The sequence below is a fragment of the Sinohyriopsis cumingii genome, chromosome 11 (assembly GCF_028554795.1).
Source record: "Sinohyriopsis cumingii isolate HCF-2022 chromosome 11, ASM2855479v2, whole genome shotgun sequence".
NCBI classification, from domain to species: domain Eukaryota; kingdom Metazoa; phylum Mollusca; class Bivalvia; order Unionida; family Unionidae; genus Sinohyriopsis; species Sinohyriopsis cumingii.
The window spans coordinates 3,329,520-3,401,608 of NC_142971.1; the positions used below are offsets into that span (position 1 = coordinate 3,329,520).

At 35.2% G+C, this 72,089-nt stretch overlaps 1 protein-coding gene across 1 annotated transcript; it reads left to right on the plus strand.

Moving 5' to 3' along the window:
• Positions 1–3,943: 3,943 nt before the first annotated feature.
• LOC149787538 (uncharacterized) lies at positions 3,944–34,162 on the plus strand. Its single transcript, XM_089973671.1, has 5 exons — positions 3,944–4,056; positions 11,177–11,413; positions 15,690–15,918; positions 23,620–23,881; positions 28,630–34,162. The coding sequence occupies exons 2-5, from the start codon at positions 11,229–11,231 to the stop codon at positions 29,451–29,453; spliced, it is 1,500 nt and encodes a 499-aa protein (XP_089829797.1). The 5' UTR covers positions 3,944–4,056; positions 11,177–11,228; the 3' UTR covers positions 29,454–34,162.
• Positions 34,163–72,089: the final 37,927 nt, after the last annotated feature.

Genomic DNA, 72,089 nt, shown 5'->3' on the forward strand with positions numbered 1-72,089 from the left:
TCACCGAAGTGATCGCGGCGGTAGTTGTGTATCCGCGGGAATTATTTGTAGTTGTTCACGTGTAAATCCACGTTGAGGAGCAGCAGAATCTAATCTGTAGATTGCAGGTCTGGAAACGCCTACATTTCTTCCAGTGGATCTTGTCACGGTAGATATTTTGTGTGTGGTAACACTCCAAATAGGATCAGTTGCTCTCGCGCTACCACCTTCAAGTTCACCAGGCTCATATAAATATCTGACTGTAACATCACCTAATATTTTTTGTTTTCCAGCATCTTTTCGTTGTGTTGGTATATTTTTTTTTGTGACCGCGCTAATGGGTTTCATGTTGGTTGTTCGTGTGATTTCATTATTTAATGCAGCTATCACGATTGGTAATCTTGCAACCCATTCGCGAGATCTTTTATCCTGAATAAATTCCCTCGCGTATTGATATCCAAATAACCGTTCAGCAAGTGTTCGATTAAATCGCTCAACAATTGCTTGATCACGGTGAATTGTAGTATGACCTCGTCGTATTTTGGTATTATGTTGTTTCATCAGCGATGATACTGGACCAAGAAATTCCTTACCAGGATCAACCTGTAGTAGCTGTGGCCATCGTAGACCACCTCGTTGATAAATTCGTTCAAACGCATCAGCTACTTCAGATGATGTTTTCGCCGATAGCGGTTCTGCTTCTTTATATCTACTTGCAACATCAACTACGGTTAGCGCGTATTTGTACGTTTTTCCACGTACAGTATCATGCGGTAAAAACAGAATATCAGCTTGATGAACTTCATTAGGAACACTGACATCGAAATACGAGTACTGAATTTGTTTAGGACGTGGTAGATAAATTTGCCATATTGCTTGTTTAGATAACCACGTTTTAGCAGTAGAATGTTTAACCGATGCTGCATCAGCAAGTTTACCAATTGCTGCTTTGCCTCTCCAGTATCCTCTCGGTGAATAATAAATTGATTCCATTATTAATTACCAGCCCCAATCGCTAATTTACCTTTCATCGAGGATCTTACTAACCAATTAGCTAATGATTCTCTAATATTTTTATTTTTTATAGAATTTAATGAATGAATTAATTTTACATCTGCAATATGCCTATCTTGTAGATTTTTACTTTTATAAGCTACATCATGAGCATGACAAGCTCGATCAATAGCATTTATTGGTTCCTCGCCTGGTTTTGGTTGATCTTGATTATCGAGCCTGATATCGAGTCTGGTACCAGGACCGCAATAATTATATCCTGGTAGATGTTTTTCTCCGCTGTATTTAGCCCATGGAGCACCTGGAAACTTTGACATCAAATTAGCAATATCACCACCGCGCTTATTAGGTAAAAACGAAAATTTCTTTCTACAGCATACAGAACATTTTCCACCGTACGCTATTTTTTTATTTTTTGTTGTAACCGCAGCTAAATCAATAGTTGGAGTTTTAACTTTACAGCGTAAACAATATAAATTCATGTTATAATATATATGGATATAATTGATTTCTCAGCAACTCGGCAGCGAGAGCCAGTTAAGCATCATCCTGCGCTACCGAACTCCATCAGAATGATTATCATAGGACCATCTGGATCGGGTAAGACGCAGTTATTACTTAATCTGATAATGAGATGGTTGAAATGGGATAAGTTGTATTTAGTAGCACCATCCGTTGATGATCAACGATGTTATGATGTACTTAAAGATTTCAATGAAAACGCGCGATTACTGGATGAAGGTAATGATGTTATAGAGTTTATAACCGATATTGATGAAGCACCATCCGTAGATGTTTTGGACGGATTTATTAATAATTTAGTTGTATACGACGATGTGATGCTAGATAAACAATCAAATCCAGCCAGAATATTTTCCCGAGGTAGACATAAAAATACAGACGTGATCTATGTTACTCAACGATATACACAAATTCCGAAGGTGATCAGAGACAACTGCAACATTTTAGTTGTGTTTAATGGCGTAGACACACACACGTTGCGAAATATTCATCAAACCTGGTGTGGTGGTGACATGGATATAATTAAATTCAAAAATTTCTTCTCACGAGCGCAAGCTACCCCGCATGGATTTATAACAATAAATTTACATGATCCAAGAACAAGATATCGTGTGGGTATTGATAAAATATTTGGGTAACAGGGGGAGCAGCAGAGAGGGTACCTACCAACGTTGGTCGTCAAAAAAATAAACAAGAAATAAATAAACACGTAGAGTACTTTATTTTTTCAGCTACTATTTCGAACTGAGGTTTTATTAGCACAATCGGTCATTGCAAAAATAAACATCTCAAGGAAAGTTCATTTGTAAAATCTGGACCTTTCTACGAGATGATTTATTTGTTTGTTTTATTTGTTTTGTCGGAATTTTATGGTCTGTTCACCCTCTCTGCTGCTACTTTCAATTGCCTACCCCATTTTTTATTGTGTGTGTGTGTGTGTGTGTGTGTGTGTGTGTGTTATATCCCTCTCCCCCTGTTCCCTTTCCATAGACCCATCAGGTCGGAACCTTATTAAAATTGGGTCCCAACCCTGTTCCATTTTCAATTTCCCTTGAGGCTAGAGTGACCCAAGACTTTTTCCCATGTTCAATTCCCCTTGAGGCTATAGTGACCCATGAGTTTTCCCCATGTTCAATTTCCCTTGAGGCTATAGTGGCCCATGAGTTTTCCCCATGTTAAATTTCCATTGAGGCTATAGTGGCCCATGAGTTTTCCCCATGTTAAATTTCCATTGAGGCTATAGTGGCCCACTTCACTACTAGCAGTGTTAGGGACCAGCTTCGCACTGCTAAAAGAGACCGCCGTAAGGCTGAAAGGCTTTGGCTTTCTACCAGACTCACTATTCATAAGCAAATCTATGAAGCCGCTAAGAAGAATGTCACAAATATAGTCCATGCAGCGAAATCAGCCCACTACACTACTAAGACCATGGAAAGTTCCAGCTGCAAAGAGCTCTTTGAGATTACTAACAAGCTAATGCCAAGGAACAAGTCTACACCACTCCAGCTCAGTTGATGTATGTTGTGGTGTTCCACAGGGGTTTCAGTTATTGGACCTGTTCTCTTCATTATATACACTCAGCCGCTCTCAAGTGTCATAGATTATTACCCAGTGTCTCGCCAATTTTAAGCTGATGACACCCAAATATACAAATCTAGCCATCCAACTGAAGTTGATGCTACCATCCAAGGTGTAAAAAGGTGCATTCTGATGTGAAATCATGGACGACATGTAACAAGCTGCAGATGAATGATGATAAAGCTGAGGCCATTCTGATTACAACACAAAGACTTTCTCATTCACATCCTTTACCTACAAACAATAAATATCAGCAACACCAACATTAAGTTCACACAATCAATACGAAACCTAGGTGTTATTCTGGACAGTACTATCACAATGCACCAACATGTCATGAACATATGCAAGGCTTCATATCTTGAGCTTTGACACATCAGCTCCATTCGCAAATATCTTTCAGTTGATGCCCCTAAAACACTTGTGTGTTCATTAGTATTTCAATATATTATGATAGAGAGGGTCCTAAGTCAGAACGGGTCATGGGGGTAATCTAAGGAGTTTTGTCACTCTGTATAATTTTTTTCCTTTAGATTATTATTTTATTTCTTAACATCAAGCTCGCGTCGAGCACCTGTGATTTGAAGGCTCCATTTCAGTTCACTAGCAATTGTAACTCATAGATACTTTAATTCATTAATGTTTTATAAAGTAATACCTTTCAATAAATATGACATGCAATTTTATAACAGAAACCCCATATACATTATTTACGGAATCAATGATGATGAACATATGTCTCCTAATACCAAATTCCGTGCTTTGCCCTACCTTCTTGGCAATCGCAACTTGTTTGCTAAATTTTAAGGAAAAGAACAGATGAATACCAAACATTGTTGGTTAGACGGGTTTCGATACCTCAATGTTATTTAATATTAAGGATAATAAATGACATGTTGCATAAAACATTCCGTAGATGGGGAAAACCTGACAGTTCTTCAGTTTATTGAACATATGTTGCAGGTATTTTGAAATTAAGAATGTTACAGCTCTGACGATTTACCTTGTTATATGCAAACGTAGCGTTTAAAATATCATGCCCTTCAAATATTGCATCGTCCATCTACATACACGGAATCAATCGATTAAATGGGGTTATGTTTATATTTTGCATTGTAGGCGTACGGTGTTTTTGTACTGAAATTTCAGAAAGTCTGAAGGTAAGATGTGCAGGAAATTAAAATACAAACCATGCATACAAACAATAACACGTATATGCTAAATCTTTTATGGGTACAGACCGATTTGGACCATGGCTGATTCAAACCCGACTTTACTCCCGGGCCATAATAATGTTTGATTCGAACTATGCAGAAAATATTGCAAAATTTCGACGTGGTTGTAAATGTGGCACAACAGTTGTGTAAAGTAAAGGTGACATTTTTCATTATTTCCCAGGTACGCTGAGCAGTTAAAAAATGCATCTAAGGAAACAGAACCCTGGTTCTACGCAATATAATGTCATTCTGTACACAAATCAACTGCATACTAATACTGTTGATCTGGCATTGCCAATAAGCCTGTTTGTGAATTAGGACGATGTGTTGGCAGGCGTAGTTAGCTAATACTTAAAAAATAGTCTGCATGGGGAATGTCTTGACACCTACAGACAAACTGTGAAAGGAGACAATGTTTTAGGAACTATATTATCATTCAGGCAGGTAGAAAGTCACGGTTATCAAATGTAAAGTATGGTTACAATGTTATCTCACTGCAAGTGAATATCAAAGTAAATTCTGTTCATTGTTTTAGTAAGTTAGGCTACTATCTTATAATACGTACAAAAAGGCCACTACAGTTGCCAGACAGTACAGGTTCTTTTGTAGTTAATTATTGGTACCTAAACTGTGGACTTTGAGATGACATCAATTATAACATTTTTCTAAAGATGGATGGGCACACCAACATTTAACATTTGTTCTTTAATATCTTGGTAATTTAAAAAAAGCATAATATTTGTAATCAACAAATAGTAAATTATTTATGGAACTGGTCACACACACCCCCACTCTATTGCAATGGCTCAGACTTCAACCTCCATCTATATCCAAGTTATGCATCTGAATATAAAAAGTTCCAGAGGAATGAAAAAAGTAATCTTCTGCATATATATTTCTCAACATTTTATGAATTGTATTTTGTATAATACATACTTATATTTTGTTGATTGATTTAATCTTCCATACCATGTCGATACAAACAATCTATTTAATGCGTGAAAAAATTAATGCATGAAATTTTTTAAATAGTGCATATGTTGTCAGTTGATAAAATTTTATGATTTTTTTCTTTATAATTTTTATTGAGATTGCCATGAATAATCTTATTCATTTCATTTTCCATTTCACCATTATAATGAAAAGGAATGCACAATGAAATGGGTGAACAAACAGAAGCAGATCATGTGAGTTGTTGAGTAAAAGAGTTTACTTAAGAATAAAAGAAATGATAGAAAGAACAAATAAATGAATGAACAATCAGTGAATGTAAGCAGAGATTGACAAATTGGAGAATTGTGAAACATATGAATTTACTGCTTCCCATGAATGAAAATAAATAAGATGATGATAAATTACAATAACATTTCACAAATGGACATACTGATTTTACTGACACCATGAGTGGAAATATAAGAAACAAATTAGGACAATGACCTGAGGTTACTATTGAAGTGGTGTTTTATTTACTGACTTCATTAGACAGAATAATGAAATAGCTTATCTTCTTAGCCAATAAATGACTAATCTCCACACATTAGAGGATTTAAAGACTTTTTAAACAAATCTTTTTTTTAATCTATTAAATCTGGTTTGTATTTTATCCTCAAGTGTTATTTAGTACACAGATATGAGCATATCAGTGTTATTTCCTACCCGTATATGAGTATATTAGTGTTATTTCCTACCCTACAGTGTTATTTCCTACCCGTATATGAGTATATTAGTGTTATTTCCTACCCATATATGAGTATATTAGTGTTATTTCCTACCCATATATGAGTATATCAGTGTTATTTCCTACCCATATATGAGTATATTAGTGTTATTTCCTTCCCATATATGAGTATATCAGTGTTATTTCCTACCCGTATATGAGTATATTAGTGTTATTTCCTACCCATATATGAGTATATTAGTGTTATTTCCTACCTATATATGAGTATATCAGTGTTAAATCTCAAAGGAGGTATGTTTCTCTATCCCACCAGTGTCAAAAAACTTTGTTAAAAAATGTCTCAGTGAACTTGATACCAAGAAAGCTACAGGACTTGATCAGATTGGTCCACGACTCATTAAATCTTCTGCCTTTGCTATTGTAGATAGCATAACATTCATAATTAATTTAAGTATTGCAACCTCATCTGTCCCCAAAATATGGAAAACTGCAAAAGTAACTCCTATTCACAAATCTGGTTCTAAGGATGATGCTGATAACTACCGACCAATTTCAATACTACCAAACTTGTCAAAATTGATTGAAAAACATGTCCATGACTCATTCATGTCATATTTAACCAAACACTTGCTGTTACACCCTAATCAATCGGGCTTTAGACAGAATCATTCCTGTGAGACTGCCTTGATCTCCCTAACTGGTAAATGGCTTCAAGTACTTGACCAAGGTAGAATAATAGGATCTGTATTTGTAGATTTCAGGAAAGCTTTTGACATGGTGGGTCATGAAATCCTTTTGAAGAAACTGAAAATCTACCAGTGTGATGAAAGAACAATTAGATGGTTTACTTCATACTTAAATGAGAGAACACAACATGTTTACATAAATAATGTTCTGTCTGAACCTGAAACAATTAGATATGGAGTACCACAAGGCTCAATTCTAGGTCCACTACTATTCATTTTATTTATTAATGACCTACCACTTTTACTAAGAGACTCAATATCATCTACAGATCTCTATGCAGATGACACAACATTGTCAGACATCCAAAACACAAAGCATGAGCTCGAAATTTCTTTACAGAATGCACTAAACAAACTGGAAAACTGGTGCACATGTAATGGCATGGTGGTAAATACTGGTAAAACTAAAATATTACTTATCTCAACACGGCAAAGAAGGACAAATCTTGATAGTGATGAACTATGTCTGACATGGAAGGATACAAATCTGCAAATAGTCTGTCATGATAGGCTACTTGGTGTTCTGGTAGATAATAACCTATCATGGACTGAACATATCAAACATACCAGTAAAAAAGTCAATTCAAGTTTATGGCTTCTCAGTAGGATAAGACATTTTCTCCCTGAAAGGCACAGGAAGCTATTTTATAACAGTTACATACAACCCTATTTGGACTACTGTAGTACAGTATGGGGTAATTCAAATGATAAAAACATAGCAAAGCTGGCACATCTTCAAAAAAGAGCATTTGGGCTAATATCAATCCAGAAAGAAAGCAAGGAAAGTTTAGCTGGTAGGTTAAAAATATTACCTATTAAAGACCGAATCTGTTTGAGAAAAGCCAAATTAATGTACAGGATATCTCAGAATAGTGCTCCTGAATATTTACAATCACTATTCCAGTATAGGCTACCTGGTAATACTCCCCACCTGCGATCCATGTCTACCAAACAGTATAAAATTCCCAAACCAAATAAGGAGTTATTTAAAAAAAGTTTCCAATACTCTGGAACTCTGCTCTGGAATAGTATTCCAGCTGAGATTAGAAATGCCCACTCTATTTCCTTCTTCCAAACCCAATATATTCAGTGGCTTCAGAGATGCAGCTTAAATAAATAAATTCCTTTGTATGAGGGCCTCAAGGTAGATTAGTTTTTAGCTAATTGTGTTACCCTCTTTAAATCAGGTCATTATTATTATTATTATTATTATTATTTCCTACCCGTATATGAGTATATCAGTGTTATTTCCTACCCGTATATGAGGATATCTGTGTTATTTCCTACCCGTATATGAGTATATTAGTGTTATTTCCTACCCATATATGAGTATATTAGTGTTATTTCCTACCCATATATGAGTATATCAGTGTTATTTCCTACCTGTATATGAGTATATTAGTGTTATTTCCTACCCATATATGAGTATATCAGTGTTATTTCCTACCCGTATATGAGGATATCTGTGTTATTTCCTACCCGTATATGAGGATATCTGTGTTATTTCCTACCCGTATATGAGGATATCAACATAGTTCACAGACTATAAAAAATCATAGTTAAGCATAAGTATCCCATCATCTGTTTGTGCAAGAGCAGTATGATGTTGCATGCAAAGTGTTCCAGGTAACAGACACTAATTCTGTATTTAGCAACAAGGTGAATTTACAACTTTTCAGTTTTTCAGAAATATCAGGTATCCTCTAAATACTCAGCATGTTAAAAATAAGAAATTGACAGAAGAAATGGACTTCTCATTGATTCATGAATTTTTTTTTTCTTCCAGTCAGTACTTTTGATGGACTTTAGGCTTTTAAAAATCTTGTTAGGATGAATAAAAAGAGAAAAAAACGGCTAGATTTTCATTTGTAAAACATGTATGTACAAATGCTAACTAAAAGTCATAAGTCCCAAAAGTTCCAAAGATTAAAAAAAGGAAAAAAAGAAAACTTGCTATGTTAATATGGAATCAAGTCATTTACATCTGCAATCAAATATGCTTAATTTATATCGGGTCATTTACATCAGCAAATAAACATAACTAATTTTAATCGGGTCAATCAGGTCATTTACATCAGCAAACAAACATAACTAATTTGAATCAGGTCATTTACATCTGCAAACAAACATGCCTAATTTGAATCGGGTCAATCAGGTCATTTACATCTGCAACCAAACATAACTAATTTGAATCAGGTCATTTATATCTGCAAACAAACATGCCTACATGAAATTTTGTTTTCTACCTCAATTAGATTTTGCTTAATCATGCTAAAGTGGTTTGTGCCAGAAAGTTAAACACGTGTTTAGAAGGCAAAAATTGCTTTGATTCTCTGAAAATTTAATCAGGTCATCTTCATATAGAAACACATATGCATGCCAAATTCTATTTAAAAGCAATACTACAATACCTGTCACTGATGCCTTGCTTACCTTGTGTGATGCAAATCCCCTTGTCTAGACTAAGCTCCTATTTTATGCCAAATTCTAGAAACCAGGAACAGAGAGTCAGTCAGACTACCATGCCATCTGATCATTCAGGATATTTTTATTACTTTCCTTGGATGCTTGGAATGCTAAGATGTTTTTAATTGACTCTGTGAATATTGCCTTTGTTTCCATGTTTTGATACTTTTGGGGCAAGTTATCCAGTCAGAATATTCATCGTCTGGTGTTAACTCTCTTGATGATTTAGGAAGGTTCTTGCAGTGCTTTTCTCAGTTCTCTCCCTTCTGTTACCAGGTGTTTGGGTAAGCAATTCCTCCAGTGTGGACAGTTTTGGAAATTTACTTTTAGTACTTGTTTCAGCAGTACTCAATTATATTTTTGCCTATGGTAAGTATTACTATTTAATCATGGTTATAGAATCTTAATCCCCCATTTTTCATCAATTTTGGTAATTAATAATTAATAGTACATGCTTAGGAAGTGCTCTTAATTGTTTTGTTCATAAGTTGTTGTGCAAAATTGATCGATTAATATGTATTTCTTTTTGCAGTATGTTCAATAACTGCATTGGACACTGCTTCATTTTTTTAATAAGTACTTGCTTAGGCAGCATTAACTTAATTGTTGCGTCAGATAATTTAGTTGCACCACTTTGAATGTGTATTCTCTTGAGCAGTACTAATTTGGTTGTTGTATAATGTTATTGTATTGCTTCGACATAAATGTTTGCTTACAACTTTCAGAGAGAATACTGGTTTTAGTAGTGCATACTTTTCTGTTAGAATATCGCAAATATGGTGATAAGAAGGCCACGTTGGATTCCCACCACACTGGTTTATCCTGTAAAATGTGTATGGGAAAGGATGGTTGCTAGTACTGTTGTCTTTTGTTCATGCTTGAAAACTGGCCAAGAGTCAACACCCCTATAAAGGGATTGAAAAATGATCTTCCCCTCAATATATCTTGACCCCAGGAGAGTATGGGATCCTTATCTCCTGGTCCCAGGAGTGTATGGGATCATTCTTTTCCCTTGAGAGTTCTGTTCCATTGGGACAGTTTTGATTTGAGTCCTGTGGAACTTAGATATATTTCTCAGTCTTTGGAGGGTATGGGAACGATCACTTCTTGATCCATGGAAGCTCTCAGGGGTTGCATCAAGACCAGACACTCCTTTTACTCCTTCATTTAACCATGGTTAAATAGCTTTTTTCATGTTTGTATTGATTTAATTCTATTTTGATAAAACTTGGAATGTAGATTTTTTCATCAATATCTCATGAGTTTGATAATGAGCAAAATCCATTCATAATAATGGCATGGTCTTGAGCTTGCCACTACTTTTGAGTCCCTATTGCTAATCCTATTTTGATCTGATGTTGTTGTTGTAGGGTTTAATGCCATTTTTCAGCACACGATAGGCTATACATGGCAGCCAGTATTAATGGTGGAGGAAGAACCTGGGATAACCCCCGGAAAGAACCACTGACCCACGAGAAACTACTGGCAAGCTTTCTCACATACCCATATTGGCTGAATCCGAGACTTGAACCCACGCAGACAGAGGTGAGATGGCAGTGATCTGTAACGGAGATTCAGCCAATGTGGGTATGCGAGAAAGCTTGCCAGTAGCTTCTTGTGGGTCAGTGGTTCTTCCCGGGGTTTTCCTGGGTTCTTCCTCCACCATTAGTACTGGCTGCCATACATAGCCTATCGTGTGCTGAACAATATCGTTAAACCCGACAACAACAACAACAACAACAATCAACTCCTTCAGATATTTTCATGAATTGAACTTTACCAAGGTTCCCACTTTCATCATACAATAGCCATGTTCCTAGAGTTCAAGGTCATCAATTGGGGAAAACATCACAAGACATATATCATTTGCCATTGGTGATACTTTTTTCTTTTTGTGAGTTCTGTTCATCTCTAAGGGTAATATTTCCTTGTGTTTGTTTTAACTAATATTGAAAATGGGCTCTTTTTCTTTTTAGCTATTTTAAACCTGAGGCTGTTGGCCACAATGGAACTTGACTTTTGACAGTGATGGCGGCCACGGCATCTGTACCATTATCTCTCCGCTACCAAAGTGACCAGCTTGGAAAAACAGTGTTGCACAACTATGAGCAGTTTTATCATAATCATGAACTGTGTGACATAGTACTAAATATTGGTGGTGTCAAGCTGCAAGCTCATAGAGTGGTGCTGGCTGCATGCAGTCAATACCTGAGGTATACATCCTTACTGTTATCATATTCCCCCCTCCCCCAGTTATCCCAAGCTGATTCTCTGTTATGTTGTATTTCTTTCATTCATAAGATAGAATTCAGTGTGAACAGTGTGTGTGTGATTTGGATTTTTAATATAGCTTTAACAATTTTTCAGTCATATCACTACAGTGTCTACTGTGTGGCAGTTTATAGTGATGTCTAGCATTGGGGCATCATGTAGCATGATGTCCCACCCAGTCACATTATTCTGACACCAGGCTGACCAGTACTAACACTAACCTTTTAATGCTGAGTACCAAGCACGGCAGTTGTCAGTACAATTTTGTTACAAGTCTTTTGTATGACTCGGCCAGGGATCAAACCCACGACCTCCCACACCCAAGGCAGATGCTCTAACCACTAGGCCACTGGAGCAGTCAGTGGGAACAGAAGAGATGTCATATTTCATCAGTTATAGAAAAAAACATGCAGTTATTTCTCCAACTCAGATAATGGCTATAAAATAAATGAGCAAACATAAATACATGAGGACATGAATGAATGAAGGATGCGTACTACATGTCAGTAATGGAAATATTTAATTTACAAATATGTCAATGATTTGTGTACAATTTAAGTCACATACAAATTTATCTTTACATCATCTGAACAAAAAAATTGTTAAAGAGAAAAATATTTTTATAATTGATATCATGTGGAAATAGGAGTTGGGGAAATAAGAGTTGCCATGACAACCATGTTCATAGTTACAAGAGGCATTAACTGATTAAGATTTGTTTCATTGTCTTATGCTGTACTTATGTTGCTTTCATTTTAGAAATAATAACATAAGAAGGTACATTTAGATCAATGAGCAAATGCTTTTTTCCAAAAAAGGTCTGATGAATAAATGGGGTGGCTATTAACACGTTAACCCCTGGAGGTTTTTGTCATTTTCACCTGAAATTCGAGTAGGAAACACATTTTGAAAGCTATTTCTGAATGCATCCGAAAACACCAAATCCCAGGTGATCTTCCAATAGCATACTGCCTAGTTGTGTTAGAAACATCATTTTTCATTGGCTATTTGGCTCGTGCAAGAGCAGAAGGGTAAAAAAAAATTGTTTGTTTCTTTTGCTTAACAGAGCCATTATTTTTGTATCGAGACCACTCTTTATTCCAAATGCCCATCTTAAACTACTTTTTGCAAATTTTTATCTGTCTGTTTGCAGTTCATACTGGTTTGCCTTAGATCTGAGACCAAAAAGTCTAAAATCCAGACACAAAATTGGATTCTGACAACAGGTGAATTTTTACTAGAAAAAAATCAGGTCCAAAAAATGAGGTTTTTCTCTATGTATTTTGTAGTGCAACTAGAAATTCCAGATTATTTGGTATCATTGTAGAACTACATCTGTCTACCTTTCTATAATACCACCCACTTTAGTGTAGCATGCATGACTATGACACTACAGAGCTCGGCAGAAGGCTACTACCTCCTGCCACCTTAACTCGTCACCAGGGGTTAATGTGTTAAAACCCAGTTGGTAGATTTGTTATTTTTCTACCATATATTGCTTATAAACAGAACCTGTTTTCCAATGCAGAGAATTGTTGCCTATGAAAGTTCATAACAATAAATTACTGCAAGGATTGCCATGAAACTTTACATATGCACCTTTATTAGTCATTAAAATGGCTAAGGATGGATTCAGAACTTTATGAAAAGAATTTTGTTTAAGAGATGTTACTTTAAGGTGCTTGTGTATACTTGAGCAAAAAAAATGGAACGAAGAGTATTTAATCTGTTTTGTTTTTAGTTGTTTGACATAATGAGAAAATAATGTACGTCCGCAATGCAGGAGCTCTTCTGGATGCTTTCCTGAAAACATGGCCAGAATTGGATATTTATCATTGCAGGGCTCAAAATTAATGGAAGTCCGCTAGCCTGAGACTAGCAGATTTCCTGTCAGACTAGTAACTTTCATAATGTTAATAGTCTGATGGGCTAGTAAGTTTCAGTTATCAATAGTCAGCGTATGTTTACGCCATTCCCTAATAAAGACTTGACTTAGCAGATGTTCTGTAGAATCAAAGCAGTGGCCATTGTAAACACAGTCATAAAATATTAGCATGAGAAGATGAAGTCAATTTCTGCTTTGGAAAAGTACACTTCTATAACAAGAATCCATCCAATTTTGTGCATTTCACTTAACAGTGAAAATTATGGTTCCGTCATTAACAACGGAAGTTCGGTAATTGATCCTAATTAATCTGATAACAAATTAAATGAAAAAATATGTGGTATCACACTTTATTCACTTGACCACAGTAACAAACTACAAAGCTGTATACCACACAAAAGAACAGGGCAAAAACTATTCAAAGAAATTAGTTTGACTTTTTTTTTTTTACGGTTCTTTCTTTTTTGCTTGCTACTCAAATGCTCCAGCAGTCACAAACAGGAAACTAAATATTTTACATTTCCATCGAAATAATTATAACAATTAGATCAGTTTATTATGGTTACATTATTGACACATCCTTTCCATACAACTAATTTTTCTGTGATGATAAGAATAGTTTTTGTATTTTTCCCTTACAAGAATGAACAAATAATTGAATACACGTGAAGATATCCAAGCAGAATGCCATTCATTTGTTGGGAATTAAAAACTCTAAGCATGGGCATCTAAGATTTGAAAATTTTCCACCTTATTATTAATTTCAACAATATATTGAGGTTCGATTAATTAGGAACAATTACCAAACTTACGTCTTATATTACCGTAATTGGAGCTGTTAAATACAATGCGCCGAGTGTCACATGGCTTTGTTTGATGGGAACACACCTTTTCCAAGCTGAAACTAACACTATCTTCTGATGCTAATATTTTATAACAGTGTTTACAATAGCCACTGCTTTGATCATGCAGAACATCCGCTGAAGTTAAGTCTTTGTTAGGGAGAGGCCATTTAATTGTGGGAGGGGACAATGACACATGTTTTGAAATGTGTTTCTTGCTCTGACTTTCTTATATAAAGGACATTATGCCATTTCTTTTCTTGCTTTAAATAATTCACATAACCTATATTATAACATCTTGTATTTCAAAACAAGGCACAATTCCCTCCTTATAAGACAGGCAAAATGTGGCATTTGATAGAAGGTGTTCAGCCACTGGAAAAAAAGCAAAAGTTGAATGATAATGATGAGGAATAATTCTTATGATAGGGAAAAGCGTAATGGAAAATTTCAGAAGAAATGGACAAATGGCAGGGAATGGATGAATTATGACGAGGAAAGGAATGTTATGTGGTGTAACTGGTGTACGCAATTCACAAAAACAAACACACAGAAAACATCCAGTTTTGTTGCGGGTTGTTCGAACTTTAAAACTGAATTGGTAAATGTACATGAAAGCTGTGTGACATTGTTTTGTGAACAGGACTAGTAAAGATTTGGCAGGACTAGTAAATTTCTCAGTATGCTAGTCCTTCTGGCTACAAAGAAATTTGTGTTAAATTCGAGCCCTGCATTGCTAAGTTAAATTTTACAACCAATATCACCTATATGTTAGTTTGAGAGGGTTCAGTATATGTACACAAAATCCAATCAAAACACTTATTATATTTTAAGAGAATGGTGGACTAAAGCAGGAATTTTATTTTTGAATTTTTATAAATTGAAAAATGAATTAGGATATAAATTACATAAATTCCTTAGAATGAACAATAACATGAGGATGTATTTTGTGCATTATTGGAATCTAGGGATGCCAAGTTAAATCTTCATTAGTGAGATAGACCAGCATTAACACATGCACAGACATATACTGTGTCAATAAGTTTAGTGCAGAATTGTTAAATACCTGTAAAACATTCTTTCTACAATATCAGATTAAAGCTACTATTGAGAAAATGTATATAATTTTTAATGACTCGAAATAAACAACTGCTCCAGAAAATTCTCTTCTCAGCCGTGGACAAGTGCGTTTTTATTTTGAAGAACCACTTGCCCCATGTCAAAATCCACTTGCGTTGAAGACATTTTATGTACAACAGCAATCTCATGGGGCAGGTGGCTGTGAGAAGAAGAGTAGACCGTGAAAGATTATGCAGATTTCAGATAAAGAGCTTTCCTGTTTTGGAGCACTGATAATTAATTCTCATCTTGGCATATAACAGCATAAAAAGTAAGATAAATGGAAGTAATATTAAAGTAGATGAGATTATTTTTATTAACTGCTGTTGATTTTGAGTACAGTGCTCAAACTATTTTGCTTTTATTTTACAGAGATTTATTTGGACAGCCCAGCTCATCACAGTGTTCTGAGATAACTCTTAGAAGTGACTTACATGCAGATGCCACACAGCGCCTGGTGGAATTTTTCTACACACAAGCAATAACCGTCGACTCCCAGTCTGCTGAACATATCCTCTATGCCGCTAGAGTCTTTCAGATTAGAGAAATAGAGAAACTCTGTGTTACGTTTTTAGCAGCACAGCAGGCACTCAGACCAGAGGTAAAGGAGAGTTTGAAAACTTATTTTTGTCTCTAGTGGTCAAAGACCAGAAGAGCTTTTGCAATGCCTATTCATCCTTCTGTCCATCCAATAGCACAGATTTTGTTATTACTATTTCTCCTAAATTATTGAAAGGATTGCCATGAAACTTTACACACATTCGTTGCAGGTACTAGTTTATTTCAAACAAATATGGTGCCTTTCAAAGATCCAGTATGGCTGCCACAGTGTCCAAATAAGACTGCTATAGTGGCCGTCTTGAAAATCATGTTCTAGCTACTCTGATCAGATAGTCATATTATTATTATGTTTTTGCTAAAAGACTTCTTATAGCATGTAAAAGGTACTAAATGAAGAAGTACTGATTTGACACCATGGGAAACATTTTATCTCTCTCCTCAATGAATGGTCAATTTTGAATTATGGTTTTTACATAAAGACATGTAGATGGTCCCCAATGAAAATGGTGCTGAATTGTCATCCAGCATGGCCACAGTGTTAGCCATCTTGATACTTTCTTCTCACTACTCCACCTGAATGGATGGTAACACTGACATTTGATTTTCACTAAAAGTGTATTTACAATATGCAGGTGGTCCCAAATGAGAATGATGCCATCTTCAAAATCTTCTTATCACTACTCATTCTGAATATATGGTTGTATTAACAGAGTTTTACTGAAATAATGTGTATGATCTTTTGATGGTCCTGAATGAAAATGGTCTGACGTTCAATTTGACTGTCATGGTAATTATATATATATATATATATATATATATATATATATATATATATATATATATATATATATATATATATATATATCCATTTTTCTAGGTCTTCTACCATGTTCTCAGTCCTGATCCAGTTATATCCCCTTACCTTCATCTCCTGCTCAGGTTCTCTGTGCCATCATGTGGTTTTTTCCCCTCCCTTCCTCTTTTGCTTTTGCCTTGTAGGTTCCATCTCTCTGATTGTCTCATGATGTTTTTTTTCTCAGTTTCCTAAGTGTTTGTCCTCTTTATTTCCATTTTCATTTGCATATCTGGACTTCTATCTCTTCTGTCATTGTTCTTTCCCAGAATGTTTCATTGTAGACTGTCTCAGGCCAGCAGATGCTGAGTATGTACCTGAGGCATCCTACCATTCCTATCAAGCTCTTTGTGTGTATCCACATTTCAGAGTATTAATTTAGACAGAACAGAAATCATGGCTGTCATGGTGGCCATCATAATGTCCTTGTTACTGCTATTCTACCTGGTCATTTGGACATGGGGAGTTTTCATTCAAAGACTTTTTTATGATATCCTGTTAGTCCTGAATGAAGATGGTCTTGTATGGCTGTCATAGCAGCCATCTTGAAATCTTGTTTTCTCTACTCCTCCTGAACATATGGTTGTATCAACATTTGCTTTTCACCCAGAACAAACTATTTTGGTAGTATGTAGCTGGTCCTAAATTAAATGATTGTTGATCTTGCCTCCAAATTGATAGCCATCTTGAAATTCTTTAGACTATTTCTTCTGAATAGATGGTGATATTGATGTGCTTTTAATAGCAATAATATGATACCTGCTACTGTTGCATTGCTTTCCTTTTTTTCCGGGATTCCTTGTCCCCGGACCAAGTTAAATATTTCCAGTTAGTATTGGAGTTATAGAATTGTGAAGAACATGATCTTTAGTCATAGGCAACATATGGAATATTTTCTATTTTTGTCAATGAACTACATGCATACTTTACATGTGCCAGATCACTCATTGAAATTCGCCTTTGTATTTTGGGCCCATTCTATACCTTTATATGACAATTAAGTGTTTATCTTTGCTCTGCTCCTTTTGATAATTTTGAAAAGTTTTTTCATCATGCATAGCAAGCAGTGCTTCATTAAATTGCAATCCTTTGATAATTCCAATGTAAGAACAAGTATTATGTACCCTTTAAGTTTCTGGATTTTTGTTTTGTGAGTGCCTAATATGTCATGGAGGCGTGGGTAAATGGGGGCAGACATGTATCCCACCAGCTATCATGCACAGACATATGTCCAGTTTGTAATCTCTACACCTATCATATGTTGGGCTTCATAAAAAGTTACCATACATACATTAAAATCTTGGAGACTTTGGAGCTCATTGCCTGCACCATGGTGATGATTGCCTCACATGCCGATCTTTTGGCAGCCTCCTTCAGTCTCTTGAAGGATGAATTGTTGTCTCCAGTAGCACTTAAGTTCTTGCTGGATGCCATCCTGAAGACATCATGTCCTGTGCTCCCCATGTCAATTGCATAATTGGTGGAATTTCTTTACCTCGAAAGGGATGCCATCTTGGAGATATCTTAGGTCTTACTTGATCACAGCAAGTACCTTTTAAAGGCTGCACCACTTGAGGTGGGGATTATCTTCAGAGATCTCATCCCATCCATAGCATCTTAGGATTTGAGGGACCATCATCACATGCCCCCTGCAGTGGCTCTGGGCCTATTGAAACTGGCCACGAAGTGCATCCACCCTGACTCTCATTTGGATCTTTCCCCAAGTTGCTCAGTTGCAGTCTAAACAGTCTCACAAGCAGCCTTAGTTCTTTGGACTTTTGGACTTTTCAATAGTTTGCACTGATCAGGGTTCATTCAAGGTGGTTCCTTTCTGCCATTGTCCCATGTTTTTCATCTCTGGCATATGAAAGATCCATCAATGGTGCCTTTTTGTGCATATTAAAGACCTAAGAAAATAAACATAAAGACCATTACAGTTGACTTTTGACTGTACTGAGAGTATCCCAAGCTTCCTGAATAGAGTGCTCTCAATGCCACAGAAGCATGAGATGACAAATTTCATCGACTGAGAGAACTGTTTTACTAATTTTGATTACCTTGGACACCAATAAAAATCTTCATAAAAAACAGAGCTGCATTTATTTTTAAAGCCATGTATATTTAGGAAAAGATGTTGACTTGAATGTCAAAAATAAATTCTAAAGGAAATAATTGCTTGAGTGTGAGGAATTAAAATCCCAGTATGGAAGGCTTGCAGTGGGGGGGGGGGAGGCTTATAATAGGCAGAGGCACATGGACCATGAATTATTAATTTCTGTAATAAATTTTAATTTTTCTAGGATTATCAACTTTGAACCAGTATAGCATGAATTCCCAGTTTCCCTTTATGTGTATTTGTGCATCAGAGATGCATGTAAGAAACATTTGATTCACATTTTTGTTGCCACGCATTGTTTTGAAGTGATTCAACCCATAGTTCTGATGCCATATTTAGTTTTTCCACTCTCAGTATTACACACCTAGGGAAACACTAGTTTACTAAAGTTTCCTTGTCAGCTAAAAGAAACCAGTATACTGAGCAGACAAGGTAATTTTTAGAAAACCATGCTATAGTTTGACTCCACAATGAGCATTTCAGAACATATTATGCTGGAAGATTGAATATTTATTGTAGAAATTAATAAATCCATGACATGAGTGCCTGTGATAATGATATGTGTTTGAATTTCTTCAATAAACAACAAACAGATCAGGATCTTTTGTGATGCCTCTTTTTTATCCTGACACATTTTGACGCCTGTTGATTTCAGGTCAGAGATCAAGGTCATTATGACTAAAAGAAGAATTTTTCTCCACAATAATATTGGTTTTATGTGACCAAATCTAGTTCTTTGGACCAAATTTTGTAGCTGGCTCACTTTTTGTGAGGAAGAAGCATACTGATTTCTGGGTCAAAAGGTTAAAGGTCAAAGTCACTTTGACTGAAAGAAGAAAATACATGTTTTTATTCTGGAAGCCATTTGCAATAACATTAATTGTACATGATTGACTTGAACCAGACTTTTTGGATGGCTTGCACTTTTAGTAAGGAAGAAGCTTGTTGATTCCAGGATAAAAATGTTAAATTTTAAGGTCACTGTGACTGTAAGAATAAATTTTGATTCTGCACAGTAACAATAGTTCTATATCACAGATTTGAACTAAATTGTGGATGGCTTGCACTTGGGCTAAGGAAGAAGCCTGTCAGTTTGGAGCACAAAAGGCAAAAGGTCATCAGTGTAAGTTTCACTGTTACTATGAGTGAAAGTAGAACAGTGGTTTCTGCACATAAGTTTCAGTTGTAAACCATATACTTTCACCACAGTTTGTGGATGACTTAAACATCCAGTGACATAAGGAAGATTATTGATTTTTAGGTCAAAAAAGTTAAAGGTTAAGTTCATTTTTACTGTAACTAGTAAAATGCTTTGCCAAATAACTTTTTTTCTAGATATGTACCTTGACCAAAGTTTGGGAGGACTTGCACTTAAGACATGAAAAAGGCCAATTGATTTTGGTGTCAAAGGTCATGCATCCTCTATCCATCTCTCAGCGATTGCTTGATATCACTCTGGAGTCCATATTTCTGATCTGATTTCAATCATGCTTGGCAGACAGGTTTATATCATCAAAATTTCAGTTGACTTCAGTAATGAACAAAATTCTTGTATATTAATGAGGTGATCTTGCATCATATTGGCTGACCTTGCTACTACTCCATATTTCTAATTTGATTTTGATAAAACTTGGAACATATGCTTTAATCATTAACATCTCTCAATCATTAACATCTCAGACATGTTTGGTAATGAGATGATCTTGCATCTGATTGACTGAGCTTGCTAACACTCAAAAGGAAAGATTTCTGATCCAACTTTGATTAAAGTTGGAATATATGCTTTTATCATTTACATCTTGGACAAGTTCAGTTATAAACGAGATATGCATATAAATGAAGTGATCTTACATCTGATTGGCTGATCTTGTTCAGTCTGAAAGCCATATTTATGATTCTGTTTTGCGCAAGCTTTAAATATGGACCTATAACATATAGATCATGGACAATTTCAGTAAGGAGTTAGATTTACAAGTAATAATGAAGTAATCTTGCTTATGAATTTCTGACCATGTTACGACTCTAAAGGCCAGATTTATGATCTGATTTCAATCAAAGTTTGTGAAAATAAGGTTGTATCATGAAAGTTACCATAGCTCAGCTTGCATCTGATTGGCTGAGTTTGTTACTAATCTGGAATCCATATTTCTGAACTAGTTTGATCAGACTTGAATATAGACTTATGATTAAGATCTTTGTTGGGCTACATAACGAGTGAGGTCCTTGACTATTAATGAGGTCATCCGGTTGACTTTATTACCAATCTAGAAGCCAAAAGGTGATCCAATTTTGATCTAACTTGTCTGTTTTAATCAAAATTAGATCACCATTATTTTTCAAATTAGCTGCTGTGGTGGACATATTGGATGTCAAATTGGCACCATCTTCATTTAGAATCAACATCACAAAGAATCTTTCAGTAAAATATCCATGCTGCTGTGATGGGCATACTGGTTGTCAAATTGGAACACTCTTCATTTAGGACCAACCAGACAAAATAAGAAGTCTTTAAATGAAAAGCCCAAGCTGATATAACCATTCATTCATGAAGAATATCGATACAAGGGTTTTCAAGATGGCAACTGTGGTGGCCATATTAGATGTGCAAAAAGGTACCATTTTCAGTTAGGAGCAACTAAACATCATAAAGAGTCATCTGGTGAAAACCCAATGGCAAGAGAAGTAGAAATAACATGTTCAAGATGCCAACTGTTTTGGCCATACTGAACATCTGATCAGCACCATCTTCGTTTAGGACCAACAAAACATTATAAGAATTAGTGAAAACCCCATGCTGATACCACCATCCTTTCTGGAGAAGTAGCAACAACAAGATTTTCAAGCTGGCCACTATAACGGCCCTAAAGACAGCACAATTTTCATTTAAAACCAACTAGATATGATAAGAAGTCTTTGAAAATCATGCCATTGAAGAACAATATCATTATTAGAGATGGTTTTAACATTAAGCAGTTGAAATGAAGAGATGGTATTAGCATGAATTCCTAGAAATTCTATTCAACCTGTAGAATGTCAATCATTTTGAGGGACTTTTCTTAAAACAATATAGTGAAGGCACTTCGACTTGAACAGCATTTATACAAATAATGATGGCTTCCTTGATGTTCATCACATTGACATATGTAGCTTCATGCTGTGCAACCCATGATTCATTTTAAAGCACAGTGCTGTTTAATTACTCAGCAAAGTATATATGTGTTGAGGAAAGGAATAAACCTAATCAGAATGTAAATGGAATCTTGACTGTACAAGTGGAAGTTTTGAGTGCCACCAGCATGACTTCCAGAATGACAGAGTGGAATGTGCTGTTTGTTTCACAAAATTTCTTTATTTTGTACTTTCATGCATTATCATCAATATGAAATTAATTTGATCATTATGTGTTTAAAACATTACCAGATTGTTGTAATAGATGCTTATGATATGCACCATGTGTCTGTCAGTTACAACCATATTTGGGAGAAGAACATACGTCAGTGGCATGGAATTTTTGAATACTTATGAAATAATGCGATTTCATTGTCTCTGTTAATTCATGGATTTATTTTTGTTGGTGTATGACTACAGTGACCTAAATAGTTTAGATATAAATACTAATTGCCATAGAAATAGAGTGTATCTTACAGAGACACATTAATTGTTTTTCTTACTTTGCAACTTGGTTTGTCACCACGTTAATTTTTCTATACGAGTCATATAGGGAACATGTCACATGATGGCATACATTGATTTCAAGGGAGGTAATTATGGCACCTTATAACATGATAAAAAAAAGAAACATTGTTATGCTTCATAATTATGCATCACATTTAATTGTCATTGTCTTGAAGAACCTTACTATCAGGGAATGTTTTTGTTTACTTCTTGGATATTTATCTACATTTAATTATTAGCAGATTAGTCTTTAACTTATATTTTATTCATCTCTTGCAACTGAGGCCAATAAAAGCATGTAAATGACATTTTATGTCTCACCTGCAACAGTGAGACATAGGTATTACTTTTCATGTGTAAGGGTGAGGGTGGCAGCAGCATAAACATTCTTTATTAAAGGTTTTGCATGTTGGAAGGGGTGTTCAAATTCCAAGGAAGCATGCTTGGGATAATTTAATTAAATATCAGACTTTAATTTTTCAGAAAGCCATGTTTTAATATCAATCTCTTATTCCCTTTCTTCTTCCAGCTTAAGATTTACATAGATTTGATTGTGTAGTTTATTTATTACTGCCAATAATCAGTACAGATTTTTTGTTAAAATCCCAGCACATAATGCAAAGATCTACTGGGATTTGATTAACTTACATGATATGTAAGTCCATTGTCCTCAAGTTAAGTTTGCTAAGGATGGATGGAGCAAATCAGAGATTCAATTTAAAGAAGATATATATATATATATACACATTTTCTTTTTCACCATAATATCATTCACCAATCATATAACTATATAATAATAACACATATGAAAAATATAGTACTACAGTACTTTACATGAATGAAGAATCCTGAATTGTTGGTTGGTGGGTATCAGATGGCATTCTTATTGCATTATTGACTATAACATGCCAAGGAAATAAGAGTTAAGTACCTTTTCCAAGGGTACAACAAGGCAATCAACCCAGGCTTGCTTTGGTGGTGTTTCAACCAATGACACTTGGATTATGAGTCTGGCACTGCCAACTATGCTACTGTGGTTCATTTATACAAAATTTCAGCTCTCACATTATTTATATAACCACTGAATTATATTGCAGGGTTGTTTACCAGAAACTATATCACTTGATCAAGAATGGTCTCTCAGAAATGAGGCTCTCAGGCGAGACTCCAGGGGAAGTCATTCTCGTGAGCTTGTTTGTGCAGACACCTCTGGAATTGGAAGCACACATACCAGTCCACACCATTCATCAAGACCGAGCTCAGTACCTAGTGGTAATGGCTCAGTCATAATTCAGACACAAGAGGATGGTGATACAGAGGTCATAGAAGTTAAACAAGAACAGGACATGCAACAGTCAGGTGAGGATAAATTTTCAAGATGGCTACAAGTACTGACTTTATACTGTATTATGTATCACTAGCTTCTTTGTTCCATATCCGTGTACCTTTTAAAGAATTATTATTTGCCAAGTTTAATTTGTTTATTTGTTTATATTCTTAACCATTTGTTATCCCACTTTGTTACTAGAAGAGCCTAGCTTAATATATATATATATATATATATATATATATATATATATATATATATTCTGTAATGAATCAATATATCTAACATTTTAATGTCTTAATGTTGCGTAAATGTAGTTGTGTTTATAATAGCATGATACCCAAGTCTGGATGCCGATAGTAATATAAATCAATAATTATAAGATGCAGATTTCAGATAATGATGAATAAATCCACTAAGTTTTATGTTATTTAAGCAATCTTCAGCTGCTGTTCATGGTGAATGATAAGTGGAATATGCAAAATGCACATCAAGAATAGAAGGAGGAGCTTGAATGGAAAATAACTGTTATTGAAATGAAAAGAAACCATTGAACATTGAGACTTTAAAAAAATCATTGGTTACAAAAAGGAAATCAAAAGAAATTCTTGCCAAGGCTGAGAAAAGAGAAAGATGTCATTATCAACAGGTTTTATCTAGTTCGGGGGGAGACAAGTGAATTTATATGAAATTTTTGAATATAGTTCATGTATTTGTTGTCTTTTGTTAATACAGATTTGTTATGAAAAGAGAAAAGTGTGATATAATATGTGCTGAAAAAAATAAATTATCATGATTGTGTGATGATTTACATATGCATGTAATAACATCACCACTACAATTATTGATTGATCACTTACATATGCATGTAATAACATCACCAATACAATTATTATGAACACTTACATATGCATGTAATAACATCACCACTACAATGATTGTGTGATGACTTACATATGCATGTAATAACATCACCACTACAATGATTGTGTGATAACTTACATATGCATGTAATAACATCACCACTACAATTATTGTGTGATCACTTACATATGCATGTAATAACATCACCACTACAATTATTGAGAATACTTACATATGCATGTAATAACATCACCACTACAATGATTGTGTGATGACTTACATATGCATGTAATAACATCAGCACTACAATGATTGTGTGATAACTTACATATGCATGTAATAACATCACCACTACAATTATTGTGTGATCACTTACATATGCATGTAATAACATCACCACTACAATTATTGTGTGAACACTTACATATGCATTAACATCACCACTACAATTATTGTGTGAACACTTACATATGCATTAACATCACTGCTACAATTATTGTGTGATCACTTAGATATGCATGTAATAACATCACCACTACAATTATTGTGTGAACACTTACATATGCATGTAATAACATCACCACTACAATTATTGTGTGATCACTTACATATGCATGTAATAACATCACCACTACAATGATTGTATGATAACTTACATATACATGTAATAACATCACCACTACAATTATTGTGTTAACACTTACATATGCATGTAATAACATCACCATTACAATTATTGTATGAACACTTACATGTGTAATAACTTCACCACTACAATTATTGTGTGAACACTTACATACACATGTAATAACTTCACCACTACAATTATTGTGTGAACACTTACATACACGTGTAATAACTTAACCACTAGCTATTGTGTGAACACTTACATACACGTGTAATAACTTAACCACTACAGTTATTGTGTGAACACTTACATACATGTGTAATAACTTCACCACTACAGTTATTGTGTGAACACTTACATGTAATAACTTCACCACTATAGTTATTGTGTGAACACTTAAATACACGCATAATAACTTCACCACTACAATTATTGTGTGAACACTTACATACACATGTAATAACTTAACCACTAGTTATTGTGTGAACACTTACATACATGCATAATAACTTCACCACTACAATTATTGTGTGAACACTTACATACATGTGTAATAACTTAACCACTACAGTTATTGTGTGAACACTTACATACATGTAATAACTTCACCACTACAGTTATTGTGTGAACACTTACATACATGTAATAACTTCACCACTACAATTATTGTGTGAACACTTACATGCACGTGTAATAACTTCACCACTACACTTATTGTGTGAACACTTACATGTGTAATAACTTCACCACTACAATTATTGCATGAACACATACATACATGTGTAATAACTTCACCACTACAATTATTGTGTGAACACTTGCATAGATGTGTAATAACTTCACCACTACAATTATTGTGTGAACACTTACATGCACATATAGTAACACCACCACTACAATTATTGTGTGAACACTTACATACACACGTAATAACTTCACCACTACAATTATTGTGTTAACATTTACATACACATGTAATAACTTCACCAATACAATTATTGTGTAAACACTTGCATGTGTAATAATTTCACCACTACAATTATTGTTAAACAAGTAGATGTGTTGATGAACATTGCAAAATTCTTCCATGTATTGTTTAAAGTTGGGTTTGTTCGTTATTGTTTGTGGTAACTTTGCAAAACATTATAATGATAAGGGTCACGAGTAGTAGTTTTATATGCTTTCATAGTCTTAAATGCATTTTTGGACTCCCTAATCAGGGACACCACCCACTGAGACCCCATTTGGGAGGACCCCCAAAACCCTCATCACATTTTCAGTCTCTTTCTTTTTTAAATTCATGTCTGCTTACCTCCTGAGTGTTCCTCTTCCATTAGTTCTTATAGTTGCCAGACTAATTCTTTTGTCAGAGGCTTTGTTCTGCATCATGGACAATGGGTGATGGATACAGACTTTGGTTTCAGAATTTTCTTCCTCTAGTAAGATCCCACATGTTCTTCCAACTGTTGAATCTGATGCAATTAAAGTTAGAGGATTCAGTAGAAATGATGTTCAGTGACTAGACTCTACTGCCAGATTTTCCTGCTGTCTTTCTGAAGATAAACAATGCTCAGTTTCTACTATTAAGTGCTACAGAGTAGCCCTATCAATCAAATCAAATTTTTTAAAGGACCAACCATTGGTGCAGACTTTCATGCACCACACGTAATCGGTACTTCTGGCTGCAAAGACCTATGTCTGGCTTGCTAATGCCAATGTGGATTCTCTGTTGTGTCTTGTGGTCTCAAAATCCCCCTATAAACCTTTAGGAAAAACTTCTTTCAAGAATCTTACCCTCAAGACCGTTTTATTACTCTGCTTAGCATCTGCAAGATGAAGGAGTGAGCTTCGTGCATTTATTCAGTGAGCAAGGCTGTATAAGGTTCAATGGAACTTATGAGTTGGTTTCTCCTTTGCCAACAAGGTTTTTTTTATCAAAAGACCAGCTTATGTTGGTTGCACCATTCCATTATCAGTCGTACTTGTGCTGGGGATGATCATGATATACTTTTATGTACAGGTAGGACTTTACTTTTATATTTGCAAGCCCTGGATGGCAGAGTTGTCAAAAGCACTTTCCTTTAAAGATTGCTGACATCTCAACTATATCCACTTGACTTCAAGTCTCAGGCTTGGCCATTGTGGTGGATATGTAAGAAGTGCCAGTAGCTGCCTCTAGATTATTTGTTCTTTATAGGGTTTTCCTGGATTCTTCCTCCACCAAATATACTGTACAGCCTAGTCCATCATGTCATTAAACCCATAACAGGAACATTTTATTTTTATTTGGTAGTACATGTATATCAAATGGAGAAGAAAGAGTAGAAAGCATATTTCACTCCCCTTAAGGGTTCAGCTTCCATCATTTCAGGGTGGATTACAATAGCTATCAAGACAGCTAATTAGTCCCTTACCAGAAGGGTTCTTTCATTCATGAAAATTAAATCTTCATGATCATGTCTAACTGATTCATTTCAATAACGGTATGATGATAGTCTGGTTTTGGCAAATTCACACAGTTTTCTTCTCCTTTTGCTTTCTTTCATTGACTCACCAAAGGATTGGATTATTTTCTTTGGGTCTGATTGTTGTAGCTCAGAAAATAGGCCATATGGATACCATCTGTCTTTTCTACAATGAGGGCGAGTATTCCTTTTGCTTGATTTTCTTTTGCCAGTTGTGGCATCATCAACTTCCCACCAAACCGACAAATTCAGCTGTGCAATAACAACAGGTTACATATTACTTATATTGTAAGGGGGGGGGGCAGGGTAAAATTAATTACCTGTTGCTATTGCCTGATTCCCTTCTCCCCATCACTGATGTCCCACTAGTTAAGGCTAGGTCATGAAAAAGAATGAAGAATAATGCACATGGGCATGGTAGCTACAGACTGGACATGGGGTATTCTGGAATCGAGTCACACTACGGGAGAATAAATTCTCATCATACAGTCTAGGGTATTTTCTTTATGTGTAGTTTTGTAATAGCAACAGGTAGGTATTACATCTTTAAATTTAGTTTACCCCCCTCCCCATTGAACTGTTTTTCTTTATGACATGTGATATAAATATTTATCAATAAAGAAATGCAAATATTATGCACATCATATACATTTTGGTAGTTAAATAAGATAAGTCTTTGTATTTCTACTTTTATTGATAAAGAACATCAGGAAACCAATAAATAATAGTATCCTGAAATAATTTAAATTTTGATATATAAAATGATTTTAAATATATTAAAATATAGTAAAAGGAAATTACAACTCATACTTTTTATAAACAGCATCAGAGATGAGTCCCCATGCTGGAGTGAGTTCTCAAGTTCCTGGATACAGATCCCTTTTTCCCAGCATCCGATCAGCTGTTTCAAGTTTTCCTGGTCTACTAATCTCTACTACATCACCATCATCTCTGTCTACAGGCACACTGCTTGAAAGTCTGAGTACTAGTCCTTCTGCCAGCAGTCCAGGTCAGATGTTAGCAAAGGCATTAAACCAGTCTACGTCACCAGGAGAGAGGACTGAGTTGCGAGAGTTGGAACAGATTTATGCACACTATACAAATGTGGCACAGTCTAGTCAATCTGATGGAAGTCGAGAGTCTGTTACTTATGGTGTTACGGCTGAGATTTGCCACCTTTGTCAGCAGGTGTTTACATCCTCCTCTGCCCTCAAACGACACTTGACATCTCACCGTGAAATTTTGAATGTGCCCTCTAGCTATGGTCAGAAATCGGGGCACAAACCAGATCCCAAAGAGCCAGAGTATGAAATGGAGTTTCCTGGTGGTCGGTACCAATGTGGAACTTGCGGAAAGTGCTTCCGTGACCCTCAGTCATTAAAGTTCCACAGATACAATCATGTCTTGAGATTCACTTGTAACTTTTGTGGCAAAAGGTTTTCTCGCAGTTGGAATCTTGCGCGACACAGAAAAACACATTATCGATATAAGTACACAAATAGTGGCATTACTGTTATTGATGATGATGAGATCAACACAGGCACAGTAAGCTCTGAGGGGATGCTGGAAGAAGTAGCTGATGAGTCACTTGCCACAGAAAAAGGAAACCCAAATGAGAAGGTTACACCTGCTGATGAATCTGAGTGAATATTACTGTTAACAACAAAAGCTCACTAAGCTAAAAAGAAATGCAGGAAGCATCTGTAGCTCTCATAAACGTTTTGGTGTTACTATGAATTCGACATTTTTTATGGAGTATCATTTATTTGGGATTTCATGGCGGTTACAAACCACAAAGTGAAAATTCAATAAACAAACAATTTTTCTGTCAAATCAATATAGTCATCTTCTGTGGTCCACAAATGAAAGTAATGCTTAAAGTGTAAATTTCCACAAAACTTAAAAAATTGATACCCATGAGTACAAATGAATTTAAGATATGATCCAGTGACATGCCTTCAGTGTTCAATTTAACTGTTTTTTTTGGCAAAATCTCTGCTTTTTTCAGCTGGGAAATTTTTGTAACTTCATGTTCATTTGAAACAAGTCATTTTCAAGGAATATTATATGATAATTATATTTTGTAGTCTTTAAATGCTAGGGTTGTTATGTTGTAATCAGTTAAAGCCGGTTCAGATTGGTGAATAAGCAGTTTTATGTAATTAAATGTTTAACGATTCAGATGTTAATTCTGAAAAGAGTTTAGATTTTAATTCTGAAAATATATTATGGTTAAAGTTGTATTTTGAAACACTTGAGCCGTATAGTCACGTGAATGTTTAAGTCAGTAATGTAGCTAATGCGCAAAAGCAAAAATTTGTTTGCTCACCAGGCCATAAGACCAAGGAAGCTTATGATTATGGTGCAGCATCAGCCAGGCATTGCCTATTAGGCATTTGTCAATATATGCTGTTGTCAGCATATCCTGTAGTCAAATTTTCTAAAACCAATAGACCCTTTCCACCTAGATTTGACAGAGAGCATTCTGGCATAAGCACCTTTCATGTCAATTTGCCATCAAATATAGCTCTCAAAACAAAATATAGAAAGAAACTTTAAATAAAAAAAACTTCTCTAAAACCACTTTCCAACATTTGACAAAGTTTGACAGAATGTATCCAGTCTTAAAGGCATTTCAGATTTTTAAAATCTGCCTAAAGATATGACCTCTGTTACTCACAGCAAAAAACCATTTAAATGACTTTTTTAAAAATAAACACTTAGCTAACAAAAGTGATTATTCTTGTTATTGTAAAAATTAATCTGCCCTTGTCCAAGTGAGGCAGAGCTGCATATGTAAAATATGTGGCAAGTAAACAAATTGTAACCTTATACAGGCTGAGGTTGATGTAGCTGCACAACAGCCAATGGCTGAGGATGGTTTTCACTCTTTAATAACAGGGTATTAACTCAAAGCTATACAAGTTTTCTTGCAATTATTTCAAGGGTGCCCAGTCCATTAGAAATATAATGATCTGTCAATAATATAGTAATTTCATTGCCCTTACTATGTTAAATATCAATGTTTGCTGTTGAATTTTTTTTGTCTTGTTTATGAACTTAAATGAGTCATTCTCGTGTACAAGTTCATTTTTATGTACCCTGAATTGTTAATCATTATTCTTTTTAGAGTGTACGTTTTGTATGAATGAAACAGATAGATGTTGATTTAGATGTATTGTTGTGGAATGAATAATATATATACACGTACAGTATATATGTATTTATATTCAGGTATGTTATTCTGTTTGTAAATTATTGGAAAGGTGCAATTTTTCAGAAGTACACTTGTAGTAAAAATTATGTGCAAGGGGTCTGTACATGGCACCACACAGAACTAGGTACCACACATAACCAGTTACCACACAATCATTACTTACTCATGACTTCATGCAGTATATTTTCAGCTAGCACATAATGGAGGGTAGATTTTGTGTCTGCAGGTAGCAAAAATAGTGCATAGAATTTAGAATAATTATCAGTCATGCAATAACTGGTTTGGTGTGGCAACTGGTGCAGACCCTCTAGCTTGCCTACACATTGTATAATATGGGTCATTATACCACTAAAATATTTACTTTCTCCTATTGATTTCATGGGACTTTTCAGGCTGTACTTTAAACATGTTCACCTATAATTTAATGGAAGAGATTAATAGAATAGGTCAAAACTGAAACCAGATCTCTTAAGAGCCTGATGTGTTGTTATAAATTTGTTTGCTGTCAAGAGTAAATAAGGTTCCAAAGGCTTAGTTGTGGTTAATTGTCAGTACTCTTGTCAAGAGTTAATAAGGTTCCAAAGGCTTAGTTGTGGTTAATTGTCAGTACTCTTGTCAAGAGTAAATAAGGTTCCAAAGGCTTAGTTGTGGTTAATTGTCAGTACTCTTGTCAAGAGTAAATAAGGTTCCAAATACTTAGTATTGGTTAGTTGTCAGTACTCTATAATCAGGTTATGCAGTTCTACTTTAATTGAGTACACACTGTAAATAACTAATTGGTGACAAATTTCTTTTTAATTTATTCATCCATTCAGCTGTCCATTTTTCTGTCATTCCATTTCACTCAGCAATTTTGTTTTAAATGAAGTTGTTTTAGCATTTAAAATTTATGTGGAATGAGATCAAACATTGTTTAAAAACATTTTCTTTTGATGTTTTTTTGTTTTATGTGTGCACCATTTGATGTTTTGATATGATGTTGTTCATCCGTGTATTACCCATTTCATTTCCACTCAAAAACTTGAGTTTTTGATCATGTACTATTTCCAATTTTGTGGATAACTTGCACTTGGGATAAGAAAAAGCCTGTTTTGGAATCATAAAGTCCAAGGTCAAACTCACTGTGGCTGATGGAAGACCTGAACTTGGGGTAATGAAGATACCTATTGATTTCTTGATTTAAATGTGAAAGTCAATATCATTGTGGCTGAACAATTACATAATGGTTTCTGCAAACAAAATTAAATTTTTGATGATATTTCAACACTTGCCCAGATGAGTAATGGCCAGCTGTCTTGGGAAAGGTGCTTAACTTTAATTTCCTTGGCATGTTATAGCCAATAATATACTCAGAATACTGTTAAAATCCAACCAGCCAATCATGTACCTTTATCAAAGTTTGTGGATGACTTAACACTATCAGTAGAAAAGAAGCCTTTTGATTTTGGTGGCAAAGGTAAATGTCACTGTGACTGAAAAAAGAACATAGGTTTTTCTTTAATAACTTTAGTTACTGACTACATGCCTCAACCAAACTGTGTGGATGGTTTATACTTAAGGTAATAAAAAAACCCACTATATATATATATATATATTTGGGGGTTAAAGGTAAAAGGTCATGGTTGTGGAAAATAACAGTTTCTGAACAGCCAAGTTTTATTTGAAGACCAGACACTTTTACCAAAGGTCAAAGTTATTGTTGGTCAGTTATCTCCAGAATCAGCCATGTCCTTCTAGTGCCTACATAGAGGATGATTAAACATGGTGTGTGCATATAATGTGTCTTTCATGGTACTGACTTATTTAATTGTAATATTTGTTTTAAATAATATTAGTATTTTATTCATTCACTCATTTTAAATCCGGTAAAAAAAATACTTATTTTCCCTACATGCTTTTATAATTTCTGGAAGATAGAAAAATGTAATGGAATTTCACTTTTCTATATCATAAGAGATAATTTTAGAAAATGAGTCTTTTACTTTAATGTTTTAACTTGCCTGGCCTTAAGGTCAAGGGAGCATATTATATGACCTTGTATCCATCATGTGATGTCCATTATATGCCTGCCTGTTGGATGGATGAACTTGTTAATGAATAAGATCCATGCATTTTATTTAGGTGATCTTTCATTTGATTGGCCAACCTTGTTACCACTCTGTAGGCCATATTTCTCATCCAGTTTTTATTAAACATGGATTTTATATACTTGCATCATTAAGATCTAGGATGAGTTTGATAAGTGAAATCCATACCTGTTAATGAGGTGATCTTGCATCTGATTGATTGATTTGGTTACCACTCCATGGGTCATGTTTCTGGTCTGAATTTGATCAACCTTGGAATATATACTTTTATCTTATGATCTAAGACAGATAATGAGCAAGATCTAAACATACTTACAAGGTGATCTTGCATCAGTTTGGCTGAGCTTGTTACACACCCTGTAGACCAAAATTCAGATCTGGTTTTGATCAAACCTTGCAATATGGTTTGATATCATCATAGATCATGGATGGATTCATTAATGAGTGATACCCAAATATATTAATGAGATCTGAATGGCTGAACTTGTTACCACTTTGGCGGCTGTATTTCTGATCCAATTTTTATGAAATTGGGAATTTTTATTTTTCTTATTTAGATCTCGAAATTGGGAATTTTTATTTTTCTTATTTAGATCTCTGAGGTGTTCAGTAATGAATGAGATCCATGCATACTAATGAAGTGATCTTGCATTTGATTGGCTGAATTTGTTACTCTTCTGTAGGCCATATTTCTGGTCCAATACTTGGAATATATATCTTAAATGGTTATTTGGCATACCTGCAAACTGAAACAGATTTATGAATTATTTTAATACAGTGTATAATATATCATCATGCTCAAAGTTTCTCTGCATGATAGTGTATAGATATTATTGTTAAACTGTACAGTATTATGAGGAATGATTTATATCCTTTGTGTGAACAGAAAGGGACATATTTCTCACATGTAATGCTTTTTGTGTATTCTTGCCCGTTATTGCTTTTGTTTATAAATTAATTCCTGAAATTTCAGTTTACTCGAAAAGCAGCAATTTTCCAATAGTTATTTGGATATTATTTTATTCTCTACATAAACATAGTTTAGATCTTCATGTGAGCTTTTTTGCACTTTGTTATCCCCCATCCTCCGAACTGTTGCTATCTCCTTCTCTCAGCCCATAAACATTTTTAGTTCTTTAGTACAAGTTTCAAACCTTTTAGGGTATTTCAACCAAACTTGGTATACATGTCAAGCAGGTTATGTTTAGGTGCCTTTTGCTACTTCAACATTTCCATTGTCATTATGTTGTACGTTACTATGGAAACAAAATGTAAGTTGAGTAGTATATAAATTAAGTTCACTGGTACCATAACGTGTTTAATGACTCCTGTTCACTTAGTAAACACTTGTGATCAGCTATGGAACCTGCATGTCAGTTTGGAAGTAAAACTTCTAGCAAACATTTGCTAGTATTATTGAAATTGCATTCCATTTTGAAACAACATACACAAATGCAAATTTTCATTTAATTTTAAACACAGTTAACATTTTATGGTTTAAATTACATTGCAGATTATAAGCAACAATTAAGTTTGGGATTTACTAGGTACAATGATTTATAATCAAATACTGAAATTCTGTTTTATTTTTGAAGTAAAAATAAAAGCATACTTTTTATGTGCACCAATGGTGCATTTGAAATAATCTTTGTACTGCAAGGGAAAACAAGAGACTGATATTGCGAGGTTGATGCCTTAAATGTACATGTTTTTAGCTCTACTTGACATTGATGATCTGTGTTCTGTCGTCCATCTATCAATTAACACAAGTTTGTTATTATTACTCCAACTAAACTAATAGGACGATTGCCATGAAACTTTACATACACATTCATCCCATGGTCTATTTGGCCCTAAATGAAAATGGTGCTGGCATTCATATGGCTGCCACTTCAGCCATCTTGAAAATCTTGTTATTGTTACTTCTGAATGTATGGTGATACCAGTATGAGGATTTCACTAAAAGGCTTATTATGATGTTGGTCCTAAATTAAAATGGTGTATAAGTATGGTCATGATCTTGAAAATCTTGTTAGAAATGGTGGCACAGTGAAGCATTCATGTGTTTTATGTATGACAGAAAATATAAATAAAGCAATATAGTATTAATAAACACGTAGAAGTGCATCTGCAATCAGATTATCTTTTCCACTGATGTTATTAATGTTAGTTGTATTCCTCTAACATCAAACTCAATATGAACAATCTCTGATTTTTGTTTTTCATTTTATTCATGAATGTAAGTGGATGGTGATTACTGAGTACAATAATTGGAGAAGGAGCTCAACTAATATATGCTTAAATGTGTTACAAAGCCAATGTCAAAGCCAAACATTCTTTCTTGATTGTCAGATAATTTCTCTGATGCTTGTTTAATTTATTTCGAAAAAAATACTGGATGATCCACATCATCTTTATCTTCTGGAATCAATACTCCAACCGCTACATCACTGTATCAACATAATTGACTGAAATTTGGAGCTTAAAAAATTTTTGCATCTTTAAGTATGGCCTTTAATTTATCAGAAGTTTCCTGACACTTGTCAGGCGAACAAACTTTTGATTTCTTATTTAACAAATTTGTCAGAGGCTATTATGGAGAAATTAGAACAAATTTATGATAATATCCAGCTATACCCAAAAATTACGTCAATTGTTTTTAACTAACAGGCACTGGGAATTCAGAAATTTCCTTGACCTTAACTTCTACAGGTTTAACTTGACTGTGTCCTACAATATGTCTTAATATTGTAACACAAGCTTGGCAAAACTCACTTTTACCTTCATTAAATTGTCATTAATTTGTATGAGTCAATCAAAGAATTTCTGAATGGTTTCCAAGAGATCTTTCCAGGTGTCATTGCGCATGATGTCATCAGTATATGCATCACAATTGTCTATCATGTTCATTAAACTCTGGAACATTGATGGAGAATTTTTCATGCCAAGCAGCCACACTTTATATTGATAAAGTTCATCTGGAGTTGCAAATGCCAAAATTTCTTTTGCTCTTTCGGTGAGTGGAATTTAGCAAAATTGCTTCAAAAGGTCAAACTTGTTGACATGTTTTGCATTTTCAATATTGCCAATGCAATCATCTATTTTTGGCATTGGAAATTAATGTTTTGGTGACTGTTGACGTATATAGTCAGTATACGTACTGATTTTATTAACTGGATTCCGTACAAGAATACATTGTGAACTCCAGTTACTTTGTTCTATGAAATCTTTATTCAGCAAGTAATACCGTTTGCTTGAGAGGATCCACTATGTAAAGATGCTGTTTCACAGGTGTGTGAGTGAACAATTTCATAGTAATGGTAAACCTGATTTGCTCAATTTCAAACATCTGGAAACAAGTGCGCATATTCACATAACAGCTGTTTTAGTTGATTCTTTTCTCTTGGTTGTAGATGTGACAGTTTCTGGTCTACATTGTTTAATATTTCTGAATTCCAAAGATTGGTTAAACCCAAATCACTACAATCTGATTGCATTCCATCGTTCACTGTTTGGGACATGTACAACGAAATTGATTGAATGATTGACAGTGATGTCTCTACCAAAATATTCCTTTAACTTATTTATACGACAAAGATGTTTTTGTTCCCGTCTCCCAGGCATTAGTGTTAATTATATAATCTTAGTCTTTTACTTTATTTTCAGTTGTATAAGGGGCGTAAAATTTAGCTCGAAAACTATTTTCTGGTATGGACAAGAGAGCCAGAACTCTATCACCAGGCTGAAAACCCTTTTTTTTTCCATTGTGTTTCTTTTATACCTAAAATTTCATTTTTTGACTAAGTAGGGTGAAGATTAGTTTTTGGAACTTCACAAGCCTTTAACAGCTTATATTTAGATTCAGAGACATAGAAGTTTAGAATCTTCATTTGAAAAAGTTTCTTTTTTAATAACTTCATTGGTCCATGGACAATATGTGTCTCAAACCTAGTTCATGAGGACTAAGACCTATTGATTCGTGAACTGGTTCCCTAAAAGCAGATGAACTCCCTCATCCCAATCTTTTCAAGTATAGAAGTAATATGACCGAATCATATTCCTAAAAGTTTCTGAAATTCGTTTCAAACTCATTGACTTTCAGGTTGTTAGAAGATTTAAACTGCTGGACGCAAAATTCAACCTAATTTGCTGGAAATTCCAGAAATAAACTTTGAGCCTTAATCTTACTGAATAGATCTTGGAAGGCCAAAAAGGTGTAAAGCCTTTACCAACACTTTTACCATGGTTTTCGTTTTAATATTTCTCGAAGGAATTCTGGACGCACACTTTACTGTGAACAGTATTGCATGCTTGCTTAGGTAAAAGACAAACAATCTACCGTTATTCTGCTAAATGGTTCGTCAAATTCAGGAATAGGTTGCAGATGAGACCTAGGCAACTTCTGTTTGGGTTTTCCTACCATTTGACAAGCATTACAAGATCTGTAGCATTTACAAATGTCACATTTAATCTTTGGAAAAAAGAAATTATTTATGATCTTGTGATAAGTCTCGTGGATCACAAAATAATCAGCCAAAAGAGTTTCACAAGGTAAGCCAAGAATTTCCTCTCTACAACTTTGGAACTACAACTTGATAGCTCACTGACCACTCTTCACAAGCAGGTACCATAGGTGGTGTACATTTTCTTATAAGGACAATATTAAAGCTTCTGTGGTTTCAGTTAATAGCCATCTTAAACATGAGATCTCATGATCGTTTTCCTGTTCGACGACATGTGAATGTCGCTTTCGCTGTGATTGGAATAAAGAGAATGAGTAGTAAAAAGAGGATCACTGTGATCATTTCCTGTTGATTGATCCAAATGAGGATCAACTGTGACCTCATCAAAAGTGTGCCCAATAAATGTTTCAGCAAAAAGGAAAACTTCCTGATCAATATCGTTTTCAAGAGCTTTCTTTGCCATAGCTCTAGTAACTGCACAAGCAGGGTACAAGTCAGGGATTTCTTTTTCAATAGGATCGACATTCCGACCCAAACAAAGTTCGTAAGTTACAAGCGGAACTAGGTCAGTGCATAGTAATAATGAATGCCATCGATGGGTAAAAGACAACACTTTTCCGACTGTCACGGGTACTGAGATTATGTCTGATGACAAATGTACAAAATGGAATGGAATATTAGCAAAGGCGCACTTTATTTTATGTATAAGAACATTGTCATTTGAAGAAGACTTATTAGATAAAGGCAAAGGACATCATAATAAAAGACCGAGAAGGTCCTGTGTCCCTTAAAAGGGATATGATTGGCAGAATCACTAATGAGTGATGTAGAACCGTTCGACATGAATGGTTAATAATTATCCGCAATAGAATCAGACTGGGGTTTGCTATCAATACATTTACCATGACTTGAACTCTTAGAAAGAAAATCATTCGTAATATTGATTCTGTTGCTTATTTTTCAATTTGTAGCAATCAGAAATAAGGCGCCCTTTCTTCATGCAATAGGTGCACGTAGGAAGAGATAAGGATTCAAACTTATTCTGATAAAACTTATCAGAAACTTGATCGATAAAAGTTGTGTCATTTTCAAAAAGACTGGTGAGTGGAAGGCTTGCCGACAAAAGAAACTTTATGAGTTTATGAATTTTCGTCAGCTGTATGAGGAGTCTTTTCTAACGTTTCGACCTTGTGCTCATAAATGCAAGTCTTAGCGTAATTTTGGGCGCATTTCTAGAACTCTTCAACTAATATGAGTTTTTGTCTGAGATTTTTCATAATCTTGACCAACTTTTTTTTAAAACTAAGCACCGTCTGTTAGATACCTTTTATGGGTTTATCAAGATTCTTTTTTATATTTCCTAAACTTTCGTTGAAAAGCTTCAGGTACCAACTCATAACCCTTCAAGATACATTCCTTAACCAGATCATAATCAGCACTTTTCTGTACCGAGTGGGAAGTGCAGATGTCACGAGCTGTGTCAAAAAGTGCACTTTATAATAAAAGTCCAATGTTGTCTTGGCCATTTCAAATTTTCAGAAAATTTTAAAATTATAAAATATTTATCTACCTATTTTTCTTTATTAATGGGTACTATCCTAATAGTTTTAGTAACATCAAACCTGAACTCGTGTGTAAAGTGGGGACTTGCATTTTACTTGCCAGGTCTAATTCCTTTAATCTAAACAGATATTCCCTTTAATCATTTCCTTTTTCTATCCTCTTCCTATCACTTTCTTTTTTCTGGAAATGCATTTTCCTCTATTTTTCCTCTTTATCGAATTTGATTTGCATTTCTCCCTTCCGTAAATGCAGTTGTCTCAATTCTTTCTGAAGCTCAAGCTTTACTAACCCTATTTCATTATGTAGTTTCAATTCCATAGCTTTACTGTTAGAGCTAAATGGAGACTCACTAATCAAATCCGAAACACTTTTATTCAAAGCGTTCTTTTCCACTACATATTGGACATAAATATATTTCATTTCTTCATCGTTAAAGAAGCCTTCGATTCAGTAAGTTCACATTTTTTGGCAAGCTGGTGCAATTTATCCATTTTCATACTGTTCCTGGGTATAATATATAATCTCTAACGCAAGTCCTAATGATTAAAGTTCTACATAAACATTATTGGCATTCCAAACTAAATCTAACGCTAAAAGTGTTGATGTGCCTTGATTGTCTTTGTCGTAGTGATGTGCCAATGGCCTTTTGTTGACTAAAAATAATACAATCCATGAATATATCTATATTTGAATATCATTATCAATCCAAGTCTCTAATTCCAAGAGAGTTATTTTTGAGCACGTTGTATTTACGGAGAAGAATCACTTGAATTAAATAATTTGAATAAATAAAATCCAGTCCAAACGACACACTGGACATAACAATAATTCAAATTATTTTGCTCAGATCTTACAGCACAAATGAATTAGTTTTAGATAAAAATATCACAAAGTATTTTAATTGACCTCAGGTCACAATTATCATTCTCATGGAAAATTTCATTCTGCAATGTTGAAAATGCTTAGAAGATAAAATCTTAGTGATAATTAAAAGGTCTCTTACTAAAATTATAATATAAAATGTGGTAAATAACAGGTTTCCCCATGATTTGATGATGAATTTTCAATGTTCTGGACTCAGATTGAGATAAATATGTTGTATACAAAACCAAAATCAATGATGTAGGTCAGGTAGAATATGAACATGATTTTGAACAAGGTCGAGTCCAAAATACAATTATTCATGGAATGCAAGGAATAAAATAATTAACTAACAATGCAAATTAAATACACATAAAACTTTCTCTTTTAAAATTATTTATTGATGTGTCCAGAATTAAATTTTGTATTTATTTCGCCAATACTAATAGCATATCCAATTTTTATTAATTGACCGCATTTTCTACAATTTGAACACGGCAATATGATACTGCTCTTTAATATTTGTTCACATAAATGTTTCTGCGGACTACTTTTGTTTCCGTGTTTACATGCCATTTTATGTGAAGTTTTATCTATATGAACGCCTTGCACCATAAGAATAATAACAATATGCACCCACCACTCCTGTAATTTCCGATCGAAATTTACATATTCCAGATTAAAATCGCCAATTATAAGTTAAAACAATGTAACAGACCTCACTGCACATCAACAATATCTATCCAGAAAGAAAGCATGTAAAATTTAGCTGGGAAGTTAAAACTATTACCTATTATAGACAGAAACCATTTGAGAAAAGCGAAATTAATGTCCATGATATCTAATAATAGTGCTTCCGAATATTTACAATCATTATTCCAGCACGGACTACCTGGCAATACTCCCCACCTGCGATCCGTGTCTACCAAACAGTATACAATTCCCAACACAAGTAAGGAATTATTTAAGAAAAGGTTCCTATTCTCTGGAACTTTGCTCTGGGATACTATTCCAGTTGAGATTATCCCTTTTGCCGAAGCAGGCTTTACAAGCCAATCTTCATAAATTATTGCATTTTGCTACAAAAACACGTTTTAGCAGCTGTAATTTAAGTCAAGGTCATATGACAGACAAGGATTCTTACTAAAAGGGACACGAGTTAGGTTTTTTGTAGGTTCAAGCAAAAACAACAAATGCTATAACAACATGTGCCATAATCAAGCGTAATATGAAAAACAGGAATATATTGGTTTAAACAGTATCAGCCGATTTTTAAAAAAAAATAGTTAAAAAATTATCATATCAAGTTCCTTATATAGCTGGTATGACCCGCTCTGACACTCTACTCTATATTACTACATATACGTCGACCACTATTTGCTAATAAAGATGCGGCTGTGTATTCTATCACTTTGAAGAGGCTAGTGAAAGAAAACTTCGAGCTACCTAAAAGTTAACGATTTGTTAATTAAATCTGGTGATACGATGATACGATGACAGAAAGAAAGTAAATTGTCGTTATAAGGTTTAAATTATCATTGCTGGTCATTTATCGATGTGTAAATTTTACCTAATCACTCACACAGTTGACATAAAGTCCTTATAATTCCAATTTACTCTCTTTCTGTCGTCATATCAGCAGATTTCATTATAAGAGCGTTCACGTTTTGGTGACTCGAATCTCCAAATCTGTATATTCTGTAATACCTGCTAAATCATTCTCAATTTTCTCATTATCTAGATTATTTGGCTCATATTTTGTTTCTTCCGCAAGTCAAATATATTATTAGTCATAATATGTATCTCAGTTTCTAATCCTTGTACAGTATGCTAGCATTTATTTCATCATCGAGAGTTACTAAGTCCTGGTTTGTTTTGAAGCATTAGTTTTTTATGATTAGGTCTGAAATAGACAAACGTTCACCATCCTCTTAGAGCTGATACTTATTTCACACACATTAGCCTTAATGTTTAGGTTTATTATCTTTATATTAATTTCTCCAAAGTCATTTTTATTCCTCTGATTTGTGAAAAACAATTATTGACAGCCGTCAGCCTATCTTCCATCTATTTCAAAAGCAACTAACCTTATGCTACCTTTATCATTCTATTTCTTCTGATAACTTAATTTCTTGTGCAACTGTTAATGATGTGATTGCAACTTATTTTATTTTCTACACACTTCTTTATATTCTCCACTTCACTCTTTAAGCTCGTCTTTCAGCACTTATGTTTCTTTAGTTGGTTTAAAAATGTCTACATGTTTTCTCTAAGTATTGTGTTTGAATTTACAGTTTACATATATTGAAAGCGTTTTATATAATGGTTAATCTCTCAGGAAATAAATCTTGAGGAACTAAGATCTTTATGAGTATCGTCTAACTGAGAGTAGATGCTTCTGTGATAATCTGATCTACAACTGTTAATTTATTATTAACTTGTTCTCTCCATTTTTTATATCTAGTAAATTATTATCCTCAAAATTCGTTTGCATTGGATATCAACATGTTTTGATAATACGCCGATCATCTGTGTTATGTTTTTAATTGGATCTGTAGATTTGTAATACGATTATTAATCACAATTAAGTTATTGTTTAGTGTGTAAGCTAGTAATTAATCGTTTATATCTTTTTAGCTTTCTCAGGGATTCAGAACTCAAGTGGCTAACATATTAACGATATTTGTGTAATTTATACAAGAAATTACAACTTATTGCCTGAGAATATAAATTCCGCTACGCGATAGCAATGTGCCTTATCTCGCGAAACGTTGATTCTAAAGATATACTAAATTGGCAATACCATTAACATATCTTAGTTTTGAGAATACACATTTGATTTTGATATTTAATCTGATTATAAAATAGTATCGTCTCTGCGCAATTGCTTTAAAATTAACTGTTAACATGATATGAAATGAAATCACCCTGAAGTTTTGTTAATAGTATGACTCCAATAAATTAGAGTAGGAACAGTTAAGTTACCTTTTCCATTGTTTAGGTGATCAAAGAAAATATCTGTCGGCTTCAAAGTTCCTCAAACTGCATCTGATTCAGTAGGATTATTTATAGATCTCTGGCTATGGAATCCTTGTAATGTAGAATATCATGGTTATATGAACTGTGCAATTAGTATGACATCAGCAACACTTGGTCTGACCATAATATAATTAGCAGTAGGAACCGGTGGGTGTAGCGGCAACGTTGACTTGTTAATTGATACATTCAAAACGGAATATTAATATTGCCGACTATTTGTTTAACTTACAAAATAGAAGCAGCATTGATTGGTCTAATTGGTTATGTAATAAGCTGTCTTCTTAAATTAACCGGAAAAGCGTTTTGCTAATTCTTGCAACAATTAGCCTTGCTCTCTGCAACTAAAATCTCATTTTGCATTAATGAAAAGATAGCTAATTAATTTATTTGAAAAAGTAAATTGCACCAGCTCCTGCAGCCATAGACATAATACAAAAATGCTCGTTTATTTGTTTCACCATCAATATGATATACATCATTTAAATCTTCTTATTTAATAGTCATGGTGTGATGTCTATGTAATTATTACCAATTTTCCTTTTCCAATGTTTATTACCTGTCAGCTGCTTGCATTACATTCTTTACCGTGTTGATATTTACAACAGTATTTATTCTTAGTACAAATTGATCCGATAACTGTGGTATATTGTTATCATAATCTATTGTGCTACCTGTTTTGAACAGCGTATTGCTTGATAATAAAATATACCATCATCACCAGCTGCATAATTTAGTCTAACGTTTGAAAGTGATATATAATTCTGAAGTCTTTTTGTGATGCTTCCATCTGAATCATAACCTTGTTTACCTAAGCTTGTTATGTCAATCATTTCTGTTTACACTGTCTTGAACAGTAGAACCAATGTGTGTAATTGTTGTTTTAATATCTATGCAAGCAGCTAAAATTTATATTACATATGATCTTATATTCTAATTTATGTGCGTTGTTGCCTCACCGGTTTATCCGTTGCTATCTTATAGAAAATATGCCCATCCTATTTCCTCCTCTGACGTTGTTTGCGAGTTATATTGACTAATTATATCGCATTTGCCCTCATGTTTACTACAATTTGTATAGTTTTACTGTATGTAACAATTTCATCACAAAGAAAGAATAAAGTTTAACATTTTCACTAATCTCTACAGCTCAAGATATTTTTTCTGCAAAGGGACATCTTCCGGAAACAGTAACTATGAACTGTGATGATACAGTGAAAAAATATTATAGATTATGGGCTTAGAGCTGAATACATCTAATCACCCCTTCTGAAATTATTTTTTCGGTTGATGTTTGGTGTGGAGTTTGGGCTGATTTGTTTCACACACTGATAATCAAACCTTAGTAAAAAAAAATTAATAAAACTCAACCTTCCACAGATACCACAATCACGCACCTTCTTCCGAAAATATTACTTTACTGACTTGAATTGAATATCTTCTTTGTGCAGCGACTGAAAAAACAACTCGAATTACTTCCATGAATGATCATTAGTATAGTATAGAAACACTTTAGTCTTCTCCACACCCCTTTTGGTCGGTTTATTTCGGTCGGTGTTTGAATAATTTGGCTGAAACACTTCTAACACTTTATGAATAACCTTAGAGTACTGTTCATCTGAAATTTTGCTAAAAGCTCTTCAAATTTCGAATATTACCCCAAAAATTTAGAACCAAATTTACTCAGATGGTAGCCATTATTTATTTAGTTATGTTAGCCCACATTTAGAATACAAAATCGGCGCGTCGTTAAGTAGTGGTGCCTAGCTCATCGGAAGCGATGCGAAAAGTTCCTAGGATGATAGTTTTACATCCCCAATTTATTATTTTTACATTCTGTAATCCAAACAACTTAGCTTCATTTGTTATTGGTCTGGAGGAAATAATTGCATTTCTTAAAACCTCATTAAAGAAGCAGTCGTATTTTCTACAAATGTGGTAAATTAAAACCAGGCAAACTTGCTGGATCCGTTTTATAAATGCAATATACTGTAACCCTAACGACTACATTTATTCTCAACATTCTTCTTATCTAGTTAGCAAGGTTTGAAAAATTTATATTTATTTATGTTATAGTTCACGAACAAGGTTTATTCATCTCTGTATTCTATTTTTAAATACATGTGTTGAACCTCTTGCTACCGGTTACGATCATGAAAACAGAAAGAACAACAAACGTGCTTAAAATTGTAATTATAAGTATTTACAGTTTTCATATTTGATACCCGATAATGCAGAAGCCACAGTCCAAATCGTACCAGTCCACAGTTCTTAGTTTCATACCAGTATACCAGCTGTAAGTCAAACAATAGATTCGGGAAATCGTTTATCCATGCTTAAGCAGTTTAACACCAGTTTTACCTTTATCTGATACCTAGCCGTCACGTAATGTCTAGCAAAATTTGAAACACTTGGCAATTATTCAGATCTTTCTAAAACGATCTGGTATCACTTCAGACGAGTTACTAAGTAACAGTCACATGACGTCTAGTGCTACACTTGTAAGTTTAATGATAGATTCCGAAATGCATTATGCCAAGCGTGAATAGTTCCACAAGTCTTATCTTCGTTTGATACATAGGCCCACGTGATATCTAGCAACACACAGCATTGATTAAAAAATGAACTTAACTTGTATTTACACATTCGACGATTTACAATGTAAATATTCATGTGATACCGAGCAATGCATGATATACTTAGAAATAATAAACATCTGTCTCAAATTCTGTAACAACTTTGATAACATTAGAGCTATTTTATATGAACGAATATTTTTACGAAGGAGATGATTAAAATCGTTACTAGTTTTCATGTAGAGATCATGTTGTTGTATATATGTAAGTGTTGTACTTGGTGAGTACAATATTTCCAGCAGAAAATACAACCGCTACAACAACAACAACAAAAAAAAAAAAATAAAAAAAAAAACGATAGCAATTCAACTAAAACCATATCAATACCTTGAAATGTAAAGGAATAGTGTAAAATAACAAATATTTTGCAAATAGAAATACTCAAGTATGCGTAAATATTGATTACTAGAAATTTAACTCTGAAGTTTTAACAATCAAACAGTCGATATAACAAACTACAATATAAATTTATAGAGTTTAATACTGAGAGATCTATGTATACATATAATGAATCAGATACAGGTTGCGGTTTTCTGACGCCAAAAAATTATTTATTTCGCACGATCAACCGAAAAATATAAAGAATTACTGTAATGGTTCTTTTACAGTCACTACGTATTTAAAGTTGTTTCAAGGTGATTTCATCTCATACAATGTTAATAGTCCCTATAAAGAATGACAGAGTGGTACTATGAACAGATTAAAGATGAGGATGGAAACATATTAGATTAAATTTGTATGCCAGTTACATCAATCTTTGGAATAGTTAAGTTATAATTTGCATAGCTCCCCTCAGGAACATTACAACAACCGCCTACGATCAGGAACATTTGCTGTCTCATATTAGAAAGATTGGTATTTAAAATTACATAGACAGATCAAAAGGAGCAGGGTGCATTAGCAAGTAAATTCTAAACTATGACGTACAATTTAATAATTACCGTATTACAAATTCGGCAAATTTCTGATGCAGCTGATAGATTGTTTGTAAAATAAAACGTATTGCTCAAATATGTACTACTTCCGAGTAAAATTATGAAACATCGAGAGACAAAGTAAACAATAATTTAACAGATGTGGATAAGAGTATCACATACAAATATACTTTAAACCAGAGCAGAAGCACACAAAAAGCAATCCAAAAAAAAAAATAGATGATAACAAGAAGATTTTATAGGCACAGGAATTGTTTAAACAGAGACGAATTGTCTGTCTGATGATATACACCTTAACAAACTGTTGCAACGGAAGCTAACATAAGACCTACAGAAAACATACAGAAATACAATTAACTGAATAAAGAATATAAGATGAAATATAAGCCTAAGAAATTGATGTGGATGAAATTAGAAGTCTATAGAAAACTACAATACTTTACAAACACAATTTCAACTGCAACAAAGAGGATGAAATAATGAAAAGGAGCAAAATGAAGAAGAAATTAAACGGTAGATGATTTTATAAACGGTGTTGGAAAATAGGCTTGCAGCTGCAAGTAAGTCTTTAACATTTACAGAAGAAAAAAATTCAAAATATAGGCACATTTAGGCATTGAAGGGCACTCCGTATAGTCGTTCATTCAGGCTACAGACCAAAAGTGTGGATAATAGTAAGCCGACGTATGATATCTAGTTCGTTCTTATGAAAATTATGTATATCTGATACCCAATATGGACGGCACAGTGACCATCTTAAAAACCGATTATCACTACTAATTCTGAATGGATTATTAACTTCATTTGAGGTTTTCACTAAATAATCAATATGATGTCTTGTTGGTGCAAAATGAAAATGGTGCCAATTTGATGGCCGCCACATTGGTCAAGTTGAAAATCTTGTTGTTGCTACTCTTCCCAAATAAAAAAAAGTATTTTGTAAGAAGACGTTTTTACGATGTCTAATTGGATCGTTTTGACAAGAAACCCAAATTTTATGTATATTCATTGCATCCTGGTTGAATTCAAACCATTTATAGCACATTCAAACCAATAAAATTATTAGACGAGGTGAATTACTTTAATTTTCCTACATTAATTCAATATACCATTATTTCTCAGAATTTTAATCTCAAAATTTAAAATTGTATTTCCAGACTTAGATGTTTTTTCAATTAGATGAAAATCGGTTGTTTGAGGTTCTTAGCAGCACTTTTAACACACTGGCTACGTCATGCCGAGGAAATGGAAAGTATGAGTACTTTTCCTGAATACATGCTGAGACAGCCATCTCAAACTGGCCTGTACAGATATTGAACCCAAGCCTCTAGAAGTACGAGTCCAGTACTGAGCCACAGCAGTTTCCTGTTGAAAGAGTATCAAAATATTCATTATAAAGTAGTAATTACTAACAATAAAGCTCAGCAAAACAACTGAAAACACAAATCAGTTTTAAACAAATATATCTCCCAATCCTTGTCAATGTATAGTTTGTGTAACTATTTGCAACTAGTTATGTTTCAGTCGGTCTCCTTAGTTCCTGTTTTAGAATATTTACCAGATATCAGTTTACTGTGATTCTTATGGTTTCTTTTCAATTGCCAATAAAGAGAATATAATGTCTTCATATATTGACGCATGAACATTTGTTTCAAATGTTGTACAGATTCTGGAATAATTTTGTAAACACAACCGAAATAGCAGCATAGTCCATCATGAAAATAGAAAGAGATATTTTTCTAGTTTTTCTTTGTAGAAGTTTGTCGAAATGGGAAAGTACGCTGCATGCATGATTAGAAGATAGTAATAACTTACAATTTTAATTCTAAGACAATTTGAATGATGGTAGGATGCACGTTTCACTCAAATCAATAATTGTGTCTTGTTCAGTAATAAAGAAAATTCATACTTTGAACAGCTCCCAACATAATATGAACAAGCACAGGCTTTATTCATTCTTATATCCTGCAAGAAATGTGAAAGAGCCAGATGGTTTTCCTCTCATCTGACACTTTTTTCTTCACTTACGTTAAGTTTTACATTTAGTCATTATTTATGGCTTTGGGGTCAGACAACAGGGTGTGTTGGTTCCTTTAAGTGACAGGAACACCCTTCCAACAAAGGTTAGCTTGTCCAATATTCAAACTTCACTGACTTGTAAACCTTTGTATGTAAGTCAGTTTCCCATACAATGTTAACTGCAATAACAATATTAGGTGCAATATCATATAACATTTTCTGGAAGAGACCGGGCGAGTACTACACTCCCCTGTCTACAATTTGCCGCTGTGCACCATATCTCATGCTTATTTGACATTGGTAAGTTTATTAGTCTTGAGTCTGAAGTAGGAATACTCTATACAGAAGGTGTGGCACTGTCTTTATGTTCAGTAACCATTTTTGTTGCTGTGGGATGTGCTTGACAATAGCAAGCATTACCTTTTACCTTTCTTGTTTGGGATAAAATCGTATCTAAATGTGCATTCCAGCTTGATTGTTGATTGCAAATATTATTAAAGTCAGTTTATCCTTTGTGATTCAAAACTTGGCAGAATAAAACAAATCTTTTTCCAGATTAAATCACTCAACAGTAGTGTGTTTATAGCTTCATTGACCTGTTGACAAATATTTATGATATCTGCTCATCAAATGATGACATATATGCACAATTAACGTAGATGTATATACACATAACACTAAGAATTTTTCGGCTGAATACATCATAATGACTACTTCATTAGTTGATGCACCAATACCAAAACAAGGGAGACAAAAATAAAACGAGCTTTTATAAGGATTTAGCAAGAATATAATTAAGGAGAATATATGGACAGAATTTTCAAACTGGATCAGAATGGGAATACTTAGATATTAATTTAAAAGAATGTTGTTTAATTTAGATTTTGTGGTGGCAACAATAAAGATATGTATAATATTTTAAATGATACTGAACATATTTTAGATTTCATTAGAAATATTTGAACATTAAGTTCTATTAAAGTACAGTTATATAGGAAGAGTATTCATATGACATGACGCGTACAGAAAGTAGACAAAATGTAGCATAGAGACTTATACAATGTAGTGCATTGGAGTAAAATGCAAATGGTGATATAAACTCTTTGAAATAGATTACACCAAAGGTAGACACAAAGCAAGAGAAAGTACAAGATCGATGTTTGACAGAGTACACGAGTACTTAACACTACACGTAAATACCAAACACTTAGAGGAAGATCACGTATAGATATATGTTCGTGAATTAATTAAGTTAAAAACTTTCATAACAAAATAATATATGTTTCTCTTTTGCTGTTTAGTCTCTATTAAACAAATTAATCGTTCATTATATAGAACATCAAAATGCAGCTAATATAGATGCCGTAATTGGATCATAGCTGTCTGGTAAACAAAATTTATATAGATGCAGTAGCTGGTTAATAGTTGTCTGATAACAATTAGAAAATGAGTTTGGTAATCTGTAAATGTTTATAAAATAGCTGAACCGTCTGGTATGAGACTTGTTAAAATAACTTACATGGACATATAAAGACATGTACATATGTTAACTACAAGTCGACGAAGTTTAAAAAATTCATTTGTGATAAATCAATATATTATTCATTGGTTAGTTAATATAATGTAATCCTAAGTTATGATAAAAGTGTTCTGTCTCAATACGAATACAAGATGAATAGGCATAAGTCATGAACAGTGTCAATTTATTACAGTATTCGTTTAGTAAGGTGTTGTTATAAAACGAGGACATTAGTCATTTTGATACATTTAACTGTAAATACACCGTAAATTGGTTTAGTTAGTATCATTTACTTGTTTATCTGACTGACTAACAATATATCATAGTCAATAAACAATTACCAAAACAAACTGGTATTCGTCTATTTGAAATCGTTTTATGCTTTTTGTTTCAAATTTATGTTTAATTTATTGTAAGGTTTAAACTAAAGTTCTTGTTCAGAAAGGAGGACGCTGCATATCTTTTTATATTTGCAGCACAGCTATATTTAAAAACATTTGTATCCGTTGTAAATAACATACTTATCTTTACTCAGCAATTTAGGTAGCAGTTTCGTTGCATTTGGTTTTGTATCTTTCTAATCACATTTATCTTCTTTCACAAAGGAGATAAATCGTTTATAGCTGGAGGGTTTTCTTTGAAGTTTACGAATATATAAAAATCATTTTCAATTATATTTCTTACTGGACATCATGTAAATTAATGGCTGGATCGATCTGAATCGTATATTGATGTTCTGTCCAAACGATAGCATGTTATTTTAAGTAATGGTTGATGTTTTGTTTTTGTATGTTTTTGTTTTACTTTCTCGCGGGGTTGGTGTGTTGATTGCGTACATTTTGTACTAAAGTCATTGAAGCATATTTCTGCGTGAGATTTTCTTACGAGGATTATATTTATGTACAACGTTATATATCCATTTCTGTAAACACCTCTTTTGTACTTTCACTTATTTTCAGACATGATTTGCATGTAAAATTACCAAACGTTTTCCAGAACATTAACTATTTTACCTCTGTTCAATACATTTATAAAACATAATCTGCAATAGATAAATCGTTTCCTAAATCCGATTGCTCAGTCTAGCTGCACTTTACGTAAATTTTTTTTCCCAAAGTTCTGGAATTATAATCTTCAAATATAGTTGGATGTCTTTGTAACATTCAAACAAACATTAATTGCTGCCTCCGAAAAAAAGGCAAAAAACACATGAATTCATTAAGTGTCTCTTAAATTAATCTCAGTCGTTTTGTAATAATACTGTGTAGATTTTGTTTATTCATACGTGTCATGTATTTTATTCTAAGAAAACGTATTAAATGGTTTTGTTATTTTTTATAATTAGTTTTGGTATTGGTGCATTGAATATAGAAGTGTTCACTTTAAGATTATCAATATAAATACTTAATTATGCATTTAACTTATATATATATATATATATATATATATATATATATATATATATATATATATATATATATATATATATATATATATATATATATATATATATGTGTGTGTGTGTGTGTGTGTGTGTGTGTATTTAACATTTTAATCTTGTATATTATGTTAATAAAATGCCCACTTCGCTTATGCTGGTATTAATTATATCTGATCTAAGTCACTTACAAGAGTCAGACGGAGAGTAAATGTTTAAATACAGAAGATGTTAATTCAGGTTCCGCTATGTAATTTGTCGCTGCTTTGTGATCGAACTTTGTGCTCCGTAAATTTTCATGTTTTTGCTTTTTAACGTGTGAATCCATAGCGATCGCATGGCAAACACGTAGTGGCTTTGTTACGTGCACTTGCGCACAATGTTAATTTATCAACTTTTTGCATGTCTTTTATTTTACACAATAATTTTAAACAGGGAGCTTATTTTATTTATTTACATTCATCGTGGAGTATATTTCATCTGGTCGTGAGCTTCTATATCAAGCTAATTGGTTGCAGCAATGCCGGATGGTTACAGCAATGGCGGGTTAACCCATAGGCTAAGAAAGCTATACCATTAGACCCTGATATTGTTAAGCCTTCCTATAGGCTCTCCGTTCCATGTTAAAGTGACAGTTGATCGACGGTAGCAATATTAGATTCTCAGTGATGAAGAAAACATTTTCACCTCCGGCAAGAACCGAGCCACTAACATTTTGTTCAGAAATCCAACGCTATAGTTTAAACCACAGGTCTTGCTTACTAACACTGGAAATAATGCATGTCAAATAGAACAAAAGCAGAGACAGACATACACTAGTAAAAGCCTGAGATTTATATATAAAGCATTATTAAGACCTGAAGTTTTCCTGGGCTATTCAAAAATTTGCATAATTGTAATGATGCTATAAATAGCTATAATCAAGAAATGCTTAACGACAAAATGGATGTGACTAAAAGTAACGCTAAAATGACGAAATTGTCCCAGAATTTAAAGGAAAATAAACATACCCTCGAAAATTAAGTTACAATGGTTTAGACTAAAATGGATAAAATTAGTAACTACTTACAATATCAACTTGTGTGACGATCGTTGATAAACACCCATGTATCTATTTATAGCTATAATCAGCTAAAATTCCTATGAAATCCCACTATCTATTTATACTACAACTTGTGGGTTATTCCTTTGGAAAACCCCACTATCTTTTTATAGCCTCAGCTTGAGTGACGTTCCTGTTTATGAACTCTAGTACATATGTATAGCTACAACCTGTGGAAATCCCCAAGTCCATATTTATAGTATCAAAATTTCCAGCGTCAGTGACGTCACTGTACTGAACACTAGGGGATAAATGTCAACAGTGTTGCAAGTGGCTGATCTGAATACACGCTACTGCAGGTAGGTAGGTAGAGTGTATCTGATGGGGATAAAGTGAGTTTTATAGGGACAAACAGAGACCAATACACACACACAACGTACGCGCGCAGACACACGCACACACACACACACACACACACACACACTATAAAATGGATAAAATTAGTAACTACTTACAATATCAACTTGTGTAACGATCGTGGATAAACACCCATGTATCTATTTATAGCTATAATCAGCTAAAATTCCTATGAAATCCCACTATCTATTTATACTACAACTTGTGGGTTATTCCTTTGGAAAACCCCACTATCTTTTTATAGCCTCAGCTTGAGTGACGTTCCTGTTTATGAACTCTAGTACATATTTATAGCTACAACCTGTGGAAAACTCCAAGTCCATATTTATAGTATCAAAATTTCCAGCGTCAGAGACGTCACTGTACTGGAAACTAGGGGGATAAATGGCAACAGTGCTGCAAGTGGCTGACCTGAATACGGGCTACTGTAGGTAGGTAGGTAGAATGTATTTGATAGGGATAAAGGGAGTTTTATAGGGACAAACAGAGACCAATACACACACACACACACACACACAGAGACAGACAGACACACACACACGCACACCACAGAGGGAAGAACAAAAAACAAACCCAAAATATACTATTCACACAGGGAAGAGGAAAAACCCAACAAATATACTATCCAGACGTTCTTACACTAACACACACACACACACACACACACACACACAACAGATCCAAGAATAAAACCAAAATTAAAATATAGTATCCATACAAACGTACGCTAACGCGTACAAACCCCAAATATACTATCAATACAAACGTACGCGAACGCATACAAACCCCAAATATACTATCCACACAACGTCGCTAACGCATACAAACCCCAAATATACTATCCATACAAACGTACGCGAACGCATACAAACCCCAAATATACTATCCACACAACGTCGCTAACGCATACAAACCCCAAATATACTATCCACACAAATGTACGCGAACGCATACAAACCCCAAATATACTATCCACACAACGTCTCTAACACATAAAAACCCCAAATATACTATCCACACAAACGTACGCGAACGCATACAAACCCCAAATATACTATCGAAACAACGTCGCTAACGCATACAAACCCCAAATATACTATCCACACAACGTCGCTAACGCATACAAACCCCAAATATACTATCCATACAAACGTACCCGAACGCATACAATTCCCAAATATACTATCCACACAACGTCGCTAACGCGGACAAACCCCAAATACAATCTACACTCGGGAGGAAGAAGAAAAAAACAACCAAATATACGATTTACATAATGTACGCGAATACAGACACACACAGACACACACACATACACACACAGGGAAGAGGAAAAAAGCAAACCCCAAATATACTATTCACACAGAAGGGAGATGATACTAACCCCAAATATACTATCTACACATGGAAGAGGAAGAATACAAATCCCATGCCTACTATCCACACGGAGGTGAGATGTAAAAAAATAAACCCCATATCTACAATCTACGCAGAGGGAAGAAGAAATAAATAACCCAATATACACTATCCTCAAAGAGGGAAGAGGAAAAAAGCCATAATATTCTAACCACACAGAGGGAAGAAGAAAAGCATTATACACTATCCACACGGAGTGAAGAAATAACCCTTTATATGTACTATCAACATAGAATGAAGAAAATAACCCATTATATTCCATTAACACAGAGTGAAGAAGAAAACGTTTTTTGAAAGCACTTAAACCCTCACCTGCAATGATCAACTCTGCCAAGCACCTACACCCCACCCCACTCCCAACACTACAAACCCCATTTAACCCGTTATTTTATGGCATCAGTGTGTGATTTAGGAAACATCAAGACACAAAATGATGGATGAATAGACTGACTATTGTTTACCGACTTGCATGCCTAAAGAGCGTGCGTGAAGGAAAACATCCTTTCATTTCAATTCTAACTAAAACATGTTCCAGAGGGATAGAGAGAGGTGAAAGAGCACAATTTCATAAAGTGTGAGTAAAAACAAAACACGTCCTCCTTATTATAGAATGTCAAGACTAAGAGACACTTACGTTTTCTTTCTGGTCTATTCTCTTTTAGAAGGTAGTGTGAAATTTCACATCAGGGCCAACGCATCGGCTCACATTGTCAATTTTTCCATGTCTTTACTGACACAAGTTCTTCATCATCTTCAATTTCTTCTTCTGAATCCCTCTTCTCTGTTTCGTTTTGTTTCTGTTTCTTCTCTTTACTCGTAGGGCACTCTGAATTCCAGTGTCCTTTCTCCCGACAGCGATATTAGGCATATTGACTTTTGTCTCTCTTTCTTAGACGAAGCAGGTATTCTGGAGACAAATACCCATTTACCTTTGCAGATATAGCAAACTTCATTAGCACTTACACACTTTCGTATGACTCTCATCAAATCAACGGCCAAAAGAGTAAGTTTTGTTGCCACTTTCTCCTGTGAATTATGCTTTCGTATGACTTTTAGCAAATATTTGACCAGAAGGTCGATCTGTGCTGACTCTTCCATCTTCTTGATCGTTTGAGAGTGGAATGAATACTCTGACGCTAAGACACTCTCCCTATGTACAGGGACCTGCTGCGTGTGAAACCTAGTCAAATGTAATTTTGCAATAAGATGAAACGATTTCATTGAGGAAGTAAAAGGCAATGACGTGCCGTACCGCCTCACACAAGAGCTGAAGTGTTAGCTCAAATCCGTGTCAGCGATTTCAAAGACGACATAACTGAGCTTTCATCAATGTTCTCCACATATGCCACAAAACCACGAGTCCTGCTTCACGCCAAAAGAAATTTCGTTCAGTCTGTAAAATATAGTATCACATCTGAGAAACGCAAAAACGAACTTCCAGAAAACTGAGAACGACGACTTACACCTACAACGTAAATGTATGAGTTCAAGTATTGCGTAAAATTTAGTCAAATTAAATTTTTATAGTCAAGACGAAACGATCTCTTTTCGAAGAAGAAAGCAGACACCAAGCGACAATGGCGATCCGTGTCACACAACACTTTTCAAAATGTATATTATCAGAGGTTTGTTCTAGCGATCTGCACGGTTAAATTAAATGTTGATGTATTTTGCAATAAGACGGACACAATTTCCATGGGATCGCCCATGGTACGATTGTTCGTGCATTAGTTTAATTTTTAAAAATATTTTTTTATATAAATCGCCTATAGGATAGACTCAGTAAAGCATGGCCATTCTCGTCACTGTCTGAATAGCTACTAAGAAAATAAGTATAGCCAATGAAATGGCTTACAACGGGTGATGCATTGTTTTGTTCTAGGACTGTGTGGCATAATAATCCCTATGTTCTTGTGTTGTTACCATTACAGTGCAGACAGACTGAAATGTGAACTTACAAGCCCTCTTTGTGTGTGTTGTACCATTTCTTCTTACCACATCAAAATACTGAACGTCACAGTATTGGTTCGCGTTTTCAAGCTGACCATTCTTTTATATCTCACTTAAACATTTTAACATAAACACTTACATCGGTAGAGTCAAAACAGACGTGTTACAGTATTGAGGGGCATGTTATCTTTTTTTTTCAAACTAATAAATTTGGGGTTTGTATGGAGTAAAGAACCGAAAGTACAGTGAAACTCAAGGATGATGACCCAATCTGTCTGTCTATTGATGCGTGTATTTACTTAAGAAGAAATATGACCTCTAAAACACAAAGAGATACGGCAAGCATGATTAGATTAAACACAACGATGTTTTCCTTCACGCCCGTGTAATTTAGAGTTTCAATCGTCTTTGAAGACAAACTTGGTCTCCTTTTGTAGGGCTTGAAATAATAAAAAAAAACTGAAAAATCTTAAGCACTTTGCTATAGATAATTTCATCAACAGACTAAACAACAAATACCGTTACAACAATAGAAAGCCTTAAATTTCTATCAAAAAGAAATGCATCAAAAAATTAAAGATTAACGATAACTAACCAATTAAACCGAATTTAACAAAGGCAATGACATGTGAAGAAATGCCTCTCACTTTGGAAAGGTAGGCGAATGTACCCTGTCATGCACCATCAACTTGAAAAAAATTACAAACAGAGAGAAACCTGAATTCAAAATTCAGTTGTTTTTTTCTTCAAAATTGTTTCGTTTCTTTTTTCTTTTTTTTTTTTTGAACAAATCTAAGCCACTAATATAGAGTGGAAAAGGGAAAATGCACATACAAGCTTTGATATTTCTGAAAAAAATGAGGGGATATTCCTAACGTTCATAACCACCTATATATGCTTGGACTTGTCTGTGACTTATCCACAAAACAAGATGTACATATTTCTGGTCAAGCTGCAAGTGTGTGCGTGTTTTTGAAAATGGTAAAAATTGGATATACAATTTTCTCGTGACACTTATAAAGTGAAGAGTCTGTGCAAGTGTCAAAAGCCAAAGTCATAGAAGTTTTGTATTTTGTACGGCTTGTAAAGATTTCCACTTTAGAAAATGTGAAGTATCACAAGTTATTATCACAAACAGAAGTGGAACATAGGGGGCTTGCAAGAAAGAAAATAACCCAGACAGTTGGTGTCATCAAGAGTGCTAGAGACGGTACCCGAACTTGCTTGCTTGCTTACTTGAATTAAAGTGATTTTCGCTCTAATGGAGCATGTATCACTGGTTTAATAACGCACCGCGTGATTTTTAATTACTCCTGGGGAAGGAAAGAGAGCCTCATTGCCCAGGCTTTTATGTACTCACAGACTATTTTTAAATTTAACCACTTAGGTGTAGGACTAACTAGTCCTTAACAACCTGACTGAAAGGCTTTAAACATGAGTGTGAATTGTCTCACCACACACTCATTTTTCTGTCCGAGCGTGGTAAAGGAGGAAAAAGGTGCTCAGCAAGACAGCCATGGATGTTAAGTACTCACCAAAACGCTAGCTCGTACTTATTTCAAATCAAGTCGTGTCATCAAAAAAGACGACGTGTACGACATCAAAGGCATTGTCAAACGCAGAAACCGTAAAGTGGGCAAACGACGTGTCAAAGAAGTCAAATTAAGTTGGAAATGATATCCACCCAGTTTTGATTCTTGGATCGACGCTTCGCACGTCATCGACTATAAAAAGAAGTGACCATCATTCCCTTTCACACAGATTCAGCTACTGCGATCACTCCTTCACCCAATTCTTCTCTGCAAGATTTACAAAAACAACCCTTGTGGGTGAGGTATGGAGAACGTGTGCCTAAAACGCAAATCGTCTTTTTCTGCCAAACCTTCGTGGTGTATTGTGTCATCGGGGCAGCCATCGGCAATTTGAGTTTGCAACAAGGAGACAAACAATTGTGGACCATTGTATTTAGCAGTTGCATCGGTTACCTGCTTCCTAATCCCTCCCTGAAATTCTCCTCGAACGGGAACAACGGAAACCTTGTGTCCAGTGTCAGTGCCAGTCACCACTCCAACAACAACCCCATTTTGGGCGGAGAAACACCTCTAACTTCCAGTATCGCCTCGGAGAGCCACAAAACTCTGGAATTATGAGCAATAACAACCAATTTTACTTAACTTTACCCAGTGACAGTTCCATGGAGGTGTTTCCCAAGAACACGTTGTGCTGTTACACGGTCAAATTACCTCAGACCATCCAGTTAGATCACGAAGCCCATTGGGAAGTGGCTTTAGTGGAAATCATTCACCCAACACAAATCAAAAACATCACCGAAAAGCAAAACACTTTCGAGTCGGAAATCCTGAATGCCTAATTGGAGGAAGAAATTAATAAAATCGGATTTTTAGGGGACACAAGACCAGCCAGCAATCCAGCCTTCATTATCTACACCTTGAAAATTCCTTCAGGTTATTATTTTAGTGGTGAACATTTGATGGACACTATTGCGGACAGGTTCAACTTAGCCTTTGGCAAAGCACTGAACAGAGCCAAAATAAGTGTGAAGATTGAGTACCATAAAGTGGCTCATCGTCTCATGGTCAAATTTCAAGATACGGACACATTGTCCCTCAGGTTCAATGGTGGACATGCAGAAATGGTCGCAAACAATTTGAGCCCCAAGATCAACAGTAATATGGATTTTTACAGAGCTTTTGAAAACCCGGTAGAACTGAACCAAGGACTTAATTTGATCTTTGTGTATTCCGATGTGGTGGAGTACAACGTGGTGGGACACACCTCTGTGCCGTTACTGCGTGTCATTCCTTTCAAAGTGGATAGTACCACAAACAATGACCAGGAAGGTACAAACACCTATCACGTCCACCGTGAATTTGTACATCCTCACTATTTGCCCGTCAGTAAGTCGTATTTAGACACTGTCAACATTGCTATAAAAGGAGATCTGGGACAAAATATTCCATTCTCCAAAGGGAAAGTTACAGTGAAACTCCATTTTCGAAAACGGTTCTCTAACGAATTGTAAGTCAAGACAGCGACGAGTGACATTTTCACCCTATAAAATCCGGCCAGATGCGTGTGGAATTTCAGCTTGCAGAAAATCTACGCGCAGATAATACGGTGAACGTCATCCTGTATGCTGAATTTGACAATACGATATAAACCAACAGTTTGAGAGAAGTCATTCTACACTATTAGAAGTCATGGAAGACTTTTATCAATGTGTATATAGTAGGGATTCTTCGGACATGGAATGTGAAGATCCTGAGGAAGGAGAACCCCAAGACAAAGACGAAGAAGTCATCATGATGAAGTCTAGATGGCCAGAACAAGAATCACATTTAGTTTCCTGTTATGCTATAGTCTTGACAGAAACAAATTAAGGAATTGATCAAGAAAGATTGCTGTGGATGTCATAACGATCATCCCAGTCAAATTCAACACGATAAATACCTGATGCTGAGTCAAGAAGAAAAATTGGACGAATATCTGGACGAAGCTTGGAGTCTCATCTCGGAAGAAGACGTGTTACAACAGTGATATAAAGGCTTGCGTGAACATTATTGTCCACCATTAACAACTCAAGAGATCCATCGTATCGAAGCTCTCTTGGATCAGAGTTGGGAGACAAGGCGAAGAAACGGTTACTTTTTAGACATTTTCAAGGAAAAAGTCAGGATCGAATTGATGACTTATTATTACCTGTGAAGAAAATAACAACACACAAATGGATACCTGGGAACTTTATTACCTTTTGAACCACTGTTCGTACACTGCTTCTTGGAATCCTGTCGTCTGTGCTAAAGATGAACTCCCTCATCGCAAACCTCAAGACCATCAAGCTTATGTGATCAACACGGACGACAGTCATCTCCCAGAAACCCACTGGGTAGCTGTCTACTTTCCTCAAGAAGGATGTGTGGAATATTTCGATTCGTATGGATTGCCCCCTTTGGAAGACGATATCATCGACTTTATGAGAAGAAATGCTCAGACCACACGATTCAATAATGTGAAATAACAAGGTACATATTCCTTGGTGTGTGGACAATATTGTGTGTATTTTCTGCATCATCGTAGTCTGGGCTATTCTTTAGAACATTTAATGACTTATTTTGATCGTCATTCTTCTAGAAACGATGAGAAAGTAGATCGATGGTTTTGTGACCAGTATGCTTATCTTTTGTCTCTAACTAGGAAACGTAGTGTCCATCAATGGCCTAATGACTTCCAACAGTTGAAATCACAATTTCATTCACAACGTTGTCAGGTCTGTCCAAAATAATGTGTGAGTTGAAAAAAAATGTTTGTGATTAGAAAAAAATATTTGATGTTATATTGTTGGATTATTGTTAAAAATGTTATTGTTGTTTGTTAGTGTTAAGTAATTTGGAATACAAATGTTGTGTTTTGAAGAAAAAAAATGCCTTTGTGGTTTGTTTAACTATAGGTATCCTGATTTATGCTCTTTGACTTCTCTCTATCCCTCCCATAACACTATTTGAACGGTTCGACTCGAAAACCGTGTAGTAATGATTTCCTTCACAACTGCGCTTTGAAAATATAAACGGGGCAGTCTGCAGTCTGCCCATCCATTGTCGACTCATCTTCCTACGAAGATGTGCTCAAGATTAGCCAAGCTGAACGAAGCCTATGTGAATTTGCATAGGGTCATGACAAGTCTGATTCCGAGACCTGAAGAGATAGACAATATCATAATGTTGAAAGTCACTGAAGACCTGAAAGAAGAGCTCGTCAAGGAGGAATTCAAGAAGGAGAAAGAAGAATGGACGGAGAAGTACAGACTTCATAAACAGCAGAGAGAGCAGCAGCAGCAGCATGAACCTGATAGAGGCTTTGTCAACAGTTGTATCGACACCAAAGAGTTCTTCTTCTCTTTCCGAAGAAGCAGACCTTATCCTGTGAGAAAGCCTGTCGTCAGAGGAGGCCGCCATCTTATAACCTAAGCGATCGCCATAGCTTCAAGTTCCCCCCCCCCAAAAAAAAAAAATTTCAGGGCTACCCCATACTCTCGAAAAGAAATAACATTCCATTGCCTATGATATGTTAGTCAGGTAGAAGAAAAAATACAGAAGTGAGTCTATCAGCACATGATTTCTTTATCTTGGTTAGAAAGTGTGACTCTAAGTTGTTCGTTTCCGTCGCTTATCAAAATTTTAAAAATAGTAATGTTCAGTAAAAAGTGAGTGAGTGTTTCTTTTAGGTCTGTGCGTTTTTTTCTGTTGGTGATAATATGGATAATGTAAGTTCGGGTACAACGAAATTAAAAGAATTAGGCCCAGAACTCGGTGTGGAGGGAAGAAATATACGCAACAGCAGCGGGAGCAAGAAATGCAGACCTAGCCAGTTAGCACTCCACCCACCTCGAGAACACAAATAACATCTAGTCAACAGCCGACTATACCTAACAAACAACCCGCCCCGGAAAGAGTGGTGGCAAAACAAAGGGCCAATTATGTTAGACAAACGGTATGGCAAACTCAAATGTAATTATCGGAGGCACTACGTTCTTTTCTCACTCCGATACTACAGGCAATCTCAGCTGAAAGAACAACCACAACAACAATAACAGCGACAGACACCATAGCAGCGGATTTGAAACTATCTACCTCAACTGAAGAATTAGTATCAGAACCAGAAGAGGAAATTGAGGCGGTTGAGGAGGAGGAGGGGGACGCTGAACCTCGTTGAGAAGTACACCGAAATGGAGCTAGATCAAGCATTGTATGACGTCAACAAAGCAGGGCAGTTTATTAGAGCCATACAATACGTTGCCTACAAATCTCTAGACACCTTAAACCAAGACCTTCTCAATGGGGATTAGGGGTCAGAGATCTTCCCCAATTCTACAGACAAGCCTACACTGGATACCCCCTCAGTCAACTGGTAGAAGCCGCTGCTTACATTACCGCCCATCATGGCTACGCATTTCCTGATATCAAGAATCATGAGACTAGGAGTGCGGGAAAGAACGTGAAAGCAAAAGAGAGACGTGTTACCTTCTAACAGAAAAAAACAGATTTTTTTAGGGCTCCAAAAGATTGCTTATTATTAAATAGGGAACCATATTTGGCTTGGTATCCCTCCTTGACTAAACTATTCTCGAAACAAACTTGACCCATTGGAACACCGCAACAAACGTAACTTTTTAAACCTAACAGTGACCAAACTGGTATATGTCGCTTAGACATAATAATTTAAATAAGATCAGTATGGCTATTTTTATGTACACTAAATACTAATATTAGACAGATATGTTAGGAAGTAGGAAATTAACAGACTCGTTAGATTTGAACTAATTGCACAGGTGGTTAACACATTATTGGTACTTTTTATTGTCCATTAGCAAAAACGGGACTTGATTTGAAATAAGTACGGGCTAGCGTTTTGGTGAGTACTTAACATCCATGGCTGTCTTGCTGAGCACCTTTTTCCTCCTTTACCACGCTCGGACAGAAAAATGAGTGTGTGGTGAGACAATTCACACTCATGTTTAAAGCCTTTCAGTCAGGTTGTTAAGGACTAGTTAGTCCTACACCTAAGTGGTTAAATTTAAAAATAGTCTGTGAGTACATAAAAGCCTGGGCAATGAGGCTCTCTTTCCTTCCCCAGGAGTAATTAAAAATCACGCGGTGCGTTATTAAACCAGTGATACATGCTCCATTAGAGCGAAAATCACTTTAATTCAAGTAAGCAAGCAAGCAAGTTCGGGTACCGTCTCTAGCACTCCTGATGACACCAACTGTCTGGGTTATTTTCTTTCTTGCAAGCCCCCTATGTTCCACTTCTGTTTGTGATAATAACTTGTGATACTTCACATTTTCTAAAGTGGAAATCTTTACAAGCCGTACAAAATACAAAACTTCTATGACTTTGGCTTTTGACACTTGCACAGACTCTTCACTTTATAAGTGTCACGAGAAAATTGTATATCCAATTTTTACCATTTTCAAAAACACGCACACACTTGCAGCTTGACCAGAAATATGTACATCTTGTTTTGTGGATAAGTCACAGACAAGTCCAAGCATATATAGGTGGTTATGAACGTTAGGAATATCCCCTCATTTTTTTCAGAAATATCAAAGCTTGTATGTGCATTTTCCCTTTTCCACTCTATATTAGTGGCTTAGATTTGTTCCAAAAAAAAGAAAAAAGAAACGAAACAATTTTGAAGAAAAAAACAACTGAATTTTGAATTCAGGTTTCTCTCTGTTTGTAATTTTTTTCAAGTTGATGGTGCATGACAGGGTACATTCGCCTACCTTTCCAAAGTGAGAGGCATTTCTTCACATGTCATTGCCTTTGTTAAATTCGGTTTAATTGGTTAGTTATCGTTAATCTTTAATTTTTTGATGCATTTCTTTTTGATAGAAATTTAAGGCTTTCTATTGTTGTAACGGTATTTGTTGTTTAGTCTGTTGATGAAATTATCTATAGCAAAGTGCTTAAGATTTTTCAGTTTTTTTTTATTATTTCAAGCCCTACAAAAGGAGACCAAGTTTGTCTTCAAAGACGATTGAAACTCTAAATTACACGGGCGTGAAGGAAAACATCGTTGTGTTTAATCTAATCATGCTTGCCGTATCTCTTTGTGTTTTAGAGGTCATATTTCTTCTTAAGTAAATACACGCATCAATAGACAGACAGATTGGGTCATCATCCTTGAGTTTCACTGTACTTTCGGTTCTTTACTCCATACAAACCCCAAATTTATTAGTTTGAAAAAAAAAGATAACATGCCCCTCAATACTGTAACACGTCTGTTTTGACTCTACCGATGTGAGTGTTTATGTTAAAATGTTTAAGTGAGATATAAAAAAATGGTCAGCTTGAAAACGCGAACCAATACTGTGACGTTCAGTATTTTGATGTGGTAAGAAGAAATGGTACAACACACACAAAGAGGGCTTGTAAGTTCACATTTCAGTCTGTCTGCACTGTAATGGTAACAACACAAGAACATAGGGATTATTATGCCACACAGTCCTAGAACAAAACAATGCATCACCCGTTGTAAGCCATTTCATTGGCTATACTTATTTTCTTAGTAGCTATTCAGACAGTGACGAGAATGGCCATGCTTTACTGAGTCTATCCTATAGGCGATTTATATAAAAAAATATTTTTAAAAATTAAACTAATGCACGAACAATCGTACCATGGGCGATCCCATGGAAATTATGTCCGTCTTATTGCAAAATACATCAACATTTAATTTAACCGTGCAGATCGCTAGAACAAACCTTTGATAATATACATTTTGAAAAGTGTTGTGTGACACGGATCGCCATTGTCGCTTGGTGTCTGCTTTCTTCTTCGAAAAGAGATCGTTTCGTCTTGACTATAAAAATTTAATTTGACTAAATTTTACGCACTACTTGAACTCATACATTTACGTTGTAGGTGTAAGTCGTCGTTCTCAGTTTTCTGGAAGTTCGTTTTTGCGTTTCTCAGATGTGATACTATATTTTACGGACTGAACGAAATTTCTTTTGGCGTGAAGCAGGACTCGTGGTTTTGTGGCATATGTGGAGAACATTGATGAAAGCTCAGTTATGTCGTCTTCGAAATCGCTGACACGGATTTGAGCTAACACTTCAGCTCTTGTGTGAGGCGATACGGCACGTCATTGCCTTTTACTTCTTCAATGAAATCGTTTCATCTTATTGCAAAATTACATTTGACTAGGTTTCACACGCAGCAGGTCCCTGTACATAGGGAGAGTGTCTTAGCGTCAGAGTATTCATTCCACTCTCAAACGATCAAGAAGATGGAAGAGTCAGCACAGATCGACCTTCTGGTCAAATATTTGCTAAAAGTCATACGAAAGCATAATTCACAGGAGAAAGTGGCAACAAAACTTACTCTTTTGGTCGTTGATTTGATGAGAGTCATACGAAAGTGTGTAAGTGCTAATGAAGTTTGCTATATCTGCAAAGGTAAATGGGTATTTGTCTCCAGAATACCTGTTTCGTCTAAGAAAGAGAGACAAAAGTCAATATGCCTAATATCGCTGTCGGGAGAAAGGACACTGGAATTCAGAGTGCCCTACGAGTAAAGAGAAGAAACAGCAACAAAACGAAACAGAGAAAAGGGATTCAGAAGAAGAAGAAATTGAAGATGATGAAGAACTTGTGTCAGTAAAGACATGGAAAAATTGACAATGTGAGCCGATGCGTTGGCCCTGATGTGAAATTTCACACTACCTTCTAAAAGAGAATAGACCAGAAAGAAAACGTAAGTGTCTCTTAGTCTTGACATTCTATAATAAGGATGACGTGTTTTGTTTTTTACTCACACTTTATGAAATTGTGCTCTTTCACCTCTCTCTATCCCTCTGGAACATGTTTTAGTTAGAATTGAAATGAAAGGATGTTTTCCTTCACGCACGCTCTTTAGGCATGCAAGTCGGTAAACAATAGTCAGTCTATTCATCCATCATTTTGTGTCTTGATGTTTCCTAAATCACACACTGATGCCATAAAATAACGGGTTAAATGGGGTTTGTAGTGTTGGGAGTGGGGTGGGGTGTAGGTGCTTGGCAGAGTTGATCATTGCAGGTGAGGGTTTAAGTGCTTTCAAAAAACGTTTTCTTCTTCACTCTGTGTTAATGGAATATAATGGGTTATTTTCTTCATTTTATGTTGATAGTACATATAAAGGGTTATTTCTTCACTCCGTGTGGATAGTGTATAATGCTTTTCTTCTTCCCTCTGTGTGGTTAGTATATTATGGCTTTTTTCCTCTTCCCTCTTTGAGGATAGCGTATATTGGGTTATTTATTTCTTCTTCCCTCTGCGTAGATTGTAGATATGGGGTTTATTTTTTTACATCTCACCTCCGTGTGGATAGTAGGTATGGGATTTGTATTCTTCCTCTTCCATGTGTAGATAGTATATTTGGGGTTAGTATTATCTCCCTTCTGTGTGAATAGTATATTTGGGGTTTGATTTTTTCCTCTTCCCTGTGTGTGTATGTGTGTGTGTCTGTGTGTGTCTGTATTCTCGTACGTTATGTAAATCATATATTTGGTTGTTTTTTTCTTCTTCCTCCCGAGTGTAGATGGTATATTTGGGGTTTGTCCGCGTTAGCGACGTTGTGTGGATAGTATATTTGGGAATTGTATGCGTTCGGGTACGTTTGTATGGATAGTATATTTGGGGTTTGTATGCGTTAGCGACGTTGTGTGGATAGTATATTTGGGGTTTGTATGCGTTAGCGACTTTGTGTGGATAGTATATTTGGGGTTTGTATGCGTTCGCGTACGTTTGTGTGGATAGTATATTTGGGGTTTTTATGTGTTAGAGACGTTGTGTGGATAGTATATTTGGGGTTTGTATGCGTTCGCGTACATTTGTGTGGATAGTATATTTGGGGTTTGTATGCGTTAGCGACGTTGTGTGGATAGTATATTTGGGGTTTGTATGCGTTCGCGTACGTTTGTGTGGATAGTATATTTGGGGTTTGTATGCGTTAGCGACGTTTGTGTGGATAGTATATTTGGGGTTTGTATGCGTTCGCGTACGTTTGTATGGATAGTATATTTGGGGTTTGTACGCGTTAGCGTACGTTTGTATGGATACTATATTTTAATTTTGGTTTTATTCTTGGATCTGTTGTGTGTGTGTGTGTGTGTGTTAGTGTAAGAAGGTCTGGATAGTATATTTGTTGGGTTTTTCCTCTTCCCTGTGTGAATAGTATATTTTAGGTTTGTTTTTGTTCTTCCCTCTGTGGTGTGCGTGTGTGTGTGTGTGTGTGTCTGTGTGTGTGTGTGTGTGTGTGTGTGTGTGTGTGTGTTGGTCTCTGTTTGTCCCTATAAAACTCCCTTTATCCCTATCAAATACATTCTACCTACCAACCTACAGTAGCGCATATTCAGGTCAGCCACTTGCAACACTGTTGCCATTTATCCCCCTAGTTTCCAGTACAGTGACAGTCACTGACGCTGGAAATTTTGATACTATAAATATGGACTCGGGGTTTTCCACAGGTTGTAGCTATACATATGTACTAGAGTTCATAAACAGGAACGTCACTCAAGCTGAGGCTATAAAAAGATAGTGGGGTTTTCCAAAGGAATAACCCACAAGTTGTAGTATAAATAGATAGTGGGATTTCATAGGAATTTTAGCTGATTATAGCTATAAATAGATACATGGGTGTTTATCCACGATCGTCACACAAGTTGATATTGTAAGTAGTTACTAATTTTATCCATTTTATAGTGTGTGTGTGTGTGTGTGTGTGTGTGTGTGCGTGTGTCTGCGTGCGTACGTTGTGTGTGTGTGTGTGTTGGTCTCTGTTTGTCCCTATAAAACTCACTTTATCCCTATCAGATACACTCTACCTACTTACCTGCAGTAGCGTGTATTCAGATCAGCCACTTGCAACACTGTTGACATTTATCCCCTAGTGTTCAGTACAGTGACGTCACTGACGCTGGAAATTTCGAGACTATAAATATGGACTTGGGGATTTCCACAGGTTGTAGCTATACATATGTACTAGAGTTCATAAACAGGAACGTCACTCAAGCCGAGGCTATAAAAAAATAGTGCGGTTTTCCAAAGGAATAACCCACAAGTTGTAGTATAAATAGATAGTTTGATTTCATAGGAATTTTAGCTGATTATAGCTATAAATAGATACATGGGTGTTTGTCCACGATCGTGACACAAGTTGATATTGTAAGTAGTTACTAATTTTATCCATTTTAGTCTAAACCATTGTAACTTAATTTTCGGGGATGTGTTTATTTTCCTTTAAATTCTGGGACAATTTCGTCATTTTAGCGTTACTTTTAGTCACATCCATTTTGTCGTTAAGCATTTCTTGATTATAGCTATTTATAGCATCATTACAATTATGCAAATTTTTGAACAGCCCAGCAAAATTTCAGGTCTTAGTAATGCTTTATATATAAATCTCAGGCTTTTACCAGTGTATGTCTGTCTGTGTCTCTGTTGTGTTTGGCCCTCTACCATCATTGTCCCTAGACAGGCCCACCATGTTAAATTCCCCTTGACGCTATACAGACCCACCATGTTCTATTTCCCTTGACGCTATACAGGCCCACGATCTATTCCCATGTTAAATTCCCCTTGAGGCTAGAGTGACCCAAGACTTTTTCCCCATGTTCAATTCCCTTGAGGCTAGAGTGACCCAAGACTTTTTCCCCATGTAAATTCTCTTTGAGGCTAAGTGACCCATGATTTTTCCCCATGTTAAATTTCCATTGAGGCTAGAGTGACCCAAGGGGTCCTGTAATGCTAATTTCCATTGAGGCTAGGGTGACCCTATTAACTACTAATATTGATTTATATTTTGCCAGGTGATTCTTTGTAGCTCGCATACATGTAGTTTTGTTGTGTCCTCCTTTATATCTTTACCAAGATTTCACCCCTGCAAAAATCTCGAGTTTGATGTTGGTTCAGTGTCTTTGTCAAGTACTCTACTGACGTTGTGTATTTGCAGATGAAATTTCTTCTTCATAATATTCTTCGGCCATTTAACTGAGTAGCATCTTCTAATACTTCGAATTCGACATCATTCTTTGGGTGTCAATATTCATTTCGAATTATACATCATTCTTTGGGTGTCAATATTCATTTCGAATTATACATCATTCTTTGGATGTCAATATTCATTTGTTTTCACGATCGCTACAGTCACGAGTTTTAAGACCCAATAAAAAATAGTCCATCCATGGATATATTATTTCCTCAACCCTGATCTACAAAGTTTAATATACAAGAAAATGTTATGGTGAGTGGGAGGGCAAAAACATCAATACAGATACCCAGTAAAATAAATGAAATTACAATAATGTGTTGCTAACGAACTTGTGTTAATTACGGTCTTGTCATTCTCTCTATATACTGTACCTAAATATTTGTTGTTGTTGTTGTTGTTGTGGGGTTTAACGCCATTTTTCAGCACGATAGGCTATACATGGCGGCCAGTATTAATGGTGGAGGAAGAACCCGGAAAACCCCGGAAAGAACCACCGACCCACGAGAAGCTACTGGCAAGCTTTCTCACATGCCCACATTGGCTGAATCTTAGACTCGAACCGCCGCAGATAGAGGTGAGATGGCAGTGATCCGTAACGAAGAGCGCTTTAGACCACTCGGCCACTCGGGGCCCCACCTAAATATTTGTATATATATATATATATATATATATATATATATATATATATATATATATATATATATATATATATATATATATATATATATATATATATATATATATATATAACGCGAAAACATCATTTGTCTTAGACCATTAGGTTTTATCCAAACTTGTTACAGTATGTTCAGTTTATAGAATCTTGCGTACCGTCCATACTCGCTTGTAAGTCGAGTAAAACTGTAGACGACAAAGATACTTATCTGCCGTAACATAATGCACCGGCAGATCAGGGTCTATTATATTTGTGCTACTGATTACTCCTAACAAACTACACAGGCTCAGATCTGCGGATGCATGTGCAGTTGAACTCGTCTTATAAGCCAGTATATCTGTGTATGATGCGATGGCAGATTTTGGTCTGTGCAGTTTGCAGTTGGACTCGTCTTATAAGCTAGTATATACGGTAACAATTTGTATTACATTTACAGTATAAAAACGCCATGAACAACATCATAGTTTTAATCTGTACATCAGTCCTTTGTATGATATAGTAGTAAATTCGATCCGATCCAAAGTTATCTGCTGCTGAATCTGGAAGCACACACACGGGCATAATTTTGTAATTCAGCCACATAATCAACTTTCTTATTGAATAGAAGTAGATAAAACTTCAGTTGTGTCTGTGGTGTCATTGGAACTGTTAAGTACTTAGAGCCTAAAATACTGCATTATCTGTCTCTTCTAAACAAACAAACCAATATTCCTTAACGAAATTTCGCCTGAATTTCCTTATTAGATCTTATACTTCTTATTTTTTAGTTAGATCTAAGAGCCGGGCTTAAAATGCTTTCCACTTTGAGACGAACGGAGATTAGCTTGGTTCCAGCCAATTGTATATTTGTTGGTTTTTTAAATGGAAAGTGTCAAGTTTGATGAGATTCCAGCTAGCGTTTACATTTGCTTGCGTGTCTAACAGACGTTTTATGTATACATCGCAGAAGATGACGAAGATTAGTTTTCAAAGGACGTGCCATGTTTGTTATTGACTTACAGCAAGCAGCTTATATATTTCGCAGCATTAATTCAACGTTGAACTATCTTTGACAATCGGAACTGGCATAAATGACATTCGTGATTTTCACAGTGTAATACCAGATTTAGAACCGTCTTTATTTGCTTATAAGACGAGTCCAACTGTAAACTGCACAGACCCAGATTTGCCGGTTTAGTTTGTTAGGAGTAAACAGTAGAACAAGCAACAGAGACCCTGATATCACTGGTCAACAGTGAAATCATTACTGACTTGAAAAGGCCCTAATCTGTAGTATTTTGGTGTGCCGAACACGAATATAACCATGAAAAATTTGTATTGGCTCTCGTTTTGAAGATATTCATATACCTCATTTTCTATGTTTCACTGTGTAAATTTCTCCAGTAGGACTGCAGCAACATCCGGAATAATGATGTAACATTGCATAATACCATCATGCTCACATCATCCACAGTTGATTGCATCATTTTCTGATGCAATGCAATACTAATGCCATGCGGCTGCTGAAGTAAGTTGACGTCAGCAGTGTACTATACATGTGTAGGCCTATTATACTAATGCCAGGCGGCTGCTGAAGCTGACATAAGCAGTGTACTATATAAAGCCCAATCAGATAGGTTCAGCATTTAAAATATTTTAGACGTTGTGCGAGACAGTTCAAGCTACTGTTACATAAAACTTATTATTTTATCCATTTACGTACAATAAAGAACAGTAATGCCTCGAAAGTGTGTTAATACCGCGGACAATTTTTGCTATATTTGTGGGGAAGTGACATTTGCCAACCAGAAGAAAAGTATCAATTCTCAAGTGAAGAAGGCATATCATCTTTACTTCGGATGCAAGGTTGGTGACCAAGACAAGCCTTGGGCTCCGCATATATGCTGTGCTACATGTACAACACAGCTTTCACAGTGGTTGAATTGCAAAAGGTCATCAATGCCGTTTGCAGTCCCAATGGTGTGGAGAGAGCCAAGCAACCACCTAAATGACTGTTACTTCTGCTTGGTTCCTCCTCTTTCCGGCGGAATAACGAAGCGAAAGAAGTCGAGAATAGTCTACCCAAACATTCCGTCTGCATTGAGACCAGTTCCACATGGTGAGGGACTTCCTATTCCAGAACCTCCAGCAGAATATTCTCTTGATTCATCTGACGAAGACAAAGGTGAGTCGACCTGTTCTTCTCCTGGTCCATCAGCATGCAGTGATCCAGATTTTCACTGTGGTGCATCATCAACCCCACACAGAATAACACAGGAAGAACTAAATGACCTGATTCGTGATTTGGACTTATCAAAGAACAAGGCAGAATTGCTAGGATCAAGACTCCAACAATGGAATCTTCTAGAAGAAGATGTCACAATTACTGCATATCGAAAGCGCCACCAGCAATTGGAGCCTTTCTTCAGAAAGGAAAGTAATCTGATACTCTGTTCCGATATTGAGGGCCTCAT

Coding starts and splice junctions, on each gene's coding strand:
- LOC149787538 (XM_089973671.1), top strand. CDS start 11,229: ATGGCGGCCACGGCATCTGTACCATTATCTCTCCGCTACCAAAGTGAC. Junction 11,414..15,689: donor GCATGCAGTCAATACCTGAG/GTATACATCCTT, acceptor TTTATTTTACAG/AGATTTATTTGGACAGCCCA. Junction 15,919..23,619: donor AGCAGGCACTCAGACCAGAG/GTAAAGGAGAGT, acceptor ATTATATTGCAG/GGTTGTTTACCAGAAACTAT.